This window comes from Patagioenas fasciata, chromosome 1 (assembly GCF_037038585.1).
Source record: "Patagioenas fasciata isolate bPatFas1 chromosome 1, bPatFas1.hap1, whole genome shotgun sequence".
Lineage (NCBI taxonomy): Eukaryota > Metazoa > Chordata > Aves > Columbiformes > Columbidae > Patagioenas > Patagioenas fasciata.
Genome location: NC_092520.1, coordinates 117,709,938 through 117,781,461, shown reverse-complemented (window position 1 = coordinate 117,781,461; position 71,524 = coordinate 117,709,938). Strand labels below are relative to the sequence as shown.

General features: G+C 41.3%; 2 protein-coding genes across 6 annotated transcripts; both read left to right on the top strand.

Moving 5' to 3' along the window:
• Positions 1 to 25,119: 25,119 nt before the first annotated feature.
• Positions 25,120 to 36,290, top strand: AKAP17A (A-kinase anchoring protein 17A). Of its 5 annotated transcripts, XR_011740800.1 has the most exons (7): positions 25,120 to 25,208; positions 25,581 to 26,780; positions 28,984 to 29,132; positions 30,246 to 30,486; positions 31,934 to 32,828; positions 35,214 to 35,424; positions 36,081 to 36,290. XR_011740800.1 is itself a non-coding variant. In XM_071813352.1 (6 exons), exons 2-6 carry the CDS (start codon positions 26,019 to 26,021, stop codon positions 35,234 to 35,236), a joined length of 2,067 nt encoding a protein of 688 aa, XP_071669453.1. In that variant the 5' UTR covers positions 25,120 to 25,208; positions 25,581 to 26,018; the 3' UTR covers positions 35,237 to 35,938. The 5 variants fall into 5 exon arrangements, 4 of the variants coding, with proteins under 4 accessions (XP_071669453.1, XP_071669446.1, XP_065711583.1 ...); XM_071813352.1 differs by lacking the exon at positions 36,081 to 36,290 and having other exon boundaries at positions 35,217 to 35,938; XM_071813345.1 differs by lacking the exon at positions 36,081 to 36,290 and having other exon boundaries at positions 35,214 to 35,938.
• A 183-nt stretch (positions 36,291 to 36,473) lies between these two features.
• On the top strand, positions 36,474 to 52,953 carry ASMT (acetylserotonin O-methyltransferase). The gene is made up of 8 exons (XM_065855533.2): positions 36,474 to 43,738; positions 45,068 to 45,242; positions 46,402 to 46,531; positions 47,300 to 47,368; positions 48,425 to 48,543; positions 49,465 to 49,605; positions 50,847 to 50,969; positions 51,619 to 52,953. The coding sequence occupies exons 1-8, from the start codon at positions 43,661 to 43,663 to the stop codon at positions 51,828 to 51,830; spliced, it is 1,047 nt and encodes a 348-aa protein (XP_065711605.1). The 5' UTR covers positions 36,474 to 43,660; the 3' UTR covers positions 51,831 to 52,953.
• The last annotated feature ends 18,571 nt before the right edge of the window (positions 52,954 to 71,524 follow it).

Sequence of the window (71,524 nt, the reverse complement as noted above, 5' to 3'; positions counted from 1 at the left end):
AATTTGATAACAGACCTGTATAAAAGTGATTTGCTTCCCTCCTCCCTCCCACCCCATTTCTCATAAAGAGATATAACTGTTTCATTTCTGTGGGTGTACAGGTTAGAATGATTGAAAACAGGAATCCAAGATAGTACCAGTTGGTGCAACTGATGGTCGAGCAGATTAAGTCTAGGTTATTGCTAGCTATGCACACAGACCTTTCAAATTAAATGTGGCAGAATTAGATCACGGGACCAGAAAGCAAGATTGTATTTTTATTCCTTATCACTTTTACCTGGAGCTCCTACTGCCAGTCTCACACATTTAGAAATACTAAATATGAGAAATGCTGAGAGATTGTTTGAAAAATATTATTATTTTTTAAATACCTGCTTTATGGGTTGCCATTCATTGAGATTCATATCTTCAAACCTTTTTCTGCAACTATGGGGATGAAAAACTTTCTCTTAAGAGCAAAAAAAGGGAAAAGAAAAAAGTTCAAATTATAGTTAGAAGGAACCGATTAATGAAATTAAAAAAGGATCTAAGGTGATTTGGAGTAGAACCTAAACCTGTTTCATGTATCCACAAATATTTCCCTCCTGGGAAAAGAGAAATCCAGCATTGTCAGTTGTTTTGCATATGACCAGGTGGAAGAATCCCAGGCAGCTGCGCTGACATGGAGTCACGCTGCTGGTGCAAGACATAGGTGAACGCTTCTCTGAAGGATATTGTTGCAGCTGCAGCATGGAGATATAGGCTGCAAGCTAAAAGTTTCCAGATCAGCAGGAAAAGCCAAAAGAAAGATGAGTGTTTATTAAATGTTAAATGACATGTTTTAAAAGTAGTTGTGGAAACTAAGAGATGATAGCATGAAAATCACTCTTCTTCTGCATAAACATTGTGAGAAAGTTTCCTCTTTAACTACATAACCATATTCCGACTTTTGCCTTGTCTGCCTAAGTCAGGGGGCGGCTGTAGCTGGGTTACCTTTACCTTGGCTTTACTGCCTGTATGAATGTAAAGGACTGTAATGCCATTCATGCATGCTATAAAACCAGATTTTGTTTATACTGTTCATCAAAGCAGGAGATGGGTTTATGCATTCCCAGCCCTCATACCCCATTTCTATTGTATCTGCCCATTAGTCTAGTCAAGGTTCTGGGTCACTATTTATGGATAACCAGAAACAAATATTTGCAAGGGGATGAGCCTGGAGTGTACTTGACCTCACCTGCGTCCTATCCTTTTGAAACCCAGAGAAGTGAGGGACACTGGGATAAAGGGCTGGGGACTCACCTACACCTCTGCTTAACCATAGGCTGGAGTGTGGGTGCATCTGGGCTTGAACACAAATCCAACTGTGGAAAAATGTGAAACCCTTGTCCACCAATTGCCACCATGCACGTAGGATTTAGCAGCTGTAGTGATGCGTAGCTACCAACTAGAGGGTGCCATGTAAGTACAAGGAGTTATCACCACTGGTTTACAGTGGTACCCTTGCCCTTCTCCAAACTCTGTAAAAATCCCAGTTATTCCACATACAAGCACTCTTTCTTTGTTGTAGTAGAAACCAACACTAGAAGATAATTCTTGCCACTGTTTTGCTACCCTGACCTTTGAGCAGTATCCTGTTTTTCAAGAAACAAGGTAAAGCAAACATGAAGGAAAAAAAAAAAAAGAAGGAAAAATAGAATATTGATATAATTCATACATTTTTTGACACTATCTCAGTCTACTTTTCTTTCCCTTGCAATTGAAGAGCATGTATTCAGTCCTGAGCTAAAAGTTTCAGTTGATGTTTCAGTGCTGAAAAGACTGTGCTCATCAGCAATGAGCAAATAATGAAAAAATTGGGGTTTTGGTCAGCAGGTATCAAAACTGACAGCACATCTTGGAATGGAAATACATATATCTGCTGTCCTATAGTGTGAGGTGAGCTCTAATGTCCAGTAATACTCTCTCTTTCTTCCACTTGTCTTCATAATTACTTTTACTAGCATGCCCTTTCCCCAACACGTATCTTAACAACATTTTTTTAGAGACTAAGAAACTGAAAAGAAAGTTATCTTCATTCCTGGGCCTTCCACCTACTTCCTGAACTCCCTAAGAAGGAGAGTTTACTCATCTGTACCGAGCATTTGATTGTCTTTTGTCTCTTTTCCACTTGACTCAGACCTGCCGAAGTATCTACTGTGTCTGACTTCCTTTTCTGGATAGAGCTCATCTGCAGGGCTGAGGAGCTGCAAGCAGCAGGAAAATCTGGCCCTTTTGGAGGCAGCAGATAAATAACGCAGTATAGGCAGAAGCTGAGAAGGGATTCTCCATAGACCTCACTTTTGGGGTGCTCTTTGGGTTGTTTGGTGCTTTGTTGCAAGTAGAGAAGAAGAAAGTTGGGAAAAAATTGCTGAGTCCTGATAGCTTTGCCCAGATAGCCCTGAAGTCTAATTCAAAAAGCTTTAAAATTTATACAAAAAGCCCAAGAAGCAATGGCCGACAATACCGTTATCAAAGTTCAGTATTGTCCAAGGAACAACTTCAAAGTCATGTTCACAAACACTACAGGGAGCTGGTCCTCATGCAAGCCATTGGGATAATATGAATATAGCCAATTCGAAGTAGAATCCTAAAATGAGGTGCGACATAGTTTCCAGATGTTGGTAGAAAAACACCTGCACCTGCCTCAGAGCTCCTGGTACAGGCTCCCAAGCCTGGGGCTCAGTGCAGATGGCTTGTTTTCATGTCAGAGGAGACCGTTGGATGAAGATGACTGAGACTTGAGGACAGAGGGGCAAGTGCCCTCATCTTGGCTAGGGGAAGACCTGCCTCAGGTTAAGCGGGGTCATAGGAGAGAGATGCTGCTGACTCAGTTTTGGATTCCCAAAATTGAGGCAGTGGCACCTGCTGAAAACCCCTGCTGTTCATTTCCAGGGAACTGATGCCAAGACAGGGCAGGAAGAACATGTTTAATGCCGTGGCTTTGATGTATGATTGAAATGGCAAGTTTCTGACCCCTGAATGGAGGGTTGTAACTGAAAGCTCATTCCCTTGTTACTGTTTTTGTGACAGTAATAAAACACCTGAAACACCTCTGAAGGAAGGGTCTTTTTTGCTCTCACTCAGACCAGATACCGTAAGTCTTTTCATCTTAATGATGTGACTTTACACTGATTTTGTGCTGAACTTTAACCTCATGAATAAAACACAAGGCAAAAAATAGCATTTTCATTTCCTTTTGTTAGTAAGGACCATGAGTGGTTTTTCAGCTATTTCACTAATAATGGACATTGCATCACCTGCATGAGAAGGCAGAACAAAAGGAAGCACTGATTTGCAAATTATTCATCGCTTTCCTTTTCCCTTCCTGGTGTTTTAGCAATGGGGTCCTTGACTTCTACAGCTAGCTGAAGACCTGTCTATAAATTACAGTCAGGACCCTCATTTATTACCAGGTCAGTTCAACATCCAACAGTTTAAAACTTCAAGCTATCCTTGTCTGTGAACAGCTTCACTGGCACAGAACCAGTTTCAACCTGTTTCAAACAAAGATCCGTAAAAAATTGACAAGCTCAACATTCAACCTATTTATTTAAGGCATGATTTATTTCCTACTTTGTACACAGAAAAGGTAGTTTCCACTGCACATGCACACATGAGGCAATAGAAAACCGAGTCCATTGGCTTTCATTTCATGGTATGGTTGGGTCACATTCTCAATCCATAAATGAAACTGCACTTACACTGTCAACAAATCTCTGATTTCTCCCTGTAGGATCTCACCAGAAACCAGATACTGCTAATTTTCACTTTATTGTGCCCAGCTGAAGCTAAACGCATCTCCTTGTACAGAACTGCCGAAAGTAAAAGCCATTCAAAAGGAGTCAGCCAGACTATACAGACCAGTTCCTCGAATCCATTAAGACTTTTATATTGAGGTGGTTTTGGCAAGACAGCTATTATTGCTCAGAAGATTTAGTTCAAATCATGTCCCTACACTTGGCTGTGAATGGTGAGGTAGCAATAAATAAATAATAATAAAAAAGAGCTCCTCTGCTGCAAAGTGGAAAAGCTCTACATTGCTGAGATTATAACTTTTACTTGTGTATAACTTGAGCTACATCACTGCCTGGAAAGGCACTTTAATAATTAAAAAAGTGATATGAAGCTCATTGGTATGCTCATGTCAGTAATATCCTCAGCAATATTTTTAGTGCAGTGAAGTATCAAGCAGCACATTGAAACTTCGTATTGAAAGACAACTAAGACCTGTTGTTATCAGTATTTCTGTTAGGGTCTAACCACTGCCTATAGAGAGACATTTCAAAATCGTCTGCCTTTCAACACTCCCTAAAGCAGTAAGTCCACACCACACTACAAAAAGTCATCATATTTTTTGCTATACAAAGTAAATGCAAATAAGGGTGATGTTCTCAATGTTCAAGGTTTCTACCCACTCCAATCTACCTTCTTGCATTAAAGCTGTAGACTTCTTTTTCTCCTCTCCTCTCCTCTCCTCTCCTCTCCTCTCCTCTCCTCTCCTCTCCTCTCCTCTCCTCTCCTCTCCTCTCCTCTCCTCTCCTCTCCTCTCCTCTCCTCTCCTCTCCTCTCCTCTCCTCTCCTCTCCTCTCCTCTCCTCTCCTCTCCTCTCCTCTCCTCTCCTCTCCTCTCCCTCTCCTCTCCTCTCCTCTCCTCTCCTCTCAAGAACAATGTCCTTCCTGAAGAAGGCTTTTGCAGGAATCAACTTTTTTTTTCTAAGGAACAAAATAGTGAGTGGCAGAGCAAGCTTCCTTCCAGAGATGATCAGAAAGAGTTTTGAGGTTTCTGGGAAGTGTGGGCACTTTCGAGATTTGGCTTTCATCTGAGTCAAAACAAAACTATACACTTTTTTTTTTTTTTTTCATTTTTCACAAACCAAGGATTCCAAGAAATTATGTTTCCTCAGATGAAACACATCTTGGATGCTGCCCCTGTTCCAGGAGACTGATGTTTCTGAAAGATTAATGTTTATTTAGTGAAGTAAACCATCAAGGATTTTACTGAGGTATTTACTGAGTACGGCCATTGCCTGCTGCACAGATAAATATATTGAAGTCTCTGCTCCCAGCCTGGGCTCCTCAGGCCATGGCCACGTTGTACTCTGCCATCCCCTACAGCTTTTTCACACTGCCAGCCCCACTCCTCAGGACCCTGAGAGCCTCAGTTGGCACCCAGTGACTTTGCTGATAATGCTATATGTTTCCAAGAAAACACTTTCGGTAAGACAACAGCATTTCTCAGTGACACTCGCAAGAAAAATTCAGACCAGCTCTGCTGCTGAGCCGCCATTCTCCAAGGCCCCAGGTGCAGCCCCCAGCTCTGCCACACATCCCCGCTCCTTGGGTTTGAGCTGTCCCTGCTCCAGCCAGCCCTGCCACAGTCCAGCCAGGTAACCTGGGATCACACCTCTGGAAAGAGCAGGGGCAGGAAGAGCTGAAGTTTCACTGGGACAGCTTTACATCTCCCATTTTCTTGGGAACTGCATTTGTGACCAGATCCTCAGCCTTGGTCCTTGCCTGAGCTACATCACAGTTTGCACCCAACCCCATATCTGCTGATCGTCATCTGCTGCACCTGCTGGATCTCACACCAGCCCCATCACTGTGGCCTTGCCAGCTGGTTGCAGGTCTCTGGGCTGGCCCTGGTCACTATCCCTCTCCTATCCCTGCTTCCTCGCTGCATGCTGCATGGATGGACTCTGGTTAAGGAGGAAATGGCCCTGCTGGCCTCAGGGCCACCCTTGGCTCCTGGCTCGCACCCATGGGGCAGCTCACCCTCACAGCCCCTCTGACATCCTTACAGGACAGCAAAAGCAAGAACGGAGCTCTTCTGCTCACTTCTCAGATACTCAAATTTGTGTGCATGGTTTTACAGGTTCCAGTAATTTCCTAAATAAAAGTCAGGGCACAAAACTGAGAACAAGGCTAGAATACAGCTGCTGTGTGTGTGTGTGTGTGTGAAGATGCAAGGACTTGATCAAAAGAGTACAGCCGAACAGAAAAGGAAGTATTTTGGACATTTCTCATTAGGAGTTATCCTTTCAGTGAAGAGGTAGGGGTATCGGGCTATAATGTTGAATCTTTCTGGCTATGGCATAATATCAAACAGCAGTGGAAAGGAAAAGCTATAAGACTTCAGTCTCTGCTTTAATCCTTTAATGGGACTTTCTACAGAAGATATTAATTCCCGTACCTACCATGTCATCCTTCTCAAAAAAGTCATATAGAAACTGGCGAAAACCACTGTACTTTTCCAGTGGCTTCCTGGGGTTTCTCCTAAGCTGCCAAGTAATTGCCCTGCAAGGAAAACAGTCGAGGGAAAACTGAAACCAGACTTTTTCTCAGTAACTCTTCTACAGGAAAAGCAAACACCAAAAAAACACTTCCATAATGGCCTTTTTCAGTGGAAAGAACCTTTTGCCTAATTATAATTGATTTGCTTTACCTGAAATACTTAAAAACCTCTGCATATTGCCAACCTGAGTATTGATAAGCTTTGAATGCAGTGAGTGTTATCTCAATAATGTCTTCACCAGCTTTGTGCAAATGTGCAGAAGCCTCTTCACAGTGTTTAAAGTCACAGATGTCTGTCCAGGACAGTGAAAACTTTCTGCAGGAAAGTCCATTTCCTTCCTGTGTTTATTAGGCGGCCACGATGTGCTGACACCAGTACAGGTCACCTTCCTCCACTCCACTGTCCCTCTAGTGTCCATATCTCATCCACCTTCCCTCATTCTCACCACATCAGTTTCACTTCCCCTTTTGACAGCTCGTTGAATGCATGTGCATGCAGATGGACAAGAACAGCCCCTCCCCCTGCAGCAAACCTATGAGACACAAGTAAAATAAACTGAGCAGCTCTCTGACTTCTGGTTTTCACTGTTATGCTGTCCCCATCCTAGTCACGTCTGCTGTTGGAGGCACCTTGCCCATGTTTTACACTAGCAGGCCCTTGGAAAGGGATGCTGAGTAAAATGTTTCTTTGCGAAGTCCAAGTGACTTCAGAAGGCAAAATCTGACTTGGGCTCTTAACTTACATGAGCATTTCTGAAAACTTCAGCCCTTTCCTGGGATGGATATAGGTATGTAAATTACCTGGCATCATAAAACACGAGTGGAAATACGCAACCGAGCAAAAGAACTAAATACATGACTAAATAAATTAGTTAGATCAATATTTATAAGACTGAAGCCCTGTTTTCAGAAAAGACCAGTTGCCTTAAAGAGTGAAGTTTTTCACACCTTTATTAGTGTCTATGATCAGGCGTGAACGTCATACAGACATTTTCAGGAAAATGTATCTTGTTATAGTACTCAGTTCAACATAGTTTCACATAATTACACAATTAATATAGAAAAATAAAAGCATATCACTTTGGGGAATTTATAAATCAAATATTCATCTGGGGGGTTTTACTCTTCAGGGTTTCAAGAGGAATTTGTCTCACTGCTAGACAATGTGAAGGTAGGACGAAATCTGGATTTAGCCTTGTGTAACTCAAAATAGAATATAAGAAATAGCAATTACAGTTTCACAAAAGAAATAGAGCTGGATGGTGTCATATTTGGTGAAATCCTTTCCCTATATCAGAATCAGTTCAATTTCTGACATAAAATGATTATCTAACATCTTAGAATGAATGATGAGGTGTATAATTTCCTTGTGCATTTTGCTCAAGTGCCACTTTCAAAATAGAACAAAGAAAAAAGTCTTCTTGATGTGACTCTTTCACTCAGTCTGGAGCCTGGAACTCCTATCTTACCCACTCCGGATACACAGAATGAGCTTTTTCTCACACTATTCTCCAGGCTAGACAAACTAAATCTCTTCACACTACAAAGACTGAAAAAACACTATCGCAAATCAAAGACTCCTGTCAGTCAAACAAACATTGAAAAGAGTTACTTCTGCCCCAAATGACTTTATGAATTCTTAATAAATAAATAGCTTTCTTACCTGATTTTTTTTTAACATATATTGAATTTCTTCAGCCTTTTCGCACTGAATGCATTTCTGCTGTAGGATGCTAATAGAAATGTATTATACTGTAACACCTACTTCCTCTTTTCATTTCTTTTAACCACTGACAATTCTATTTTAGAATATTTGCTGAAAGGATACATATTTTTTCCTCAGTTCAAAAATCTATTTTTGGAAGATGTATCCATTACTCATGGCGTACTGTATGGCTGTTTCACTCACCTTGCATCACAAATACTAGTCACTGCCAGAGGTATTTTTCCAGAATGGGCATACAGTTTTGCAGCAGTGACATTCAAATATATATACACCTTCTAATTAAAGCACGGAAAGCTACGAAGAATTTATTAAAATATCAAGTGCAATTGAAGTAGAAGATGAACGTAAGTATGAGAGAAGCAATATGTTTGTCTTCATGTTACCAGCCATATCTGTCTCTGTCATTCAGCCATAAGATTCATTTTCCACACTGGAAAAAATAGGTAACCTATTTCAATAGTGCTATTTATTTGAGATTAGCCACATGAGGATGTCCAAGACTCTACCGAGACTCATGCCCTGCAGCTGGTCAGACACACATCCAGTGCAAGGTGGCTCTGATATAACACACAGCAGTGGTCTCCAAACTTCATTGATATGCACCCTATCAGTATACGCATGCACCCCCCCCAGTATATGCATGTTTATTTATAAGTAAGTTATATACATGTACTAGTGTATTAATATATCATGTACATTATAAAACCTACAAAAAATAGAAACTAAAAGGATGAGATAAAGATGAAATAAACGTTATTTAAAAAAACTTAAATTTTTATTTGATTTATTAATACTACAAAAATATTTTCTTCCTGGACCTCTGTGCATTGTCTTGCATACTTCTTGGGGTGTGCACAGCTTGCTTTGGAGACTGACGTAGATATCACATTAGTTAATGACAAGAGTGGCTACAGAATCCTTAGCAGACCTCTGTTGTTCCTGTAAAATTTGTTCTTATGCTAAGGTTTCTTCCTAAGAGATAGCTTTTGCTAGTTTTTCTCTTTTATTAAAACAGAGAACTTGCCTTCATTAACCGTAGTGCCCCGTGCTAATCACATGAGGTGAGACTGGTGCAAATAGCTCAGTTGGGAAGAGGATGCCCTTTTCAAGATCTAGCTGTGATGCTGAAAGAAATTATTACCTCAGCTGTCCATCTGCTCCTTAGCAGATCTACCGTTTCACATGAGCTCCTCTGAAAGAACTCATACATTAAGCAGTACAAAAGAGCAGCAAAATAGATTGGGATACTAATATACATAGCAGCTTTCAGAGCATTAGTGAAAATGAAAATAATTGCATACATCCAGCTTGGCTTTGTTCATGCTAATAGGAAACAGAACAACCTGAAAGCATCAGAGATAAGATCCAGAAGTGAGAAGTAAGCTGGGGCTTTCCAAGAAGCAGAAGTCAGAATGTGTGATGACTAAAACCAGTAGATATTTAGTGTTCTTCATATAGAATAGAATAGAAAACCTTGTGTTAGTTTTAGGTGTATTACTCCTGATAACAATTAGGAATACTTGCTGAAAATGGTGTCAATAGTAATAATTTGCCTTAATTAATACCATTCTGATTTAGTAAAAGAGGTACGTTGCTTGGAGATACACCTCTCTCTCTTTTATTAGGCTAGTCTCTATGCTACAGTGCCCATGCCTAGTGCTCCTCAAGACCCTCTTTGAAGTTCAGTCTCTCAGTTTAAGTTACATTTGACTTTTCATCTATTATTCTGTTCTCCTGTTAGTGATCTTGAAGATGAAACTTCAGTTTTGAATATTAATATTTGTTTTCTTCCTTGGTCGTTATACATATAAGCTAAATTGTATACTGTTATTACCTATGAATACTTTGTGTGTTGTCTGTATTTCATTACTCTTCACTTTCTTGTTTTATCATGTCAGATGCAGCTCTTTTCACCTGTTGCTGTGAGAGCCTAGTTACTCTGGGGCAATTCGCTTGAACTCTTCTGGGTTTCAGATTGTAAATGGTGGTCAACAAAGAGAGCAACATATGGCATCTATAGAAACCTACCTAAAAGTCCCTACTCTATACAGCAATTTTCTTTTCTCTGGTGCAGCACTAAAATTTGCAGTCAGTTTCCGGCACATATAAGTGGTGAGAAGGAGATGGAGAAAGAAACACGTAAGTTTGGGCTTTCTGCTGTTTCTCAGATTTGCTTTACACTAGCACACAATTTAATTGAAGTGAATCTGAATCCGGCAGCAGTGCAGAACCCAAGTCACGTACAGAAGCACTGACCTCAATTACTCCCTACATAGTTTAGTGCACTTGTTGTGTTAAGAGTTACAAATGACCTCTTGTAGCACTGTCTGCAGCAGACTAAAATATGGCATTTGCTCTCAGCTCCTGCACAGTTAAATAAGTTGAGCTGTGCATGAGGGCAGCAGAGGTGTAAACAAACATCTGTTTTTCCTGCCTCTGCTACATGGTATCTAATCTCCAGCAGAGGAGCCAAACAGATAGATGTAGTTGATAACATCTTTAACTCAGGTAGTGACTTCTGCCTGACTCTGACTGAGGATTTAGTCACCATCAGCCCGTTGCCAGCCAGCAGCTGGGGGAAGAAGGTATGGGGCAAGAATCCCCATTACCACAGGTAAAATCAATTGAGTCAGCTGGGCTGGAACTGGCTGACTGGGATTTGCTTTCTGCGTGGGAGAGCACTCATAGTTGTCTTTGACCAGCATTACTGAATTCAGCAGGGATGCCTGGACTCAGTCTAAAATGAAACATCTGAATAAGACACAATGCTGAAGTGAAAATATTTGGAAAACACTGTGTATGCAAATGAAAATTTCTGCAAATATTTCTTACAAGTAGCATCATGTGGACTTCAACCTCAGCATCAGACAAACTGTAGAACAGGGGTGTCAAACTCCTTTTCACTGGGAGCTACATCAGCAGTATAAATGTAGAAGAAGTTACATTTATAAATGTAGTTACATTTATACAGTCCTAAAATTACATTCGGCCCTTTGAAGGCATCAGCTAGGCTGATGTGGCCCCCAGCAAAAATGAGTTTGACATCCTTGCTGTACAATGTCATCACTGGTTCATGCCTTGGGGTCAGTAACTGCTGGCTGAGCAACAGACCTTTGAGAGAGTCATTCACAACCAATTTTGTGTGATGGACAATTTAGGTGCTAAACCAGATTTCCTTTATCTTTTAAACTGATCATTTTGAACAGCAGTAAACATTATCACTGCCTCCCTTCATGCACTGTGTCCCAGGTGTGTCGATACAGGGTAATGGCTTTTACACTTAAATTTTAAGCCTCACCATGTTTAATTCCTTGAGTCAGCATGGCTTTATACAGAAGTTTTGACAGGGAAGGAGATTCAACTTAATTCTCTTGAATAATCATTTCAACTATCAAATTGCTTTATTCTGTGTACCATGGAGAGTAACTATGAGCTGTCATGCACATTGACCTGTCAAGCCTTGAGAGTTTATTCTTACAATGATGCTGCTCTACTATCAAACTGATGAGCCATATTTCTAAACTCACTGTTTTAGTAAGAACATGTGAGAATGATGGTGAAAGACAAGCAGAACACAAAAAGGGAGTGCTGAGCTGGGGCAACTGTGAACGTTTGTCTAAAACTTTATATTTTCCTTCAAGCTTGTGATCAGCATAACTTGCTTAAGAAGAGTCATGGTCCCTGATAAACTGGTTGACATTACAGGAACAACATCCATCTTTGTAAAGAAAATTGGGGTAGCACAGCTCTTTAGGGAAGTATGATAAAATTGTAGATAAACACTGATGTAGAATTTAAATTCTTCAAGTCCTCTTACAATACCACAATCCACAATATACAGTGAGTCATATATATGTAAAGTATTTAAACACATAATCAGAATGAAACATGAAAAAATTCAGCCCTTAATTCAATAGGCAAAGGCTTTCTAAAAGAAGTAACAAGTGCTCTGTAATGGTGGCAAGCTTGTGAAGCCAGAGAAATATCACCAAAATCTAGTGGAGATATCAAGTTACTATACCACCTGTTTTCACCAGAAAAGGGTGAAGTGGGCAATTGAAGCTACAGACAGAAAGTTCTTAGGCTTTGAAGCTTTTCCCAGACAGATTTATTCCTATAAAGTCTTTTAAACAGAAAAATCTGACTGTTATCATGACTTCCCCTTTTTATAGGTCAAAGAATCTTGCAATCATTACTTTTTTCCTTTCTAAATCATGCCCTATGACCCATAATTAGGTCTTCTTGCTCTAACCTGAATAACTTTTCTCTTACTTCGGTGTAAAGCTTGCTTCATGTGGTTATTTCGTATTGAATTAGAAGAGAGACAACAATTAGGCTGTACCATATGTAGAGGAAAATACAATGTAAAGTTAGAACTTGTTACTTCTTTTATAATTAAAATTACTTGAGAAGAATCCTTTTATTCCTTCCCCACTTGCAGAAAACTGTCACTTTATCCTTCAAATGGGACTGTCGTTATACCACAGACTATTACTGCCAAAGATTTGAAATATAAGGCAACCTATAATAACTTCCTTCTCCTTCTGTCTCCTCTTCCCATCATGCCTATAAAATTATTACAAACATAACAGAAAAGTGCAGGTTAAACAGAAAACTAATGAAAAAGGTTTTATTTCATTCAGTTGTTGAGAATCACCAGTTAGGAAAAGTAGCTCACATTCAGTAATGTTGTGAGTCTTGTAGCTAAAATACTGGAAACTCCCAGGATATATGTGAGTACCTAGACATTGGCAGAATAAGTAAATCCTACACAGGGACAATGTGTCAGATTATCCTGTGGTGCAGGTCTAGACAAACTACAATATACATGAAGCTGATGTCACTAGAACAGTTATTAGCCTTATTTCTCCTTAATTTTATCTTTTCTGCCACTTCCTGCTAACACATTGTTTCTTACTCAGGTTATTTTAACAGCACTCATATCTTTCCTCATAGTTCTGTCCCACGATAAAGATGGCTAGCAAGTAATGATTGATAGGCTTCAATATATTACTGAATGCTGCAGGAATTGTTGCTTGGACATGCAATGGGTGATTTCTCATGCTTTATCATATAAATCTTGTAGAAATGCCATCATCTATTTGTCACAGAGATCAGCATTTTAAAAAATGTTAGATATCCATTTTATTTTTCATTTTGATTATACACTTCAAAGTAAGCTGCAAAAAGAAAATACATGCCTCTGACTTGCATCTTTCAGGTCTACTGTGGTTGATAAAGTCAGTAAGGAACAGTGCTCAGATAGGCAGGTATTTTGCCCAATGTCACGTGTGAATCAGTTGCAAAACAAGGAACAGAATCAAAGCTGCTTCTTTAACCATAGAAATAAACGATTTAGCAAAACCCAGACTACAGTTTCTCTGTTCTTTGGGCTTGTTACAGAAAGCCATAAGTGAAACCAAAGAGATTTGAATCAGCAGCAGTGGTGCAGACAAAATTGAAAGGAAGAGCCTTTAAAAGACATTAACAAAGAAACAGCTCATACTATGGATACCAAGGATCACTGTACTTCTACACAGTATGACCTACAATATGCTTTTTAAGCACATCAGTGATGGCTTTTACACTAGATTTGGAATACAAGCCAGTTTTTCTATAGTCTTTGTTGAACATTGGCCACAGAAAGAAGGAAAGAAATTGAAAACATGGAAAAGAAATGGAAGATAAGATTTTCTTCTTGCAGAAAATTATGTTGCCTGATGTTGCAGAAGGAATACCACTGTTAAAAAAAACAACCAAACAACAAAACCAAACCAAACAAATAACACCCAACCAAAAAAGCAAGCAACCAACCAAAAACCAGATGATAACTATTAATTATATTTTAGTCAATGGGATTTAATAGCATGTATAACAACCATTTTATGTACAGAGGTTGGGTAGAATAGTACCTAAACTTTGCAGAGTCAATTGTCATTATCTATCAATGGCCTTCCATGATGCATGGTGCCAGTGTCCTACTTTGAAATATTTAAAAAACACCACAAACTGACTCTGAACGAAGAGACTGCAGTACTTTCCTTTTGAAGTTGAAGTGGCCAATGTCAACTCAGACTTCACAGGCAGGTAGAGCCCTCACTGTCCTGTAGCACTTGAGCTGGGCCAGGTTGGGGACAGGTTCCTTTAAATGTTGAGTGATCATCAGACAAGACAAAGTGACAAACCAAATCTGAGATAAATACAGGAAGTCCTCTCTCCATCCATCTGTTCATCTCTGGATGTTGCAAAGTGGTTTTCCATGGGGAGGAGGCCCATGACCTTCTTCTAAAATGTGACTGTGAACTGCTCTGTAAGGTGCTGTCCAAGAAGCCTCTAAGTGTTTTAGACACTATCAGATAGTTCAAGACAACTTCTTTCAGGGGGGAGGTAAGAGTGTGAAGTGACCCACCTTGTTGAAATAGGATGACTCCGGACAAGAGGTGCAAATCTGCTGTTGAATTCATCAAGGCACAAGTTACCAAGAACAGCTAGGACTGGGGAGGAGCAGCAACACTCTGGTGTTCAAGAAGGCTGTTTGGTACAAGCACTGAAGTAACAGGCCCAGGTGAACTTGGCCACACCTGTCCATATTATGGGCCACCAGTACATCTGGCTAATTAGGTACTGTGTTTTCCAGCAGCTCCCATGTCCAGCTGCAGGTTGATCACAGTATCAGTGCTTGCAGTGGGATGTTCTTCCAGGCTGACAGAGGCTGTACCAGCAGAAGCTGTGCCAGGTGCAGTTCAGTAGCCTGGTGAATTTCTACAGTGAGTTCATCCTCTGCTGTAAATACAGTCAAACATCTCAGAAAAGAGAGATGGTAGGTGGTCAGCACCACTGTGGATCTTTTTCCTTCTTTGAGAAGATGTCACCACTCCTCATCAGAAGCTTTGAACACCAGGTAGTTGCATCAGCACTTTAGAAAACTGCCAAATCCTGTTTTAACTTACCTCTTACGTGGAATCACCTATATGTGGGAAATATATCAAAGATCCTAATGAGAGCTGAAGAGAAAGTAGTCTATGAATTTGTTTATCATAAATAAGCATTTAGCAGAGTCATTTCTTCATGCTATTCTCAGTAAGCTGAAAGCTCAGACGACATCTTCAGCTCACAAATTGCATCCAGTTCTCTGAAGAGCTTAAATAGAAGATTATCAGCAGTTGTGAAATTCGCTGAATATCCACCTTTTCTGATACAGCTTATTTTGAGAATACTTCCCAGAATCTTTATCTCAAATGCAAGGCCTGAACCAGCTGTCAGGGAACAGCAGGATAAGGATTTCTCCTTAGGGCAAGAAGAGCCATAAGTGTCTACAGTACCGATGGGGCAGCATCTTCACGAGTCAGGGCCACAGCGCCCAAGCAGGGCCAGACTGGTGACAGGGACAGGTTCTTCTGACTGCCTGGTGATCATCAGACAGGACAAGGTGCCAAGTCCAGTCCAAGGTCAATCTGGGAATCCAGTCAACAAATCACGATTACCTTCACTGTGCCTCACATAGGGACCTTGGGCAGCAGATCCACCAATGTGGAACCCAGCTAATGCTGGTCAGGGCAATTGGATTTAATGGGAAGACCTGGAACAGGAAGGTGTACAAGGATCTTTGCAAGGTCTTGTATCTGGTGGCAAATCAAACTTTCAAACCACTTTGAGCATGGTCTGGTGTTAATCCACACTTCTGGCATCACATTTACCAGCCCGATCTGGATATAGGAAACTCTATCAAATATCTGTCATGTGATGAATGTCCTGCGTTAACCCACAATGAGAACACTGCTGCTGAAACATACAGTCTGAACTCCATCCAGGACTGTGATGGAAGCTTTTCAGATGTAGGTAATCTAGGCTGCCTGACAACCACTTAGATATGTTCAAGCAACAGTACCTGAATTTCCACTGAAGTTCAAAAACCTAATCTTTTGGGGAACTGTCATGGTTTAACCCCAGCCAGCAGCTCGGGACCCTGCAGCCACTCTTTCATCTTGCCCCCAGGTCGGATGGAGGAGAGAATTGGAAGGGTAAAAGTGAGAAAGCTTGTGGGTTGAGATAAAGGCAGCTTAATAGGTAAAGCAAAAGCCGCACATACAAGCAAAGCAAAACCAGGAATTCATTCACTGCTCCCCATGGGCACCAGGGGTTTAGCATCTCCAGGAAAGTCGGCCTCCATCATACCTAACCATTACTTGGGAACATAAACACCAGCACTCTAAATGTCCCCTCTTCCTTCTTCTTCTCCCAGCTTTATATATTGAGCATGAAGTCATGTGGTGTGGAATATCCCTTTGGTCAGTCGGGGTCAGATGTCCCAGCTGTGTTCCCTCCCAACCTTTCGTGCACTCTCCACCTTCTTTCTCATTGGCAGGGCAGTAGGAGGACCCAAAAATGTCTGCTCATCAGCAACTAAAACATCCGTGTGTTATCAACATGATTATCATAACAAATCCAAACCACCAGCTACCAGGAATAAAATTAACTCTATCCCAGCTGAAACCAGGGCAACAGCTTTCAGTCTCTAACTGAAAGTTGATTGTTGTCCAATATCAGCCATATGTGGTACCTACATAACTTAAGATTTCATTCTGACTACCAAGGCTTTTTTCATATCTAAACACTTCAGAAGTGGTCTCTACCTACACATCTACACATCCAGGGAGAGAAGGGAGAACAATATCTATAAATTATCCCTAGGATGATTCATCATCCCCTAGCACAGAATCACCAGAACACCAGAGGGCTTTCCCTACACAAACTTGCATGTCTGTCCTGGCTGCAGAGAGAGCTTAGGGGGCAGTTTGCATAGTATGGTTTGTACACATGTATCCATGTGTATGTATAGATAGATGTGTAGATGTAGATATAGAAGTAAATACATATTAGGTGTCAGAAACAAACTTTATTAAGACTTTGTCAGTGGTTTGGGCCACATGATGATTATTTCAGCTGTGTTAATGCACATCTTAGTATAAACCCACTATCTGGGCAACAGAAATTACTAGAAAACATTTTTTTAAGATGTAAAGTTTAAAATGAATGAGCCCTGGCAGCTCATTCTGAGAGAAATCAACAGTTTCTGTCAGTATGAAAAGAGCAGTGTTATTGGCAAATCAGATGTGATCTGGCTTGGTCATCTTCCCTGTGTTTAGCTTTCCAGATTTCACAGTCAGACCCTGGAAAATAAGGAAGAAGGATTGCCAGGACCAAAAAGCAATAATAATGAAAACCTAACGCAGTGTTCTGCCGCTAACTCCCCTGACTCTCCGATGTCTAGTTGGGAAGCAAGGCCGGGCTACAGGCACTGCTGCTGAAACATGGAATTGATGCCATACTTATGCCAGATGTACCCAAATGTCTCTGGTCTTTCTGGATGAGGTGAAACATAAGTGGGGAGTGCAGGTTGAACCTATAGAGGGGATCTTGTCTGCTTAAAAGCTATTCAGAAATTAAAAGTTCTACAATTTTCACAATGCAGTTTCACCCCTAAAAAAAAAAAAAAAAAAGATATTTGGGCTGTCAACAACGGCACTATTAATAAAGCTTTTGAAATTCATCCTTTCGTCAAAAGAGAAATATACCAGTGAGGAAGGTTACTGATATTAACCCGTTGCTCTTCTCTGCCTCAGAAACAGGTGAAGAAATAGGCCAACATCTCTTGAAATTCACTTCAAAAATTGCTAAGAAAAAGTTTTGATTTAAAAAATGTACATAAAGACATGGGATGCTTTTATGATTGGTATAAATTTGAAATGTAATATTGTGGAGGAAATACTTAATTTTCAAATGTTAATTTGAATCACATTCAAATATTTCCCCCTAAACAGATAATGGGAAAAAAGTAGAAAAAAAAAATAAAATCCAAGTCTTTTAGATTCAGACGTATTTTAGTGATAGCTACTGAAATCTGTCAGTATGTGAAAGCATCTCATGGGTGCCTTTATAGAAACTGAAATAAATGCATGGTACTACAACTATTTGAAATATACCTCTTGCTAGCGAGCATAGCACAATATGTCTCTGGAACTTGAATCTAATTTTTATGTTTTATATGTTACAGCACTACAGTTTGACCAGATAGTTCATAAATCAGTACCACTATAGGTGCAATTCCTCCTCAGTGAAAGCAAAAAGCAGAAATTCTGCTGTTTATGTTTAGTTTAAGATAGATGACAGTGGGCACAGTGCATGGAGATAAATTAGTAGAAAAGGCCTGCTCTGCATTGCTTGCTCCTAATTTGTGCTAACAAGACCAATTATCTGCCATAAAGATAAGCTAGGGTGAGTGAAATTGTCTCTCTATATTGCCATATTCTACTGCTTTAGACAGAATACAACAATTAGGCCCATGGAGAGTCAGCTGCAGGAAGTGATTATTAAAATTGCCTCACATCAGCACCTAACTTCTACTAATAATAGGTGTTCTTTCCAAGGCAGCCAGTCCATCACATCCCCACACTTTACTGACACACAGCACTCAGTTAGATAAAAAAAATATTAATTGAGTAGAACTAATGAAAGGAAATTGAACAAATTTTAGAGCTATTTCTTACCACGGGATATAAAATGTTATATTCTGGGTTCACTCTTCTGTTCCTACCCACTCCAGGGATTAATTTTGCATTGTGGGGAGAGACTATTTAGAGTCTGAAGAAAACATCGCAGTGGCTCTTCAGCAGTTATGTAATCTCTTCATCCGAGAGATTCTCCTGTGCTGCTGCCTCCACCTTCAAATACCATCCATAAACTGTTTGATTGCAGAATGAATCATTATGCTTTCCCCCCGTGTGAGAGACAGTAAAGAGACGTCCCCTGTTCAGTGACACAAGAAAACAGAAATCACATTGAAAGTAACCACAGGGTGCCACATACTCCAACTGCTTCCAAAAAGACATGTACTAGGAGTATTTCTGGATATTGTATAGTTGAAAAGATTTAAATGAGCATAGGAGATATATCATTCTCCAACAGATACAGCTAAGTTTTAAACAAAAAAGAGGTTTTTTTCTTTAGTGTGTTTTGGAGAGGAAGGAAGATGGAAGGAAAGAAAATCAAATTATACTGGGTTGTTGTTTTATTTTATGTAAACAACCACATAACATCTTGCATGCATTGCTGCAAATGACCATTAAGGTGAAGAAAATGTGGCGTTTCAGGAAGAGCAGAAGAAGAACCACGGATAAGACCATGCATAGTTGGGAGAATTATATCATCTTCCAAGAAAGGAAGAATGGTCTGTATTTTGGCATGGATACAACACCTAGTATCTGCTGTTTACAGCTTATTTATTTGTGTTGATGAATATATCTATTATTTATATGTAAATAACAAGTGCTCCCTCTAGTGAACTCTTATGGGATTCAGTGTTGTTACTACTGAAGGTAGGAATAAGAAAGTTTATAAGCAAAATTGAAATTTTCTACTAGACTATCTGTTGAAGTCAGAAAAAAGGTACAAGCTTTTAGACATGCTAGATGGTTTTCAAGGTTGTTAGCACAATGTATTTGTTAGAGTAGGGGAAAGAAAATGTCTTACAGTAAAAAAAACAGATTTACATAAATGGTTGCACTTGGACACTATCCCTTATTGACCTTTTTTTGCCTGTTCATCCTTCCTCTTCCTGTTAGGTGTGAGAACATTGCTTTACTGACCTTCAGTTCAGACTGTGCAACCCAAGGGGAAACATTTCAGTTACTCATTTAGGTATCTCATTACAGTGAAAAAAATAATAATAAAAACAACACATCTGCGCAAAGCAGAGGACTGCATTTGAGCAGAGACACTGTTTACCCTTGCCACACTGCAGTACTGATGCTTGATTATATCCTTTAAAAGTTATGTACATTTTCACTACTTCTTCCAGCCCACATCTTTTACAATAATATTAAATGTAATGCTTGTAACAGTTCTTTTGAGTATAGCAGAAAAATACTCTATGGTAATTTGTAATGGTTTTGGCTCATATCACGGCATGGATAACCTTAGTTCTGGCATTTTGTAGCTTTTCAGAATATTGATTTTCTCTTTTAGTTTTAAATACATAATAACTATTTCTGGCACAGTCTCAGGGTGTGGGGCTATCACTATGCACAGGATACAAAAACTTTGCCACATGCATTGTCTCACTGCGCTGCTACTGAAACTCAGGCTCTCACACTATAAAGCACAAACTATTTCAAATTGTTATACAGTAGCAGCAGTTCCCGATTCTGCGTTTACACTGGTACTTAAATAAACCATAAAACAGAGTATGACCTGCAGTTATGAGCATCTGCAATGTGAAATAGCACCTCTGCACAACAGCTGTGGTCTTGCTGCAGCTGCTGGACTGACCGTGACCTCCTGCACTGAGCATTTTAATTGATGCTTCAAACTCATTATTTTCACACAGCGGTTAGCCCCAGATTGATGCTGAAGGTTGCTGCAGTCCTCGCTTCTCAAATGGTGGGAGTTTATACAAGTGCCCAGTTTTAAAACAGGGGCGGGAAGGCAGTGCAGAGGGCGAGTTGCTGGATGAGTGCAGGAGGTTGGGCAAGAGATGAGCAGCAGCCAGCTGTGAGAGGTAGTCAGGGCCATGCAGCTACAGTCCCAGTGTTGAAAGTGGGGTTCTCTGAGAAGGTGGGAGCACGTATCTGGAGGGTGGTGGAGCAGGGAATGGAGCCAGAACTTCTCCTGGTTGTACGTGGGAACTTCTGCACCCTGCACTTGCAGCAAACCCAAGTATGAGGAATCTGCTGATGGCAAAGTGTGGGAGGTTTGAGGGATTTTCTTGAAGTTAATGTGTGGATGGGTTTCTATTAGATGGCGATTTGTTATTAAACTAGCCAGGCCCAAAAGAATTTCAAGGCCACCTTGGAAAGCTGAAAACACAACGTAAATCAGCAGACCTATTAGCAGCGAGACTCGGGCACGTGGACAGCTCGTGAACATGGACAATATCCAATCAGCTGATGCATGCTTGGAGTGTGGACACATAATAAGGAAATAACTGCATATATAAGGAGGTTTGTTTCTGTAATAAAAGGCTTTGCTTCAATTCATATTGGATTGTGTGGAGTCCATGATTTTTCGCCCTTGCAGCAAAGCTGCAGTGAGAAGCTCTGATGTGTTATCTGCAAAATAGTGTAAGATCACTTAAGAACAGTACTTGAACATCTGCTGGTGTATCAAATCCTTTGCCTCATATATGTGGTGGGCAAAGCAAACATAAAAAATAAAGAAGCGCAAAATGGACAACTGCCTCCCAGGCTCACTATCACAACTTAAAGACCTTTTTTCACTGCTGTAAACTGAGGACCAGTGCAGGATGAGAGAGCATTGAAGGAATGTGCTTTGTTCCTTAAATATTTATTGGTGAACAATAATGTAAAGACGCATCAATACTATCCATATTTCCATTTCTTCTCCCCATGCAGATGAGGAGAAGAAAGGGAAATATTTTCCCATTTGGGTGCCAGTTGAATGAACAATTCCTGGATATTGAAAACACCAAGAATGTCATCCTGTTAAAGACTCAGACCTCTGAATTCACCGGGAGAAGGTTGTAGCATAGAGGGTGTTGGTTTCTTCTTCCAGGTAATGAGTAATAGAATGAGAGGAAATGGCTTCAGGTTGCACCAGGGGAGGTTCAGATTGGATATTAGGAAAAATTTCTTCATGGAAAGGGTTGTCAGGTATTGGAACAGGCTGCCCAGGGGCATGGTTAAATCACTATCCCTGGAGGTGTTTCAAAGACATATAGAAGAGGTTTTTAGCGACATGGTTTAGTGCTAGAGTTAGGTTAATGGTTGGACTCAGTGATCTTAAAGATCTTTTCTAACCAAAACGATTCTATGATTCTATGTGTCTTCATGCCGGTACCTACTTGTAATCTAGAAACAGAATTTCAGCTTCCTGCCATAGGGGCTGAGATTCTGTCGAGATGTCATAGGGTAATGGAGATGTCAGCTTAGGTGTGTCGCAGGAGAGTAATTTAGGGTTCTGCTTGCTGCAGAACTATGTTTAGATTTCTTAAAAAGACGCGTGACCTTAAAGAGTTCAGTGACAGGTTTGCTCTATTATTTACTGCATGGGGGAGATATACCAAACCAAATATTGCTTACCTTCTTTCCAGGCGCGTGTATTTGTTCATGAAGCAAACCTTCAGGTGTCTTCACTCCAGGGGCTGTGTTTTGAAGCTCCAGAGGCAAACTCTCAGGCGATGTGTATATCCGCCACGATGCAAACGTTCGGGGTTCTTCTTCCCCTGATAACAGTTCACTCAGGAGCCTGTACTTAGAGCTCCGAAGAAAAACTTTCAGAAGAGACCTGTAATCATATGCAAAGTAGACTTTCAGGAAGCAAAATTTTCAGGAAAAATATTTAATGGAGTAAAATAACAAAAGGGCTGACTCAAGCCAGGTACCTACACAGAGATCCGCTCAAGCACAGAAAACTACAAACTTTTATATCTATAAAGATCACACCAAGATTCAACCTAATAGAAAAATTTCACCACCAGGTCCCTTGCTCCCCGTTGAACCCGTTTTCCCTGATTCCACGTGGGCCTCTGTTTTGTTTAGTTGTAGACATTGTTTTTGGTCCATATCCTTGAATGTATCCTTTCTTGTTAGCGAAGTGCAAACAGACCCTGCTGTGCAGATGTCTGTGATGTCTCTGCGTTGTTTTCCCGGTTAGTTCCATTTTTCCCAGAAAAATGCAAGCTAGACTTTATCTTGCAGGTGTTTAGTGTAGTGTGCGGTTGCTTTTGGTAAATATGAGCTTAAAATTTTAGAAAATCTAGTCTACCAAGTAACATGAATCAAAGAGTACACTAAAAATCATACAACCTTATATCCCTAAACAATCCATTACATTTGACGTGCATCTACTTAGGTTAAATGATCAATATTGAACTTGAATTGTGCTCATCCACTGACCTGTGAGTAGTAAAACCATTGCCATACAACTCATTTATTTAGCAGGGAGAGCTCAGAGTGGGCTCATCCAGGCTGTTGTATTTGTAGAATGAAATGGTTGACTCATAGTCAAATTGCGTACAATAGGAGAAGTCTGCATGAGACTCCCTGAGCCCACAAGACACTGGCATTCAATGTGCCATTCTGCTTCCCTGTGGGTCTCCTGGCAGGAGTTCTTGGCCTGGCTGTGGCTCAGGCCTTTACCTCCTCTGGAGACTGGAACAAACTGCTGCTGGTTTGACCAGGGGGTGTCAAGTGCACCTGCCACAAGGTGCAGTAGGTTCAACACAGGATTTGTGGAGGCTCACTCTGTTCTAAAGTAGCATGTGAAAGCCAAGCAGGACCCAGACCCCACAGCATCTAAGATGACACCAAAAGCTCATTGCATGTTTCTAACTCACATGCTAACTCACATTCTAACTCACATGCAATTTGGGATGCTGTGGGGTATCCAGCATAAGCTCCAGCTGACAGTGTGGTCAGGTTTCCTGTACATCATGTGGCATGTTTTTCAGACCCTTGGACATCTTACAGCATATCAAATAGCACTACTCATCCATGGGTGAGGATGCATCTCAAATATTGTGTTCAGTTTTGGGCCGCTCGCTACAGAAAACACATTGAGGTGATAAACACAGTTCAGAGAATGGTTACAAAGGGTCTGGAGCACAAGTCTGACGAGGAGCAGCTGCGGGAACTGGAGCTGTTTAGCCTGGAGAAAAGGAGGCTGAGGGGAGACCTTATCATTCTCTGTAACTACCTGAAAAGAGGTTGTAGCATGGAGGGGGTTGGTCTCTTCTCCCAAGTAACAAGCAATAGGAAAAGAGAAAACAGCCTCAAGTTGCACCACAGGAGGTTTAGGTTGGGTATTAGGAAAACATTCTTTACAGAAAGGGCTGTCAGGCGTTGGGATACACTCCCCAGGGAAGTGGTTGAGTCATCAAACCTGGCGGTATTTAAAAGATGTATAGATGTGGTGCTTAGGGACAAGGTTTAGAAATGGCAATGGCAATGTTAGATTAATGATTGGACTTGATGATCTTGAGGGTTTCTTCCGATCAAAATTATTCTACTATTCTATGATTTGATTTTTATGCCACTAAATTATGTCTCATTGGTCTGTGCCACTCTTTCATAAATACAGAGTTTGGGTTTGTTTAAAAAAATAAAGCACAAACGGATGGAAATGTGTGGTAAGCAGCAAGTAGGAGGCTATCCACTTTGGTAGCTGGTGACTGCAGACATGACAGCTCTGGTCTCCAGTTGACTGGGTGGCTTTTGACAGGGTGTCTGTGCCCTCGTGCCCCAGGCTGCCAGAAGGAAATGGCGGAAATTACCTTACTGGGAAACATACCTGTTCATACATACTGGTTGTTCACACACTAACCCAACTACAGAATCATAGAATCTTTTCGGTTGGAAGAAACCCTCAAGATCATAGAGTCCAATCATTAATTCTATTAATTCTAGCACTAACCCAGGGATCTCAAACTCATTTTCCCTGGGGGTTGAACCAGCCTTGTGGTTGCTTTCAAAGTAGTTACATTGATGCGGTCCTAAAATTACATTCAGCCATTTGTGATGTGGCCCCCAGTGAAAATGAGTATGACAGCCCTACACTAAGCCATGTCCCTAAGCTCCACATCTGCATGTCTTTTAAACACCTCCAGGGATGGTGACTACACCACTTCCCCGGGTAGACTGTTCCAGTGCTTTACAACCTCTTCTGTGAAGAAATTTTTCCTAATACCCAGTCTAAATCTCCCCTGGTACAATTTGAGGCCATTTCCTCTCGTCCTGTCACTTGCTACTTGGGAGAAGAGACCAGCACTCTCCATGCTACAACCTCCTTTCAGGTAGTTGCAGACAGCGATAAGGCCTCCCCTCAGCCTCCTTTTCTCCAGGCTGAACAGCCCCAGGTCCCCCGCAGCCGCTCCTCATCAGACTTGTGCTTCAAAGAGCGTATTTCTTTGTGGGGAAGCAAGCAAAAAGGGCTTGCATTTCACTTAAGAGCAGCACTCATGTTGGTTCTGGGCCACTTTCCCGCCCCGCCGCCAGGCGTCGTCCTCACGGCGCGGTCATAGAGAGGCCTCCCATAGAGAGCGCGCCCGCCCCCTTGCCGCCACGCGGAAGCGGAAGTAGCCCCGGCGGCGCGCGGCGGGGCAGGGTCCGGGGCTAGGGAGCAGCGCAGCGGGGCTGTTGTCGGTGGGGCCGGGCCAGGTCGGGCCGCAGCGCGGCGACGGGTGGGGCGGGCGCCGGGAGGGTCCCTGCGGCGGGGTGGAGGGAGGCCGGGGAACGCGTAGGGTAGCCGGCGGGGGAGGGTGCGGGGAACCTTGCTCAACCCGGCCTGGGCCGCTCGGAGGCCTTTGGCGCTGGCGTATCGGCGGGGTCTCTGCCCTCCGCCCGGGCTCCTCCCGTCGGGGTCAGCTGCCGACCTTCCCGCGGGCGGGTTGTGCGGCCGGCGGTGGTCACTGGCCGCGGTGCGGCTCCCGGCGCTCCCCCGCCTGGCGGTGGGGAGACTGCTGAGCGCCGCTGCGAGGGCGTTGGGGCTTCTGGCTTTTAAACCATAGGGACGTTTTTCTCTCGTTGCAGACACCTTTCAGGCCTTTGTGCTACGGAACGTGGGGGCCGCCTCGGCGCTAGCCTGCTGGGGTTTACTGGGTGTTAAGTAGACTTCAAAGCGGTGTGACATCGCTCCGCCTGTCTCTTCCTCCCGTAAAAAGGGTAGCTGCTTTCTGAGCCATCACATACCAACTTCATGTATTCCTAAGATTGTCATCAGCTTCTTGTATTTCTTTAGGAGGTTTAATTACTTATAGGCTCTAGTAGTTATAAAGTAATTTAAGATGTTTGTACTACTCAGTTTTAACTCCGTAATTGACTCTTGTATTAGGAGATATTGTTTTAACTTGGGAATGGTTAAGTGGCCAAAGAATTAAATTATTTACGGATAAGGGCTATTTTATTTGACTACTGTTGGCCTGCAACTTAAACTTGCATCTTTTTTTTATCCTATGCTTTTTCTGTGTTATGGCTGCTGCAACAATAGTTCATGATACATCAGAAGCTGTAGAGCTCTGTGCTCCCTGTGGGTTATACCTTAAACCCATTACAAAAATGACCATCAGTGTGGCACTTCCTCAGCTGAAACAACCGGGAAAATCCATTTCAAACTGGGAAGTGATGGAAAGATTGAAAGGGATGGTGCAAACTCATCAGTTTTCCACTCTGCGGATTTCTAAAAGCACGATGGATTTCATCCGGTTTGAAGGAGAGGTTGAAAACAAGAGTTTGGTTAAATCTTTTCTGGCGTGCCTTGATGGCAAAACAATAAAGCTGAGTGGCTTCTCTGACATTTTAAAAGTCCGTGCTGCAGAATATAAGATTGACTTTCCTACCAGACATGACTGGGACTCATTTTTCCGTGATGCAAAAGATATGAATGAAACTTTGCCAGGGGAAAGGCCAGATACGATTCACCTAGAGGGCTTGCCTTGTAAGTGGTTTGCGGCAAAGGACTCTGGCTCGGAAAAGCCAAGTGAAGAAGTCCTTATAAAAGTATTCAGTAAATTTGGAGAAATACGTAATGTGGACATACCCATGCTGGACCCTTACAGAGAAGAAATGACTGGCAGAAATTTTCACACTTTCAGTTTTGGAGGCCATTTAAATTTTGAAGCTTATGTTCAGTATCGGGAGTACGCAGGTTTCATTAAGGCCATGAATGCCCTGCGAGGGATGAAGCTGATGTATAAAGGCGATGATGGCAAAGCAGTGGCTTGCAATATAAAGGTGAGAAACTGCAGGCTTTTTTATGGGAACCCAGGTAAAAAAAACAAGTATAACGAAATTGTAACAAAATATATTTCCGTAGTGTTTAAAACCTACATCTATGTACTGTAGCAATGACAACAGGTGACATAAACAGCATTAAGGTGGTTTTATGGAACAGCCATGATAGAATTTTTAAAGGAAAATGATGGCAGAAAAATTGTGTTGTTAGACTACCTGAACAAAGTGGATGGGACTTTGCTTTTTTTTTTTTTTAACAAGATAGTTCTAGAAATGAAAAACTGCTTGATGGAAGGACCAAGTACATCAACATGACTGGCTAAATGTTTGTTTTGTTTTGTTTTGTTTTGTTTTTTGGGTTTTTTTTTAAAAAAAAAAAAAGTGTGTTCATAAATCCTGTCATTTCACTAAAAATTCTAATTCTGAACAAGTTCAGACATCTTTCACCAAAAAGCTGACTTTAACATGCGTTGTTCTCTCTTGTGTTCGCTACAATTAGAAGTTTTGAGGGAGAGTTTCACTGCCTGTCCCTGCTTGGATAATGAGGCCTACCAGATGACTGTCAGAACTGTGAAGTTTAATAGCATGTGGCCTGTAAGGCCTGTGGAATACACAGTGAATCATTAGTGTATTTCAGATACAGAAGGGCCCCACAAAAATTTAAATGATAACCTTAACCTGTAGCTCAGTTTCCTGTGAATGCAGTATGCCTAATTCATAATACTTATTTACTGAGTTTTCCAGATCTTTTTTTTCTGTGACCTCATGGTCCAAGAAAACAGCTGTGATAGGAGAGAACAAGGCTGTTCAGTTGTAGTATCTGTGAAAGTATGGCATGAAGAAAGCTTGCTCTGATATGTTTGGAGATGGTCTGTGCCTTTATATATTAGTTAATGGAAATGTTTGCATGTGTATTTGAGTATGCTCAATAGTCATTCATCAAATCAGAAAGTGTATTTCATGAAAAAACTAGTATTCCTTTGTGTAATGTGGGAATATGCAAATATTTATCTATGTTTTAGTTTAGTCAGTATAGGTAATATACTGCAATCTTTTATCTTGTTATCAAAGTCTGTCAGTTGAAGCATGGAAACTGTTTGTAATGTTGACCCTCAATGTTTTCAAGGGGATGTGAAGTTCGAACTGTCACTTTCATGGGGTGGATCAGGGTTCCCAAATTTAGTTTGACCGTGTAAGCGGAAGCCTTCCTGGCAGCTGCCGTGGGGATTGATAGGAAAGAAAAGAGGGCTGTGTATGCTGTCAGGATAGATCTCTTTCATACAAGGTCACAACACTTTGTGTGTTTCTACCTGCCTGTCATTTTAGCCTCTTAGTGAAACATCATTTTACATAGAGCCTGGGTTAATTAAACTGCAGAGTATGTGCTCCTTGTTCTCTACCCCATGGTTCATGACAGCAGCCGTTCAGGAATGTGTTACGGACCCCTGCCTGCCCACGCAGACATTGGTATCTAGAGTGGGAGATGAGGACACCAAGGGTGTGATGTCTTCTGGTTTCCTGTTCCAAGGTGCAGCTGGACATGGCCAAGATGTGCCCATATGTCCTGGACGCTGAATGTTTTCCCTGGCCGCATTGCTCAGATGTAACTTCCCTCTCACTTGTGTTCCCTCTTTCAAACTTGGAGCTTCAGCTCAGTGGACCTCAGTTTGGGAATCTTGGTGTTAGAATTGGTGAAGAGGCTTAAACCAGGTACTGAATGTTGTAGAACTGTTTCTTCTGTTGAACTTAAGGATCATAGTGGTAGACAGAAAGTGAGGCGTTGGTTAAGGCCCTCTTCTGTCTAGTGCTGTACAGTCCCTGATAGCAGACATGAGTTGAAAGAGTTCTGTATGTTCCTGTTCTGACAAGTTGAAAACATTGGACAGCCAGGGCCTAAACCACGCTTGGGTTTACTTTGTATGTCAAACACACACAAAAGTGTAAACTGGTATCCAATTGCACTAGTGTGCAGACATGTAGTTCCCACTTATCTGGTTATAGTACTCTGGTACTTGCTCTGGGCACATAGAGAAGTTGCCTTAGTTTTGAAAAAGGTTTTATATTTCTGATTGTACTTATGCTGCAGTTTGGATACCTTTCTGCTGGGTTAAAATTGTTGGGGATTGTGCAGGTTTTTGTTTTGGTTTGTTTTTTTTTTTTTTTTTAGTCTACTTAAAACTATTTTCAATTGTATCCTGCAAAGGTTTCTTTTGACTCAACAAAACATCTCAGTGATGCATCAATTAAGAAGCGTCAACTTGAAAGGGAAAAGCTTCAAGAGCTTGAAAAACAGAGAGAAGAACAAAAACGTAAAGAAAAAGAAGCTGAGGAAAGACAAAAAGAGGAAGAAAGGTATTTATTGCATATTGCTTATATTTTTAACAGTTATGCATAACAAAACTGCAATTACTCCATATCAGCACCAATAGATAGAAAATAACTAAAGACAAATTTTGTTTCAGAGTTCTACTTCTGTAGCTAAAGTGGAGCACTTAAAACTGTAAGAATGAAGTGGCCCTTTTGAGGAAGTAGGGTTTGGGGATGATGAGAGTTTGAGTATTTTTACACTTTTTTGGGGGGGGGTGTGAACTGTAATTTCAAGAGCTGGGAATTTACATGATATATAGTCATTCTGATGGAAAAATGAGCGTTGTAAATAGGCAATAGAAAGTTATGCACTAGTTCTACTAGTAAGTAACTTTCATTTTATAAAGCTCATTTGTTCTTAGCATCAGTATTTTTTCCAGGAAAAGGATGAGATACAAGCATATCTTAACAGTGACATTTTAAGAAAATGTATATGGATGCAAGTATCGGAAGACAGCTGTTCAGAATATAAACATGAATGGTGCACATTGTTTCAGCAGTTACGTTGGTGTCCAGTTGCCTTGATGTGTATAAATTCTCATTGCTCAATGTTTAGTTATTAACTAATTCGTGAAACAGTAAGGTTATTTATATTATCACTAATGCTTATATTTAGTTCAAAATATTAAATCTGCAAAATATTAAATTTCCTGAAAGTTATGCCATTAGATACCTGACCTCAAAAACCCTCAGCCTTTTACATAGGCTACGATTTTGTCCTAATGCCTGAAATAAAAATCACGAACCCATGTACACATTAATTGGCTTGGTAATTTCTTACAGTGACAACTGACTCTCCAGCTGCCTAATGTATTGTTATTGTCTCTGTTCAAGTTGGTTTAAAAAAATGTTTTTGTTGTTGTAGCCATGCTGTGTGTTTGGATTCCAACTTGGTTTTAAGTATTGACAGACTGATGATTTTTTGCTGTCACAAGTAATGATTAAAATATTCACTGTTTTCTAGTTCAGTTTTCCAGTAATCAACAAGACTTACTTAGAAACAAATTTACTTAAAGTAGAAAATACATTTTTTAGGTAGAGTAGGAGTCTAAAATTGTACCTGCCCTAGATAAGGTGAAAATATTAATCTCTTTTTAGGAAGCAGAGAGAGCTTGAAGAACATGAGAGAGAGCGAAAAAGAGAAGAAAAGTTGCGGAAGAGAGAACAGAAACAGAAAGATCGTGAAGTTCGGCGAAATAAAAAGCAACTTGAGAAGCTTCAAGCTGAAGAGCAGAAAAAACTGCAAGAGAAGATAAAGTTAGAAGAAAGGAAGCTCCTGTTAGCTCAGAGAAATCTTCAGTCCATTAGACTAATTGCAGAACTGCTAAGCAGGGCAAAGGTAATTTCAATATTTCTTTGAGAAGCTAATTAAGAACACAGCAAAGCAAAGCCTTTTGCTGACTTGAGGAGGAGTGAGGAGTGCTGTTAATTAAAAAAAAAGCAGATTCAGTACTGCTTCAGATGCTATTCGTTAGACCAAAAATTCAAAAAAGTGCAATGAAAGAGTATTCCTCCATTGGTAAAATATGCACATATAGGTAAATGGAAGAGTGAACTTGAACCTGTAGTCCTGAATAGCATTTTTTACACATAAACTAATTGACAGGCTTGCTCTTAAATCCCGGAAAAGATTGTGTAAGCATGATAAAGGGAACTAAACACAGAGCATAAGGTGCAAGACTCCTGATTTCTAATTGCAGTTTTGATGCCATTTCTCTTCTGGCTCTTCAGCATTTCTGTTAACTGTTCTTTGCATATTCAGAGAATGAGCCTTCATTATTTGATGTTTGAAAATGTGCTGAATGATTTTTCTTTAGAAAAAGTACTGTCAGCTCGGGTTTTGAATGTTAGATCTGGTCTCTCTAACAATATTGTCATTTTTCACTGGAACAGAATGTCATTGCCTTAAGACTTGGATAAAGTCATGTGAGGCTGTAATGTAATGTATACTAAGTATTTCCTGCGGTAATGAAAAACTGTGTGGCAAAGCACAGGATTTTTTCCTTGATGCCAGTGTACCTCAGGAGTGATTTTGAATTAGAGCTCATACAGTGCTCTGTGGTCAGTCATATGCTAGGAGAAGGGAGAAATGCTTCTTGCAGGCCTTATAACTTCGCAGCTCTGAAACAGAAAGGTTGTCTGATAAAATAGAGCACTGTTTGATGTATATGCTCAGCAATTTGTCTGGGTTAGAATAAAAAAAAAGTTTGAACCTTTTTTAGTATTATGTGTTTCTGAAGTGGTTGACAAAAGAGGATTGGTTTCTACATAATACACATGTAATTATTTGCTGGATTTTTGGATTCATTGTAAAGTCATCTGTGAACCAAAGATTGCAATCATCTAAGAGAAATTAATGTTTTAAATTTGACTGAAACCTTCAAGTGTTGACTCTGCTAAAAGTATTTTAGTACTTGAAATTTTACATGTTCTTCTAGCTTGTGTGTTAGTCTTGTCATATTAAGGAGCCATAAAGACCAAGCTTTGTTTTTGCCTTGTGAAACAGCTGGGAGAAATTAACACTCAGAACTGAGTTTGTGGACTAATACCAATGTGGCACCTTATGAATGCTGTGTGTTGGTGGGCTTTTTGTTTGGTTGTTTTAGTTTGTGGGTTTTTTTCGCTTTAAGAAGGAAACAACCATTTTATTTTGGGATGGTTAAGTTTTGTTTGTTAGATTTTCTTTTCCTGATTGCTGCTTTTGTGTTATGGTATAACTTGGAAGCATGAGCAGGTCTGTAAATATTTTCTTGTTTACTCTTACCTTTCCTTTGACTATCTTTCAGGCAGTAAAGCTTTTGGAGCAAGAGCATAATGAAGAAAAGATTCGCCTTCAGCAGCTAGAGGAGAGACGAAGGCTCCAGGAGGCTGAGCTCAAACGTGTGGAAGAGGAAAAAGAGAGAGCACTAGGATTACAGAGAAAAGAAAAGGAATTGAGGGAGAAACTACTGAACAATCTTTTGAGCAAGAAAATGGATGCAATTAATCAAAACAAAGAAGAAACTGAAGCATCTCAGTCTGACATGCTGAAGGACCCTAGTGATGCTCCACACACTGTGTCATCCAGCTGCATCACTTCTACCTCAGGACAGGCTGTTACAGGGAAACTGGCTCCCGGCTCTCGAAGAGAAGCAGTGTCCCCTGAGAGTGTAAATACTCAGTGCAAGTACTTGAATGGCAACGTTCATGACAAAGTTCATGTCAAAGAAGGTCAGAAACTTCATACCACAAACTCTGAGAAATGTTCTGAGAAAAAAAATTCTGGATCATGTGGTCCCACCAGTAACCAGCAGCAGAAGAGCCTTTCTAGCTGTGACCAGAATGCCTGCAGGAAGGACTCTCACTGTGAGACGCGCAAACGTAGCACAGAGTCAAGAAGAAGAAAGAGCCGTTCATGTAGCAGCATAAACACTGATGAGAATAAGGGTAAACGAGAGAGGAGCAGACACAGAAGAGATGTGAGTTACCGGGATGAAAGGTGCAGGAAAGAAAGGAAGGATTATAGACACTCTAGCAGAAGTTACAGTCCTCGACGAAGCCATAGTCCTCGTCGAAGAAGTGTAAGCCCCAGGCGTTCACGTTACAGAAGAAGTCGCAGTAGCGAACGTAAGCGAGACAGAAGAGAAAGAAGTTATAGTCGCAGAAGTGTGAGCAGGAGACGAAGGCACCGGAGATCACTGAGTAAGCAAAGGAGTACTTGGAGTGGGTAGTGGAGGCCTTGGCTCCTTGGAAAGGCTGTGGTTGGACAAAAGGGCCAGAAAGTTGTAAACAAGACCTCATCGGTGTGACTGCTATAGTTGCATTTGTTTCAGCCAATGCTTAACTAGCATCTAGTCCCTGAAATCAAGAAAATAGATGCCTGTTTTTCTGACGTTCCTTCGTGCTTTGTTGTCTCTTTCTAGGTTTCTGCCACAGTGTAGGTATAACCACCTGTGCTTGTGCTTGAGTTCCTACAATGCTAAAAGCCAACTTATTTTCTTGATTTTCAGTTTTCTAAACCATAATTTTAGCCAATTTAGTTTTTATCTCATTATCACCTAATTTGGCTTGAGAAGTACATGGGTGCCAGTTATAGGAACTCCAGATGTGACAAGCTATTACATATAGGTTTGATTTTAAATACTTTCTCATGCATTCAATAATTCACATTTATCGAAGAGTTTTTGCTGATTGAGATGGAGAGCAGGTCTTTCATACAGTTCTTAAAACTGACTATAAAGGTATGCAGGTTATCTTTTAAACTGCTATGATTCCGTCAAATGTCTGTATGGTGCCAAGCTTTGGTGCCCTAATTATTCTAGTGTGTAATGACATCTGTAGAATAATACTTTCCATGTGAGAAAGGCACACTGAAGTAAGAAGCAGTCAAAATGGTTGAAAAGTTGTCTGTTATTTTGTTGACATATTTGGCTTTGTAATTGCTTCAGGTGGCACAGGACCACTTGAAGCATTTTTCAGGTACATACAGAGTTAGCCATTGTCTTTTGAAAAAGGGGCCTTCTTCTTGCGAAATTGTTTTTACTTGTGGTGTTGGAAAGTAAGGCTGCAGTATCTTGTAAAAACCATTTAAGAATACTTTTGCTTCTAAAATGCAGCTCAGGAATATTAAAAGCTATAACATTACAGTGAAAGAGTTTATTTTGCCTTTTTATGGTAAAATTAAAAAGAAAACTGTTTCCAGCAAACTGAAGTTGCTGTTTTTGTATGTCAGTGTATTAAAATCTGCAGAAATGTTGTATGAGAGCCCAGTTGTTGAAAAAAATCACTAGACACATTGGAATAATGAAGCTCAGCCATGCTTCTTGGTGGTCCTGTTATGTCAGCTGTTAATTCAGCAGGGCATGTGCTCTTTATCTACAGCCTTCAGATGCCATTTTCCTCACACTGATGCATCACATCAAAGTGCATCCCTTTCCTGGAGTGCCTGAGGAACACATTGGTGCTGCAGCTCAGCTGGATCCCTGGCTGGCTGAATTTGTCTGCATTGCTTTCAGTGAATCCATATGGGGCTTGTTTATTACTAGATCGTGCTGCTGAAATCTTTGTAGCTACTACCTGTGGGAAAAAGAGACATTCTTTTCCTGGCAATTCATGTTTTTAAAAATCTCAATTATGTTACTTCTCAAGTTTTTGTGACTTCTCTTATGAGTTTCACCATTGTCTTGGGGATTGAGATTTAGACTGATTTATCTAATCATCTGAACATCATGGCTCTCTTGAATTCTGAGCAGTTGCTTTCTGTGGAGAGTTCATTTTTCTGTTATCTTTGTCAAAGTGCTAAAAGCCTTTCTGCCTGAAGACAAGTTCAACTTCAGTAATGATTTGGCTAAAATCCATTCTAATGTTGGTTGCAAGTATTTGATGAGGCTGGTGGGATGCCTGTTTGTAAATACATGCAATTCTGCTTAGCCTGCTCTTAAATAGTGACAACACTGCCCATGGTAACACCACTTTTATAAAAAGAAGTGTATTCTATCTGCAGTTATGTTAGAAGTTTAACTAGTGGCTGTCACTTCCAATATCTTTAAGCTCGGGATTAGATTCTTGCTGGTATTTCTGCAGTATATTTCTGCTGTGGATTTTCATTGGGATTGATATGTTGGGTGGGGGTCTTGATGCATTATGTAAGTAATCAGGGAGATGCTAGTTTATAATGCTACTTTCAGGAAGTCATCAAGCTATGAATTTTCAGTGTCATTGCCAAGAGTGGAAGCAGTTAAAGCAGTGGCAGTCACCGAAAAGTGTTAATGAGTCATACTGGAAGAATCCAACAGGTATTGTTAGTTAATATGAAAAAAAAGTCTGTTCTTGATTTTTTTTTTTTTTTTTGCTCCAGAGAAGGCGCCATATCTCACCCTGAAATGATTACATTTTGTGAGCTTCCCTGATGTTTAAGGCAATTTCTGAGGCCAGAGGAGATAACTGTGGGATGTTCAGCTCTCAGACCTTGACAGTCATTCCAACTTAATACACCATATCCAGCACTGGCTTCATAGAATGTCCTAAAAGTGCAGTAACACAAAGTAACCCAGTTGTTTATAGTGCTTATATTATTTCTTTTCACAGCAGCTTCAGGAAGAAAAGCCTGAAAGTACTTTGAAGCTACTCGCAAATACTTACTTCCCAAAATGGAGAGGGAATGTGGAAGAAGTCCTCTTGCAGTTGGCCAGCCGAACCCAGTCAAAACCTGTTCAAACTGCTAGCACCTAAAGTTGCCCAGTAACTGCTCAGTGCAGAGTTTTATCTGTTCAAACACTTAGCGGTATTGTTGCTTCAGGTATGTGTTTTGCATCAAAGCTCTCCAAAATCTTTTGAATTCCGTGAAACTGATATTGCCTCGTGTGTCCTTGTACTGGATCTGGCTGGGATTTGACTTAACACTCTTTGTGGCTGCTGGTATGGCACTGTGTTTTGGATTTGTGACAGTGTTGACAACACACTGATGCTTTGCCTATTGCTGAGTGGTGCTTGCACAGTGTCAAGGCCTCCTCTGTTTCCCATTTTGTGTGCACCTCTCCGAATGGATAGGCGGAGGTTTGGAAGGAACACAGCTGGGACAGCTCACCCCAACTGACCAAAGGAGTATCCTGTGACATGTAACATCATGCTCAACAATAAAAATGAGGGATTTTGTTTTTCTGAGGTGGCCATTGCTCCAAGACTGGCTGGATATCAGTCTGCTTGTGATCTTCATGGATGATAGGTTTTGAACTGCAAGGAAACTTGAAAAAAGTTGAAACTGTAATCTTACAATAAGGTCACAAATATAAATTATTCTGTGCCCAAAGTAATTTCTTCAGGTTTTTATGATGGCTGAATTATGTGCTTGCACTACTGCTAAAACCTCACTGATGCAATAACTTAAATAATGTAATTTTTTATACTAAACAATTACTCTTTGTTCTGTATTGATAGTCAGTATGTTTCTACTAGTTATCTTCTAGGGGTCTTCGTGTTTCAAACAAAAGAACCTAGGATACCAGCAGGCTTTGTAATATTGACTTCCAGAAGCTGAAATATTGCAGTTACTGATATTTTTCCCTACTCTGGAAGAATGTTGTAATGCTGATAGGTTAAATCTTACCTGATTTCTTGGATTTGCAAGACTGTCTTTCAGGAGCTGTCTAAAAGCAGGTAAAATCAGTTGGTCTCTTTTCTTCCATTTCACTGTATGTCTGTTGAGTGACCTTGAGTTCATATGAAAAGTGTTCAGTGTCTATTCTTTGCTGGGTTAGCTGCTTTAAAGGAATGTCCTTTTGAAATGGGCTTCCAACTTTGATAAACAAACTTTGGTCTAGTTAGTGAAGGAGTTCCCATAAACCACACTACTGTTTTTGTTTAATTATTAAATATAGGTTGCTTAAATTATACTGCAGTCACAGGTTCTTTTATAAATGTTAAAGGAACTGAAGAGTATGAGATTTAGCAGCTAACACTTACCAAAGACATACCAAACAAATACTTCAGAAACACTGAGTTTATGTTGATATGGTTGAGTATTGGATGGAGTCTGACTTAGCTGCTCTACTACCTCTACTTTCAGATCCTTAGCTGCTAGAAATCCAGTCCAGTGAGGATGTCTGCAAAGGTATCTGCCTATTTAACTGGTAAAACTGGTCAGTGAGATTTATCTACTGGTAGTAACTTGACTCTCTTTGCCTAGGCTTGTCATGGATTGCATGTTACTTACGTCCCATTGCATCAAAGTTACATACCCTATTCCATTTGTCAATACTTACGATTTGGTTTTGTTTTGAGGGCTTTGTTCCCAAGTGTTATAAGCAGGATTATAGATTTATTAACTATTCGTACCAGAACATCGAGGATCTGAGTGAGCAAAGCTGTTTTAAGTCTTTGTTTATTCTTCATTGGGCTACAGTTGAAAAGTTGGAGCCTGAATGTCAGCTTTCATCTTGACTGAACACATGGCAAGCCCAAGGTAGAGGTGAGGAAAGAAATCCTTGAGGGTGATGGAAGACTTCAGTGGAATAATTTCTCCAGAAGCATTAAGCTTATCCCGTGCATTTGACTTCATTTTTTGTCCTAATTTCTAACTCTGGATCTCTTCCCATGCCATGGCAAAGCAGAAAACTCAAATAGTTCCCAGCTTCTTGCTCTTTGTCAAGCAGCCATACCTGTCAATTAATTTTAAGCTTACTTTACAATCAGCCTCAGCTTCACTATTTACTGGTATGGTCTTTCCTTCGATAGTAGAAAATTTCCTGTGTGAGCAGGACTGGTGTGGTGTAAATATGGGGTGTAAATCCCGTTGCGCCATGGGTTGGGCTACTCCATGCTACAGTGATGTGTTTGTGCCTGCTGGAAAGCCTTGTCAGCAGTGAGTGAGACCTATGAGCCATACTCCACTGAGCTCCCAAAAATGCCCAGGTTTTCTTCTGGTGCTCCCATTCTTGCGTCGTAAGTCACACAGTGAGACAGGAAGAGGCTTTTCTCAGTTGTGAGGACGCACCTCTGTTCTTGATCTCAGCTCCAGGAGAGATGTCATGTCTGTCACCACAAAGCACAATGTCTCCCTTTTGTCCTCACAGAGGTGCCAGGAGAGTGGGATCAGGGCAGTGGGAGCTCATGTTGCTCCTGAGAATGCGTAGGGCTCAGAAGAGTATAAATCATCTAATGATACAAGGCAGCATATGACCTCTTCCCATTTGAGGACGAGGACACTGCTCATCACAGATGGGTCTGAGCTGAAGGGAGTGGGAAGGTTGTTGGCCAAAGCTCCTGTGCCTCCATGTGCTGTGCAGGAGCTGATGTGTTCTGTCCCTGCATATGCTGTTGCCTCACTGTGGCACCTGGCACTAGCAGCTAGGAGTGGTTTTCCTGCAGCACTTGTTAAACAGAGAACATAATCCTCAAAATGGTAAGAAATCAAAGTTCCTGCTGCTAAGGACAGTGTTACCCCACAGTCCTGTTCTCATCCTTAAAGAAAAACGTCTCCTGTTTCTGTCTGAGGGCTGAAGAGTCTCTGCACTTACCAGCCTTTCAGCCTGCAGTTTGCTTTTTATCTCCTAGCCTCAGCGTGCACCAGGTGACTCAGGAAGCAGCTTATTCAACAGAAACTACAGCTTCACCACAAGTGCAAGGCCAAGCCCTTCAATATGATTGTTGTGGTAGTTTCCATCTGCTCACTGCCTCCTATGGTAATTCTGATAATGTGCAAGTCTTATTGCCCAAAGTCATTACATTAGTAAGAAGTGGTTACCAGAGCTGTTGACCATATCCATGGTTTCTTTCTAATTGACTCTACCTTTGCAGAGTAATCTATTCAATGACCTAGAATAAGGGCATATGCACGATTAGGTATGCATATAAAAATATTTTATATGTTCTCTGGAAGCATCATCTGAAAAGCTGTTAGGGAAAATGGGAATTTTTGTGGTGGCTCCTGAAATTGCAAGCACAGGACTGTAGCAGGGACCACAAGGCAGAAAACACAAACCAGTGAGAGCTGATCACAAATCAGTGCTGCCTGGACATCTCACCAGTGTTAGCTTTAGGGCAGTTGTTGAACATGTCTAGGATTGTCTAACAGACCATTGCAGTTGCTCATGTTTGGTAGCAGAGGTAGAGATGTTAGATTCTATATAAGACAGCAATTAAACTAAATAGCTTGATAGGTGCTTTAATTCATAAATGGGTGATCAGAATTGACCACTGATAGCTTGCATTGCTATACAAGTTAAGGAGGAAATATATGTATTGCCCGTGTTTTTATCTGGTATCCTCCATTAGAGGTTTGGTTATAATCTGGATACAACATACATTTCATTAAGTTTATGTTGTATGCTGTTGATCCATCCATTCCTCAGCCCAGCTAACATGCTATTTGCACAATGTATCTTTTACTGCCTCACAATAAATTTGCAGAGTTGTCTCTAGTGTTTGTATAAAGCAGCAAGCTAATTGCAGTCGATACTTCAGAACTGGGTGTACAGAATAGATCCCTCTTGTGCCTTACATTCCTACGTGTGTAAGTATCGTTGTTAAAAGCAAATGTACCTCTATGTTTTTGTGCTTAATTTGATATTGGGCTCTTGAGGCTTGTTTGAAATGGTATGCACCACCATACTTTCTTCTTTGTAATCATAGCACAGAAAATCAATTTGATCTGCTTTCCCCTGACCTGCTGCATCCTCTGAATATATCTCCTGCTTCACCAAAAAGATAATCATAGATTAACCCAAACAAATGCTTTTCTGTAGTAGTAGGTTCTAAAACTTTTGAAGGGCGAAGGCTGACCAGAACTGGTTTAGACTGATACCTAGTTGCATGTACACTGTGGCACCTGTGAAGTGAGCTCTGCCTACTCTGGAGGGGATACCCAGGAGAGCTGTCCTTGCAGCTGGCCTGTTTACAGGACAATGCTAAGGGCTGAAGGTGTGGTAGCACCACTGTCACTCCCAGCTAGCAGCCTCAACCTGCCAAGTGTCTGAGCAAGGACTGATCACTCTTAGATGGGGTCTTCCCTGCAATTCTGCATGTGGTCCCAGATGTGTGCCTGTAAGTGCTCTGTTATTTTCTACCTTAACTGGAAAAGGGCAGGCAAAGTTTTTACCTCCTACTCACCACACCTGATATAGCTGTCAAACAGCATAAGGCTCATTTGAGAGGAGCCACCTGGAGTGTTTGTCATGGAGCTATTTTTTTCTAAAGCTCTCTTTTTGAAGATATGGAGAAGATTGTCAGATTAGCAAGTGTAAAATGGCCTGTGCAAGGCAATTGTGTGTCCACTGATTGCCTTTGTGATGCTTGACAGAGCACAAGTGATTTCTGACCTCAAAGCCTGACTCAGTTGCTGTCTTTCTTTTCATTTTTTGGTCTCTTTAAAGTTTTGACCTGTACAATTTTAGCAAGTGAACCTGTCTGTCCTCAGGGAGACTATGCCTCTTATCTGCTGAGATCCTCATCTGACAGAGAGATCCATGGCTATTTGGTTGAATTATTTGTTGAGAGATTGTTTGCAGGCCAGGAAGTTAAACTGAGAACAACTCTGGATTGCTTGTGATGGTCTCTAAAAGACATTCTCAGTCTGAGTTTGTACTATAAAGAAAACTGAGAGGGGAAGGGTTGCTTAGAGAATGAGCTGGGTATACGGGATTTCCTGCCCATTCCAAATGTCTGCCAGTAGTATAAGTGATGTAAGCAGGAAAAAACTAAAATTAGTTGATGTCAAAAACTGACAGAAACAATAGTTATCTTACTATGGAAATGCCTCTATTGTAAAAGCTGAGAAGAATTAGAAGGTAAAAAAGAAAATTAGTATTTCATTAAAACTGGATGTTCTGTTTCAAATAAAAAGTATGATACTGAGCATCTTGGCTTTTTAGGATTCTTAAAAAAAAAAAAAGGTACAAATTTTGTGATCTTAATGCACCTCTAGGCCATCTGACATAAGCTGGGCATACTTAGAGGCTTAATAATGGTAGCAAGGCACAGTTGTTTCTGCACTGGTGTTACTGAGACTCATGATCATCACATCCCTGAGACTGTTGCTTACAAGGAAGGTTGCATGTGTGGTCTACCATTTCTCACTGACAGACACATTAATTTTACTAAATCTGCTTTGTTTTAGATAATTTCTTACTTTCAAATGCTATGCAAAACTTAGTAATTTTTTTTTTTTTTTTTTTGTGTAGTATTTGTCTGTACTGAGTCACTTAGGCAAAGAAAAATTCATTACCAAAATAAAACTGTGGAGGTGAAGTAACAGCTTTAGCTTGGATGTGGTCTAAGTGCTATGACAAAAACCTTGATGGAGTTTTCAGAGAAAGCAAGCCATTGCAATTTCACCTTCATGAATGCATTTGTAGCTTAAAAGGAGCTTAAGCTTTAAGCCTCACTATTTACTTGGAAACAGCAACACACTGCATGTGGCTTTGCATCAGTCTCATGTCAGTTATCTGCAACCTCATCCCTTGTATCTCGCTACTGGTAGTAATCCCATTAGATGATTACATCTGGTGTCTTCAACAGACAGGTTCAGTCATAACTGAAAAAGTACCTCAAGTGGGTTTAATTAACTGTGCGGTCATTTGATTACCAGACCCTCTTGTACTCTATAAGTTTGCCTTAAGTGAAGTCAATCTCTGGCCCGTTCAGACATGCTAGTCTACAGCTGTGCACATAACCATCTGCTGTTTCGTTGAAACTATAAGAATCAAAGATTGAGCATGTTCATACTCGTGAATCTTAAATGTAGCTGTACTAAATGTCACTGGAATATCTGATTACGAATCTGCAGCTGCGCCATTTGAGGAAAGCGATCTGTAAGCTCATGAGCAGCAGCTAGAGCTCTGCCTAGAGTCGTTTTGTTTAGCCCAATGGAAATGTATACTTCAGTGTGGTGAGCATTTGCTTCCAGCATGGCTGATGGCCTGGATCTGAATAGCTCTTATGAAATCAGTTATCCCGAAAGTGGCAAATGTTTATGCTTTGGCAAAATTGCACCGATTTGTTTCTCAGTAGCCGGCAGGCGGAGTTGCAGAATTGGCCTTTGGCAGAGAAATACTGTGTTCTTGAAACTGTTCAGCAATTTCTTTCAGAGAAGCCATACCTTGTTAAATGCAAGCTGTACGGATTCCATAGTCACTCCGGCAGAGAAGCATGTTGTGATCTCCAGTCTCCACAGTACAAAATAAACAGAACATTAGTGTCTAAGCTGTACCAGACAGTGAAGTGTGGTACACTAGTAAGGCAATGGCACTGTAGTTCCAGGCTACACTGGCCAGGGTGTGGCGGTCTAAGTGTTTCTACAGATTGGTGCTTGCTGTAAACTAGGTGTTTGGACCCAGTGTTCTGGTAAAACAGGACACGCAGTGGTGTTAGAACATAAAACAAATACTGTTTCTGAGTTGTGTACAGAGGGGAGAAAGGGTGATAACTGACATCTGTTCTCACCTGAGAGTTGCAGTGTGTGCCTGAAAAGGTAAGATTTTGCGCATTTACAAGCCAGATCAATGAACAGTGGGGCAGAGAGATTTTAGGAAAGTAATCCAGGGTTTTAATTTTCAGATGAAAGGCTTATGAGGTATGTTCTGTGTGAAGTTGGAATCCATTCCACATCTTGTGCTTGGCAGTCATTTCATTGTTTCTTCATAAGAATTTGCTGCATGCCTCTGATAAGTTTTGCGAAGCAGGGGAGGAGGACCATGGCAGCCAGCTAGAAAACGTAGAACCGTTTGTCTTCCCTCAGCACCCTGCTCTGCCAAAACATGCCAAAGCACAAGTAGAACACCCCTGCCCACCACCACTGGCAGCTGCCAAGCAAGCATTCCCTTCAAAGCCAGTATGTGGGGAGATACCTGCAAAATACAGAAATAGAACGAGAAGATTTAATTCCTTGCAGATTTCACATGAATGATCTTTGTTAGTGCAAACAAGTCACTACAACAAAGCAGCACAACAAATAGACTCTTAGCTTCTCTTTGGACTGGCTGCTTCTGCACTTAGGGATGGGGTGTACCGCACAGCCAGCCCCAGGGTCACCTGGAGCTGTGCAATCACAGCACATTTCCACTCCTCTCTGCCTATGTGTCTCTGTTTCTTTTATCTTTTCCATGGGCATGGCTTGCAAATGAGGCCAGGGAAGCACACCCAGGTTTTCCACACCTGGGTGGAAATTATACCAGGCACGGACTCTGGTGGGATGCTTTCTTATTCTTCAGTTCCTTGTGTGGAGAATTATTTCCTCGGCAGCTCTTGCCTGCTCCTTAGTAGCTATGCTGGTTGTTTTCTTCGCGTGGGTGAGGTCTGAGCCCCTGGGTCATGTACCCAGAGCCTGAGGCTGAGAAAGTCTCTCTTTCAGCATGATGGAGGTAAGTCCTGTGCATATGTCTGAGTGGGGAGTGAGTGGAATTAGGTCCGTGGGAGATGCCAGGCTTGGGCAGGAGCATGCCATGACCGCTTTCAGATGAGCTGATACTCCTTCACTCTTACACCGCTGGGAATGTCCACATTTTACTTGGAGAATTGTGTTGCCAAATTGTTGTCTTTCCTTTGGGGTCACATCACTGGACTGGCTGACATATGTAAGGATTTCTATTCTTGGGAAGTCTTCCAGCATCAAAAAGCCAGCCAGATGGAGGAGAGCTCCCTTTGAACAAGCCCCGAGTAAGACTCTGCTTTGGTTTATGATCTCTCAATACATTGCACTGAATTCAGGTTCTTGTTGCTGTTCTGGACTGATTTCTAGTTTGTTTGTGACAAGCTTTCAAGTGCTTCTGAAGTACCAGTGTGTTAACCAACTACAGAACTGAAAATACAAGCTTTAATCTGCACTGCTTCTTTAGCCTTGTACTTGATGATGGAAGAGCCAAAGAAACAGCTCAATCTGGCAGAAAGACCCATTGAAGCCAGAAAACTCAGCTACTGTGTTTTGTAACCAGTGTGCTTCTCAGAAGCAATGAGATTAAGTGGATCAGCTGGTGTGCTCAGTGCTTGGTGGAAAGAAGCTTATTTAAATTAAGAGGACCAGAGAACCTGTGCCTCAGTCTGGAATGAAAATGGGTTCTGCAGAGGACCTTGACTATCCTCAAGTCATCTTGCAATACAGCAGTGGATTTTTAGTCTCAAAGGTAAGAAATCTAACTCAGTCTTGGATAGATGCAGACAGAAATATTCAAGGATCTTATGCTAGTGAGTTAGGATGTAACTTTTTGGGAGGAAGACCATCTCATATTAAAACATCCTGTCAGCTCATCTAGGCAGGAAGGAAATTTGAAAAAAGATTTGAAAGTGAGCTGACCTCTCAGAGTAGACTTAGCATTGAGACCCCTCTGGGCTGTTGGATGAGCAGGCCTTGTCTCTGTATGAGGCTTTATAAAAACCACAGTTAATAGCTGAGGGCTTGCTGTCTGACTGCCTCAAATGTGGGATGTTCCTCTGGTGGTGGTATTTCTTCCCAGTTTTCATTTTTGGAGTTTGAGAAACAGAGAGCTTACTTCAATTGCCTTTTCCCCTTCTGTTAAACCATACAAAGAACAAGACTTTTCAAATGTCTTCTCAAAGAATATGCTTCCCTCTCCCATGGTTTGTCTCTATGTACTGTGCAGAAGGCTGAGCTTGAGAACTTTTCTGCGATCTCAACTTTGGTTAAATATGTTCTAACTGAGGGTAAAAAGAGCTTCCTCTGGACTTTATCAAATCTTTGTAGATGCATCAACTCAATTGACTGCCTGTATTTGTTACTGTTTTAGGGGTGTTTGTGTGGCCAGATAAGTAGGGTAATACTTGTAAACTTGACTGTGTGCAGCTAAAGAAGGATGTTTTTCGTATGTGTATTTACATATGTCTGTCTGAAGGTTGAAGGTCATTCCTAGAGATGTTATACACCTCCAGTTCTGCTGGCCTGAATGAGACAATCCTTTTGATTGAGAGGAACCTCCCTGCCTCAGGAAGTCCACTGCAGTCAAGCACCCTGAAAATAGGGACCACAGGGTGGAATATTCCTACCTGCTGCAACCCACACGAGAATCTCTAGAGTTCACTGGAGCATGTGTTAGACCCTTAGCTAAAGAACAAAAACAACAACAGAAAAATTCACCACTACAGTCTTGTCATTGAGTCTCCAAGAAAAAAGAAAGAGAGATTGAGAATGTTCTCTGAAACTAAGGAGGAGGCAGGAACATTCACACTCAAAACTTGGTCTCTAAATGTGAACCTTTGTGAGCCAAAAACATTGGCTGGCTTTGCCAGGAAAGGGAAAGAAATGAAAAAAGGTGCATTACAAGCACTATATGGTATTATTGGTGTTTGGAGAAGCTTCAGTTTAATCATTGGACTTTATATGAAATAAGATTTTTACATGAAAAAGTGTATATTTTTTCCAACAGAGCAGGTTTAGAAATGTGGTAGGCTTTGGTGCTTTCACTTGATCTCTCATTCCCACCTTTCCTTACCCCCAGGTTATGTTCACTGCCTGTGAACTGGGGGTGTTTGATCTTCTGCTGGAGTCAGGAAAGCCTCTTTCTTCAGATGCCATTGCTGCACGTTTGGGTACCAGCACCACGGGGATGGAAAGGCTGCTGGATGCCTGTGTGGGACTGAAGCTCTTGGCAGTAGAGCTCACACAAGAAGGAGGTAATAAAGGCAAAAGGGGAAGAAATTAAGTGACTTAAACCTCTGATGGTTTTGAAAGTGAGGCAAGGTGTGTGGGGAGAGGTGATATGTTGTATAAGGCCAGTTGCTGTTGTTGAAAGGAGGAGAGAATCACTCGATAACACCATCCATTCTTCAGCTGGAGGAGAAGCAGCAAATGTCAGCATGATTAGAAGTATAATGTAAAACCCAGGTGAAAGGCTCTATGTCTCTAAACTTTGTGCAAGAGCCTCAGGTGACCTTGGAGAAGATATTCAGGGTCTCTGCAGAGCTGGTCTCAAAAAACTCTGAGGTGTGGGTGTGATTTTTAAACCTTAGGATAAAATGCAAGGGTAAATGGGCAACAACATGATTTTAAAATGTATTTTGTTTTTTGTTGATGTTTTGCCACCATGTGAAGTATTTTGTTAGGTTGTTGATCTGAACTGAGAGGTGATTTAAGTTTGCCTGAGCATCAAAGACCTTGGGTCCATGTGGTGGGAAGGCATCTGTGGTCATCAGAAAACTGGTCTGGACTAGCCAGTCTTGTAAGTTGTGTCCCTTGCTCTGGCTTGTGTTGCCTTGTCTTGTTTTAGGGCTTTTACTGTAGTTGCACAATGAGTTTAGAGAGAGCAGGGTCTGTCTTTTATATTCCTCTTGTATGCCAGTCTCATAGGTGAGGTTTCTTTGAGTCCTTTAGACGTTCATGTGTCTGCAGATGGTCCTGCACTAGTGAACTGAGAGAGGGTAGGTGTGGTTGGCATGTTGTTTTGGGGACTTGTCTCCCACTTGTTGAGCAGAAAAAAGACTTGTCTGCAAGGGCTTGTCCTTTAAATAGAGCATACCAAAAGTGTCCTCTTATAGCAGAAACCCATAGGTAAATGATGACCCTCATAAGGCATTCCTCTTGCTGTTCTTGAAATAAATGTTTAGTGCTGGAGTAAGTGTGGGTAGACAGTGTTTACTCACACTGAATAAGACAACACACATTTCGGCAGCCCTCACTCACTGCTCATTGCAGTGGAGGGATTTGTTGTAGAAGTGATGTGATTGTGTCTTTGGTCATATAGACAACTTCTGGTGATAAATACCATGCTGTACAATGGTCTTGGCAAGGTGGTATATCATATGTGTTAGTTAATGTATTTATTTCACCCTTTAGCTCTCTACAGAAACACAGACATTTCCAACATCTACCTTACAAAATCAAGTCCCACGTCTCAGTATCATATTATGATGTATTATTCCAATACAGTCTACTTGTGCTGGCACTACCTGGCTGATGCTGTGAGGTAAGGAATCTGTGTGGCTCCTCTGAGTGGTGTGTTTCTGGGGAAGGACATGATGAAGATGTTGACTGGGTCTCAGAAGAAAACAAGAGTTCATTTTGGCTGTTGACACAGCCAATATATGTTCTTGTTTTTTTCTTATTCTCCCTTTGTGTGTGTTCTTGTTTTCCTTTTTCTTCTGAAGGTAGAGATGACCTAGGAATCAGTTATCTGTGTGTTTGACCTTCAGGAAAGCACTTGATCATTACAGTGGGAGTAATCATGGCTAAGGATACTTCTATTACAAAGATGTATAGGAGTACTTTAATATGGGGCTGGAGTCTTGCTTGTTTAGTCAGTGCAACTGGTGATCAAACATGGTGTGTGTGATGGTGATGACTGCATCAGTCTTGTATCTTTGCCTGAGATGTGTTCCCATAAATCGTAGAATCATAGAATAGTTTGGGTTGGAAGGGACCTTAAAGATCATCTAATTCCAACCCCCTCTGTCATGGCCAAGGACACCTTCTACTAGATCAGGTTGCTCAAAGCCACATCCATCCTGGCCTTGAAAAGTACTAGTGAAAGGCTGAGAAATATATCAGCATATTTTGGGGTGGCAAATGAGGGTACCTTTACAGCTATTATAGACAGACTGGCATATATTATATTCTGTACAAAGCTGAGCACCTTCCACAGTGATGAACTAGCTGAAACTACAGTCCCAAGGTGTGTTTGGGGTAAGAGAAAAACAAATCCATGCTCTCATGTTTTTTGTGCTTGCTATTTTAGAGAAGGAAGAAACCAATATGAAAGAGCTTTTGGCATTTCATCTGAAGACCCTTTTGGAGCAATGTACAGGTAATCATTAGTATATTTATAGAAACAGAATTCTTCCTACTGTAGATAAAAAAAAAAGTTTTTAATTATGGCTCAGGACAATTAAATATGATGATGGGAGAATCCCACTCATCAGAACCATCATGTAGCATTTTCCATTCTCAACAATATCCATTACTGGGACACTGTCTGATATTCTGCATAGAAGTATATAATTTCCTATTCTGAAAAACTGTTGTGGTTTAACATGGCAGACAGCTAAGCACCACACAGCTCTCTGCTTGCCACCACCCCCAGTTGGATGGGTAGAGAATCAGGAAAAAAGTTAAACCTCATGGGTTGAGATAAATACAATTTAGTAGGACAGAAAGAGAAAATGTTAATAATAACAAGGATAATAATAAAAAAATATAAACCAAGCAATGCACAATGCAATTGCTCACCACCTCTCAAATGATACCCAGCCAGTTTGCAAGAAGCGGTACTCCTGACCAGTTCCCTGCAGAATATATACTGACCGTGATGTCATATGGTATGGAATACTCCTTTAGCCAGTTCAGGTCAGCTGTCCTCACTGTGCCCTCTCCCAGATTCTTATGCACCTGGCACTGCATGAGAAGCTGAAAAGTCCTTGGCTGCTTAACAACTAACACATTAGTGTGTTATCAGCCTTATTCTCATACTAAATCCAAAACACAGCATTATACCAGATACTAGGAGGAAAATTAATTCTACCCCAGCTGAAGCTAGGACAAAATAGTATCTCAGGTCTCTGGCACAGAGGCAATGGTAGTTGAAGGAAAAAAAAAAAAGTCCCTCAGAAGCCTGAGAATTAGCAGCTTAATAAGCTATTGAACTTGAATAGTATTCATTCCCTGTCGAAATGTGTGAATTTATAGTTGTATCCTTCTGCTACAGTAAGACTCAACATGGTTTTACATGTAAAGAGAATGTATTCTGTGTAATTAAAAACAGATATTAGAATTTAAGATAAAACTTGTAATAGTTGTATGACAGAAATCACCGAAGATATTATAAGTTACCTTTTCTGTGTGCTGTGTTTGTTTGCATTACTAGATCAGAAGAAGAAATGCTGAAATTCCTGGCTGGCCAGAACTCAATATGGGGTATATGTGGCAGAGATGTTCTTTCTGCATTTGACCTTTCCCCTTTCAGGCAGATCTGTGACCTGGGAGGTGAGCATCAGATCTTTAACAAGCCTTTGAACTGTCTTCTTTTACAAGCTCTGAAAAGAAAAATAACTCCTATGTTATATGATGGGAACAGCAATGGAAAACAGGACGTATTTCACAATCTTGTCAACAATAAAAAGAGAATTTTACTGGTTTGCTTGGGCTAAAAAGAGAAATGTGAGAGTGATGAGAGCATTAGGAAGCTCAATGTTTTTCTCTGAGTGTCATTTGTGTGAGTAGTGTCTTATTCCCCTGTGTATGTGGCAGCTTTGGCATTTTTTTTCTTGCCTTGCTTGATACATTCTGCTGGTACCAGACTCTTTACCTCCTTCCCTTCAGTCAGTGTTGTTGAAATATTATCTGCAGCCTCTTACCCTGCAGCACCTGCTGTCCCAGAGCTGCTCAGTGCTTGCCAGGATTCATGGGACTCATCAGGCTCCCTGCTGGGCTCTATTGCTGCTTCCCCAGTGCCTGGTTGAGTGTCTCTGTTTTTAATTTCCCACCTTCCAGTACCTATAGCTGGGTCTCAGTAAAGGTAACAGAGCACTGGAACAGGCTGCCTGGGGGGTTGTGGAGTGTCCTACTCTGGAGACATTCAAAACCTGTGTGGACACACTTTCCTGTGTAGCCTTATCTAGGTGTTCCTGCTCCGACAGGAGGATTGGACTAGATGATCAAACATTCTGTGATTCTGGCTGAGGGGGTGCGTAAGAGCTGTAGGGCTGAGACTGAGCCCACAGGCCTGGGTGCTGGGGACCCTGGAGCTTTCTGCAGAGCAAGTGGAGATGGTGGCCTCTCCTGTCCCTCCTCTTCCACTTTAGCTTCCATGAGGCTGAATGCACCATTGCCTGCATCACTTCATGGGGATGGTGATGAACAGGTTAGTTTTTTGTCAGTACTGACCTTCTTTTGCTCTCTCTAAAGGAGGTGGCGGAGCTTTGGCCCAGGAGTGTGTTTCTTTGTACCCGAAGTCCATGGTCACAATTTATGACCTGCCGAAAGTTGTGCAAGTAGCTAAAGAGCAATTTGTTCCCCATGAGGAGCATCGTATCTCTTTCCATGAAGGTAGGTGTGGACAGCAGCATAGTGTTGTCACAGCTGTGGCTCCTGAGCCCTTTGTCTCTTTGATTCCAGTCTCCAGCTGCCCCTTATGCCAGACTGCAGCCACCTCAGCCCAGGTCTATGGTTCATTGCTACCACAGGACTGTCCCAGTTGTGTATCTGCAGCTACCTTCCATTAGAGACACAATTAAATCATTGAGCAACCCAGAAGCTGTTTACTCCTGAACAAAGCTATTTGATTTCTCCAAAAGAAAGGTACTTTAACAACAACAACAAAAAAGTCCTGCAATTTTGAAAAACTGTCATGCTAGGTTATAGTTCTTCCTAGCACTCTCTTTTCTCCTGTGGAGACCTCCTTGCAGATGTGTGGGATGGCAGGCCTGCTCTGAGGAAGGAGTTTTCCTTCTCTGGTCATGACTGATTGACTTTCAAGTCCTAAGATGTTTCAGGCTTTGAATGAGTGAGAACTAACCCATAGTCCTGTTGCCTGGTCCATAAATCTTACATGGTCTTTGCAACATCTATGATGAAAATTAGTGTAGGGAGATTTAATTTTTAATGTTACAAAAGCCTTCAAAGTGTTGGAATGGACTCAATATTGCTTGAAGCTCAGAAAGCAGAAAGAAGCCTTGAGGAAGGAAGTGGTTATATAAATACAAAAATGGAGAAACACAGGAAATGTTACTTGTGCTAGCGGTGCAAAGAAATGGGAGCAGAAATGAAGTCAGATGCAGAAAGAAAAGACTGAACGCAGTACACTGGGTGCTGAACAAAAGATGTGATGATGAATCTAGTGCTGGGAGGTGAGAGATGTGTATTTTTTCCTTATGGATGTACCTCTGTGGTTACTGAAGTTCTTTGAAAATTTGCTTAGATAAAGGGAAGCTATTTCATTTTCTCCACGATAGAAACCATGAGAAACTGTCTCCTCTTCTTAATGCTTTATGAATCTGAATTCCTGTCATTGGAGAAAACTTGGACTCAAATGCTTTCTGGTGCATCAAAGGCTGTTTCGGATGAGCTGCCGCTTTTAAACGTTTCTGGCCTTATTGAGACTAAACAAGAATAAAATCCCCTTTGCAGTGCCACAGAGGACTTTTACCTGGTAACTCTGTTGCTGTCTGATATGGGTGATGGATGTGGCAAGCCCAGAGTCTTTAGAACAGGACAGAACTGAAAATATTTACTTAACTCAGTCCTCTATATTTTGGAGATTTTGTGTAACATGTGTTCTTGCTTTACAGGAGACTTCTTTAATGATTCAATTCCAGAAGCTGAGCTGTATATTTTATCCAAGACACTGCATGATTGGGATGATGACAAATGCAGGCAATTGCTGACAAAAGTCTACAAGGCTTGCCAACCTGGTAGGTGTGAGCTCTTGAAGAGTAAAGCAACTCATGCCAGTCAGTAATGTGAAGCACACCAGTCTTAATGCTTAGTTTGGGTGGCAGAATTTCGTGCAGGGGTTTATGGGTTTAGTCTTTTTCTTTCCTAAATCAGCCATGTGCAGCTGAGCTAATAAGCCTGATCGAAGTTCTCCTTACCTGGCTTCCAGTTTTAGCCTCATTCTCTACAGGGACTTCTCTTTCAAGGCATTTAGGTGTAAAAACCAGGGATTTGGGTATTGTTTAAATAGGCAGGTGTACACGTCATAGCAAAAAAATCTCATTAGGCGTCACATTGAACCCTTGTGCTTTGAAAACACTGCCTACAGAGTTGGGTTCTCAGCAAAGCCAGTAAGCTCCTGTGGATTTCAGCTGGGGAAAATGGGAAATTTCCATCCCAGCTGTAGCATCCCCTTCAGCCCTGGCACGTCAGTACCTAGGTAGCCAAGCAGAAATGCACACTGATGCTTTTGCTCTTTTATTGTCTTCTGTGATGCTGGAATATGACTTAATGTAGAAGTTGCTTCTTCCTGAAACTAAAGATTAAGATCTGGCCTAGTAACTCAGCTGAAAAATACCTCATCTTCTCAGAGCTCAGCCTGTGTTTTATTTCCCTTAATTTAACCAGGTGGTGGAGTGCTGCTGGTGGAATCGCTTCTGAATGAAGATAAAAGTGGGCCTTTGGAAACCCAACTGTATTCAATGAATATGTTGGTCCAGACAGAAGGAAAAGAGCGAACAGCAGCAGAATACAGCAAGCTTCTCGAGGCAGCTGGCTTTGGAGACATTCAAGTCAAGAGGACAGGAAAAGTCTATGATGCTGTTTTAGGAAGGAAATAATAGCACCTCCTTTATGTACCTAACAAGACAGTGGAGAAATGTGATGTTCTCTTCTTAGAAGACAATCATCAACTTAGCTTTTAGTTAAGACAGACAATTTTTTGTAAGCTGATACGTTGTCAGGAGAATCAGTAATGAGGGACCTGGATGGATTGTGAACCTGGCAGACCGATTAGGGTTTGCATTTGGAAGGGAGAGAAAGAAATCAACACTTGTGTTCTGGTTTAAATGAAAGTGAGTTAATTTTCTTTAGGCAATTAGAAACTCTTCTTTTTCACACCTAGCACAGTTGTTGTTTGGATCTAGTTGGAGAATAAGATGATAACACACAGGGACAATGTTAATGTTTTTCTTCAAGTAACTTTCCAGTGGTTTTGAGTTGGAACAAGAGGATGTGAGAACTCACCGTTACTAAGGTCTTTCTGGGCACTCTATCTCAAGGTGTGAGGCAGCCAGGAAGGGAGGAAGGGAAGGGGCAGACCTTGACTGACATCCAGATTGATCAATAAGTATTCCATGCTGGTAGTGTCATGCTTCATATTTAATGAGAGATGGGTTTTCTGGCTGGAGAGACCCGTTGTGGTTCTGCTCCTTTTCAGTTGAGTTCTGTTTCAAAGTTCCTTTAGTTCAGCCTCTTACTGTTTGGCTGTTTTGTAGTTGGCCTCTGGGTCTTTCTGCCTTTTTGGTCTTTTCTTTCCCTGGGACTGTCTGTTTAGGACCAGGCTGCTCTCTCTTTTCCCAGGGCTGGCTGCTCAGCGTGGATGGAGTTCATGAGGAATTGCATTGAGTATCTTTTATATTCTACTTCTATTTCACAGATATTAGCAGTAGTATTGTGTTATTTTGTTGTTTTATTAAACTGTTCTTGTCTCAATCTGTGAGTTTTCTCCCTTCTTTTTTGATTCTCTCCCCTATTGTGGGGGAGGCAGGGAGTGAGTGAGAGCAGCTGTTGTGGTTTTCATTGCTAGCTGGAGTTGAACTAGGACAATGTGTTCCACAAGAAACATGTAGTTTGTCTGCTTCTGATTTTTTTCATTCTTTCCAATTTCAACACTGTATATGACAAAAGCATAGCTGTACTTGTACTTGGATTGCTGCAAAATTAAACTGATCACAGTTTCAAGCTCTGTTACCTGCATTTTCATTCCTGTGAATTGATTTACTATAAACAGACCAAATTATGTTACCTTGTGGTTAGTCTTTTAAGAGTTCCAAGAGAAATCCTGCCTGAGCCTTGGGGAATTTGGCATGAAAAATGAAATTATTTTTTTATTTCCTCTAGATTTTGGGTTGAATTATGAAAAATAATTTTTATCTTGAGGACTGGCTGAAGCCCAGGGATGATCTTTACAGGGCAAGCCTTGAGACAACAGCTGAGAGGTAGAATGATGCAGCCAAGTCATTCAGTTACACACTGGGGAATTCCTTATTGCATGCCTCCTGCTATTTCTTTAAATCATTTGATTAAGCACGAACTGCCATAACCCATCCAGTTCTTTGAAGCAGAATTACAGATTACTGGAGTGAGAAACGTTTGGAGAAGGCAAAAGAAAGTCAGTCTCTGCAGCTGTGGCTTGAACACAAATTGCACTTGCACTTTTAGCTGGATACCAGAGGAGCTTGATAGTCCACTCAGAAGGAATCTACAAGAGCCCTCTTCCTTTGATTGTAGGTGGAGCATAAGGAGAAAGTAGCCTCAGTAGGGAAAAGTTGGCCTTTTGTCACATTCTGTGATAGGTACAAAATCAAATCACAAGGCTGTAATGGTCCTTCTCATCCTTAAAAGCAACAGGACACTTGTACCCAAGCAAGATCTTGCCCACTAGATATCAAGAGGATATTGCAAGAGTTGGAACAAATGGATTTGGAGAGTTCCCTCATAAGCTGCAGTCACTGTGCAGCGTTCCCTATCTGCGAGTTATGTGCCATGAAGGTGACTTTGCCAGGAGCTGCAGCCTGTGAATAATGTGTTCCGAACGCTCGCTCGCTTCCCAGACAAGGTGAGGTGTTACATCCTGCAGCAGCCAGGCATGAACGCAAATAACGACATGAGGCTGACCAGGTCTTTATTGATTCCCCTCACATCCCAAAACAAGAAGTGTTCAGAGAAATTATTTTGCTGCTTTGACTGTACCAAGCAGCCAATGAAGTATGCTGGGGGAAAGCCCCAAAACTCCTGTCTGGGTTTTCTCTGATACGATTTTTGTTTCCCAGAAAACAGCTGCATTTCCACGGACTGGTGGTTGCTCATATGGCTGCACTGTTTCCTGAGCCAGCAGACAGGCCAGTCATGTTCAGCATGCTGCAGCAGCGTATATAAACTGACACATCATATAACTTTATGAATCAGAGAATTTCTGTCTTGGGTGGAGTCAATGGTAATTCTGCCCTTGAGTTGAAAAAAAAGCATTAGCAAGCTGTTTTGGTTTGTCAAAACAAATTCCCTAAATCCAGTACTTCTGCAATGAGTTGATTCATAACATGCTCTGCATGTCATTAGCTTACTAGTGAGTGGTTTGGGCACAACTTAAGTAGGCAAGATGCTCACCTGATTCTAACATGCCTTATAACTGTATCATGGCTCAAACATGTTGAGCCTTTAAAGAGCAGCATTGTCACATCATTACCTGGAATACAGGTAGGAATGAATGAAGTGCAGAATGGTGACTGTAGAGTTTGAAGATCGTTGGTATTTAAATGACTTTTAAGGGTCAGATGTGATGCCATATCAGAGCAGCTAAACACTAACATGTGATCACAGTGTATATCTGCTGCCTGTGCAAAGCAGAACCTCCAGCCTGGGCTGCTGAATCCTTATCTGCTAGTTGGCATTTGCGCATGGATTTTCTGGGAGAATGCTAAAGCATTCTTGGCTACTCTCTTATGTTAGGTGACCAAGGAAATACTAGAGTATGCATAAGGAAGATACTAAAATTCCGTATTCACCTTCAGAGACCAGAACTTTGAAACCATAAAGTAATATAATAAAGGACTCGTGATATTTCCATGAGATTATATTTATCTACTCAGTTCTGATCTTCCTATTCTTCACCCCTCTGCCCTTACCTCCACAGTGTGTTTAACCCCCTCTTCCTTTACATCCTCTCTTTTCTCTCATGACTCAAAGAGAGTAGGTTGCTCTATGAGCACCGAACAAGACAGTGCCAGAGGAAGAGAGTAAGCCAAAAATACTCTAAGCTTAAGACCTTCCTTGACAAAGCAGAGACACAATTGGCCTCATCAGAGCCTCTTCTTTTCCTTTTTTTTTTTTTCAATTTTTCATTTTCTCTCTCACTTTTGTTTTTTTCTAAATGGCAAATGCTGTGAAGAAGACCTGAAACAAGTGCTTTGCTCTATGCAGACAAATTTAAGTCTTATTTGCTTCATGGTTTCCATGTTCCAACAGGTATTTCTGTTGATACCTTGTTATATATGATGTCTTTCAGCTGTGTTTTTTTGCTTATCATTAGATATTTAAATGTTAAAAAAGATTGTATGCGAACAAAGCAATAAGGTGGAGGTTTCCAAGTTCCTTGCGTTTTGGGTAATGAAAGCAGTTCCTAAGCTCAGACCCTTTCATGGTGCTGAGTTGGGAGGTTTTCTGTTTGATACAGAGTACTTTCCACATCCTATGAGGTTTTAGCCATATAGGCTGAGATAAATTTTCTAATACCTGATACTACTCAGGAGTAATGAATGAAACCTGCCCATAGGTGGGGCGAAGCAGCCGAGAGCAGAAGAAGAGGGATTTGAATGCAACCAGAAAGGCAACCTATTTTATGAGCTGAGACTGGCTGTGCCCAAGCTGGGCTGGGTGAGGCAGCAGCCCTCAAGGCCACTTTTTCTGGTAGGACAGAAGTTTCCAGTAAGATTTCAGCCTGGTGACATGGAAATTGTATGAAAGAGCAGAGGGCAGGAGGAACTGAGAAATTTGCCTTGTTAACATGCTGACTGGAAGCTGGAAGCTGAAAGCTGCTACCTCTCAAAGAGAGACATCTCCAACCTCCAAGTCCCTTTGAGATGTTTCCTTCCATCTATCTGCAAAAGAGCCAAGTCCAGGATGCTTCTATAATGTTTCCTGTGATGTACCAGTGAGAGGTGTAAAATCAGTATTTCTTTCCAACATCTCAGGCTGGGTTTTGAGAATGACTTTAGGTTCATGTTGTTGGAAAGGCACATATTTAGTATTTATCCTGTGCTGTATCTTATAGCTTTAAAACAGGCAATGCTTTTTGAAATGGAATACAGTCTTCGATCAATAAACCTTGGTGTGATGAATGAAGCAGTACCAATAGGACACGTTGCTGAGTTATTCTTTCAGCATTTATAGCACAAAAAGAAGACTGCAGTTTCAGGCTGTGATATGAATGTCAAGGATGCCAAAGTGTGATGAAACTTTTCACATCTTCATGCTCATTAAAAACATTTTTTTAAAGATTAAATACTTCATATGGAAACACTGAAATGTTGGTAAGATTTAATTTTTAGTTGGAGACTAGATAATCTAATATTACCATACAAACATTTTTTTTTTTTCAGGCCTTTAGCTGTCAGATGTGGCATTCAATAACCTTGGACACAAAAGGAGGCTAAAAAGGTAATAAAAGTGATGGCCTTGATATGTATAGCAGTACATTTTAAGGCCCCAGTGTTACAGCTGCTGAGGGCAAGGACATCTAATTGGCAAGAAGGAGTATTTTGTGTTCAAGAAGGGTGCAAAGAGGACAGAGCAAGGCTCTTTAAAGTGGTGCCTGGTAGCAGGCCCGGAGGCAAGGGGCACAAACTGAAACACAGGGCGTTCCCTCTGACCATCAGGAAACACTTTGTTACTATGAGGGTGATTGAGCACTGGCATGGGCTGCCCAGAGAGCTTGTAGAGTCTCCCACCTTGGAGATATTTAAGTACTGTCTAAACGTCATCCTGGGCAACCAGCTCTAGGTGTACCTGCTTGAGCAGGAGGAATGGATCAGGTGACTTCCAGAGGTCCCTTCCAACCTCAAACATCCTGTGACTCTGTGTGTCCAAATATGGATGGATTTTAGGCATGATGTGTCTGGCAGCTCATTTTTAAGGAATGATAACTCAGTACTCACCTTTAGCTAATCGGTTTCATACAGTGTCTTGAATGGTGGTAGGAAAAAACAAATTTCAACCATCTATTGGTGTTGGGCAGACCAAGCTCCAACCTGGAAGGAAACTGAAACAATTCCTAGAGGAAGCCAGCTCTCAAAGTATGGGCTGAAGATAGATCAGAGAAAGGGAAAGTTCAGGTCAAAGTACTGGCTGCTGGTCCTGACTTGGGTTCACCACACTGGAGCAGTTGGCTAAAGGAGGCTGGGGGAGTATTGTGGCCTCCCTTTGAAAGGTGAATTCAGCTACAGGCGAGTGCGGGAGCCTAGTGTTTATGGCCAATCTCCAGTGTAGCCTGTGCTCAAAGCAGGCAGCAAAACAGCCCACAGATGGTGGGCAACAGTGACAGCCTGAAGTGCGGCTGCTATAGGCGGCTCCTATGGCAGCCAAAGTGCCTGAGGTATCAGCTGCAATTGTAGAGAGGACAAGGTGGTTTATGATAACAGATTAGGTAAGTTCATGGGTTAATCAGGCTCTCACCCTAATGGAAGCAGTACCTGGGGAAAAGCAGCAGTGCATTTAAAGACCAAGAAAACTATTGCTTGTAGAGTTCAGCTTTTGGCAGGGGCACAAACAACAGAACCAGGAGCTGTCTAAAAAGCATTGCCACCAACTGGTCGAATGGACCCACTGTGGGCTCTGCCAGGATGACTCCTGAGGAGGATGCCAAGCAGTTGGGATACAGTCAGGTTTTGTAGTGATTTTACAATCCAGGACAGGAAAGCAGGCATGTACAAGCTGGCATGGAGAGCAGACCAAGTAGTCTTACCCTGGAAAGCCCCTAGTTGGGTCACTCATGCATAGAGGAGTGCCTTAAAAAAGAAATACAGAAGCTAAATGGAATAGTTTTGTTTTAGCACAGATCCCTGCTGATACCCAGATCCCTCAAAAAGCCTTTTAATCTAAGGTGAACATTTACAGCTCAAGAAGTTGTATTTGGAGACTGACAAGATGGAGGATCAGGTGGTTTAGCTATCAAGTTGGAATTATAAATACATCAGTATCTTTTTGTATAAGTGATTTCCAATCTTTGTGTGAATACCCTGAATTGTTTCCCATCAATGGCTTGTGTACTAAATAGAGTGTAAAAATTAGCAAACATACCATAAAACAAACAAACAAACCAACTTCACTACACTGGAATGTAAAATGACCTGCATTGTGGTCAAACTTTATTCGGGGTACTGTAAAATGAAAGTTTTGGAACTACTTCGATGTTGCCTATCTAAACTTTATGAATGTGGGGTCCTCACAGCTAGCCATTCCCTTGGTATATTTCCTTTATTTGCTATATTACAGGAAGGACAGCAATTTTGATGTGAACCATGTAATATTCACAACCTTTTAATAGATTCAGTGAAGATCAGGAAATAAAATGATCAAGTAAAATTTTAGATGGAAATCTAATTCTCTGGAGAAAAACTCAGCTATTCAAAATCACCTTGGAGAGTTGCAAATTTCTTCTTTCGGGGAAAGAAAAGCAGAGACAGTGGCCTAAGTTCTTTATGGAAAATTAGGGACAGTGAGGGGTATCATGAATAGCACAGACCTATAACCCATTTGAAATAAATTCTCACTGATGATCTATGATGTCGTTAAAGCTTCCACACCGAAATATTAAATGGTATAAGTTTTAGTACAGACTGAGGTGGATTATTGCTGCTTGTCAAAGGCTGTGTCCCCATGGACGTCAAACGTTATACAAACAGGGGAAGATTCTGGCTGGAATATTTCCTCCATCATTTAATGTGCTAATACACAGGCTTTATTATTTCTAAGAATAAAAATGAAGTACCGAAGTGTCTTCTATGGTAACATGTACATTGGAAGATTGCAAACCAGTAAATATAGCTATACAACTTTGTGATTCAGGAGACTGTATCATTTGCAGAGCATTCTTTAGCGATTATTTTAAAGCAACATTTTATAAAATAATGGTCCTGAGAAAAGTAAGAAATATCAGCTGTTGGAAACCAGAGGTTCCACCACTGTGGGTATGTAAACAAAACACTTTGTGAATGTGTCACATATAAGCATAAACCAGTTTGATAAAGAAGTTCATTATGGAGCAAAATGGTTATTTTCAGAAATGCGTGATCATAGTGCTTCCATTCTATAAAAATGTCTGCAGCTATCCATGGCTTTAAAGAATTACTCTGATGAAAAAGGTACCTTGTCATTGTGTAGAAAAAAAATGTATCTTGTGATGTTTAAATGAAAACTGCGCTTTAGCAGAAATGATTGGGTGTTCTGCGTACCCAGCCTGTACATTTTGTTCCTCTCAGGTAGTCTGGCATTTGAAAAGCTGGAGTCACCATTTGCCCTGACGTCTCCTGGCACAGCAGCCCCAGGGTTACAGGATAGAGATGGGGAAAGAAATCCTTGAAGGTGCAGGAAATCCTCAAACACAAATAATTCCTCCAGAAGTATTAAGCTTTTACTGTGAGCCCAAATTCATACTAGGCAACTTAGAAAGCAGATGTTTTCCTGAGACAGCAATGCCAGCCCCTTAGTTGTGAGGTCTGCGGTTGTCTTCCATCTGCATACCGTTGTGGTAAAGCAATTTTGGTGATGTGGAAGCTATAATTGCCCAATTAATCAATATTGGTAGAAAGTGATTACCAAAACTTTACTCTGCATCTGTTCATCCACCTGTCAGCTAATGGACCATTACTTTTGTAGCTGTAGAGCAACGGTGAGAGTTTGACTACTTTTGCTGATGAAACATTAGTTTTCAGGAATTGATATCCTGAGTGCTGTTGAACTCTGCCCCTCCAATTTTGTCAAAGGCCCCTGAAGTACGAGCACAGGCTGATAACAGAGGCTGTATAAACTGAAATCACAAATGATCAATTACAGGTAAATGCAGCCTCAACAGGTGGGCAGAAATGAGTTTACAGCAGAATTCAAAAATGTGTAGACCTGTATAACAGACTAGTGCAGCTTCCCATGGTTGGTCACATTGCAGAGACATATGTGGGAAGAATATAAAGCAACAGTGACCCCCACTACTCATTTGTTGCGCTTATTCAGAACTGGGTGTGCAGAATGGATCCCTCTGGTGCCATTAATTCTTATACGTGTAAGTATTTTTTGTTATTGTTAAAAGGAAATGTGCCTCTGATTCTTCATCTAGTACTGTTGCTCTTGAGTTTTTTTTGAAATGGAATGCAACATTCCATCTTTAATCACAGCAGAGAAAATCCATTTGATGTGGTATCCCTCACATACCTTATCTTCTCTATATATCTCATGTTGCCTCACAGTGAATTTGTAGATTAGGTCAACCTAAAGATTTGCCATAGGTTTAGGTTAAAACTTTTGTAGGGCTAAGTCTGCCTGGTTGGAACTATATTTTTGTTGTTAGCTGAGCTAATCACATATGCATCATGGCAGCTGCAAAGAGAACTCTACCTGCTCTGGATGGGATGTTCAGGAGTGCTGTCCTTGAAACCAAGTGTGGTAGCACCACAGTTACCCTCATCAGCAATCTCCACCTGTTAGCAAGTGCCTAATCAAGGATTTTTTTTATTGCCAGAACAGGTATTCCCTGCAATTCTGTGAGTGATCATTGCCAAGTAAAAGCTAGTGGCCCAAAGTATTGCCTGATAAAAGCAAGTGCTAATGATGTCCATTGCTTTCTATTTTAACTGGTAAAAGACAGAGACTTTGTGAAAAATTTCTGAGCTTTCTTTTCCCCATAAGAACTGTCTTTGTAATGGATGTAAGTAACTGAAAAAAAGCTGTAATGTGATCAGTGAGAACAAGTCTAGATTTGTGCAAATGAATGAACTTTGCATGATGGCACTTAGTGCATGTGCAGACAGAAGTTGCTAAGTGGAGACCACGATCATGTGCTGTCCTTGAGGAGGGGATAACAGGGGAAGATGTCCGTTATTACTGTAGGTGTGTTCTTGAAACCTGCAGTCCAGGCCTTTCCTTCAGAGAAACCATGTCTTGTTAAATGCAAGCTGCGCAGATTCCAGGCTATGTTGTCCAAAATGAGGAGTTATGTGTGTCTACGATTCGGGGTTTGCTTAAACTTTTGTGTGCTCAGACCAAGTACTTTGGTAACACAGGATAACCTCTGGTGTTAGAACTTGAGAAACAAGTACTGTTTCTGAGTTGTATATATTAGGATATTTTGAATGTTAAGGATATGTAGATAGTCATAACGTTAAGGAGACTTGAGTTTTGAGATAGCTTGTTAAAGGCTATTCAGCCTAACAGAAAAAGGCAAGAGACAGAAGCAGTAAGAAACCAGACTTCGGTGTGCAAATGCTAGCAAACAGGTAATTGAGGAGAACAGTACCAAACATCATTAATCCCTGGCCACTCAGTGGGGCACCACTGGAGGACACCCTCAAAGGCATGAAGAGGTTCAAACAGATTTTTTTAGTTTAGAAGGAGGACAGAAACAAGATTATCAGGGGTGTTAAAAGAGAGAGCAAACATCACAGGATATTTAAGTGGGTTTGTGGGAATTACTGTTGGAAACTTATTGTGGGGTTCGTGAGAAACTCACTCTATTTAGTGAAAGGGCCAAAGGCAGGAAAAGGGAGGAACCAAAGGGAGTAGATGAAGAACAAGTCTGGGGAAATGGAGAGGAGGGAAGATAAAAGGTATTGGTCAAGCTGCTGCTCAGCGTGCCTGTTTGGCCGAGCTGTGCATCTTATCAGTACAAATAGTTTTTTCTTCTTATTAAACTCTATCCCCTCCTACCTTCTGCTTCTTTTCGGAAAGTCTTCCATCAAAAAGCCAGCCTGATGGAGTAGAGCTCCTTTTGAACAAGCCCCAAGTAAGACTCTGCTTTGGTTTATGAGCTCCAGTTGCACTGAGTTCAAGTTCTTGATGCTGTTCTGGACTGATTTCTAGTTTGCTTGTGACAAGCTTTCAAGTGCTTCTGAAGTACCAGTGTGTTAACCGACTGCAGAACTGAAAATACAAGCTTTAATCTGCACTGCTTCTTTAGCCTTGTGCTTGATGATGGAAGAACCAAAGAAACAGCTCAATCTGGCAGAAAGACCCATTGAAGCCAAAGAACTCAGCTACTGCGTTTTGTAACCAGTGTGTTTCTCAGAAGCAATGAGATTAAGTGGATCAGCTGGTGTGCTCAGTGCTTGGTGGAAAGAAGCTTATTTAAATTAAGAGGACCAGAGAACCTGTGCCTCAGTCTGGAATGAAAATGGGTTCTGCAGAGAACCTTGACTATTCTCAAGTCATCTTGCAATGCAGCAGTAGTCTCAAAGGTAAGAAATCTAACTCAGTCTTAGACACATGTCTAAGACTGGAATGCTCAAGAGCCTTCCTTAATGTGTCTGATAACAAAACAGTTTGTAATAAAGCATCTTAATACTACGTTGACTTTAAACTTGAAATAGGCATGACAAAAGTCTAAAATGGAGAAAACAAAACAGAACAAACTAAGGCAGACCAGGCCCTCAGGATCAACCTAAATTTTATTGAGATTCTTCTGACCTGTAGGGGGCTTGGATGAGCAGACCTTGTCTTTGCATGAGGCTTTATAAAAAACAGTTCATAGCTGAGAGCTTGCTGTCTGACTGCCTCCTATGTGGGGTGTTCCTTTGGTGGTGGGATTCCTTCTGACTTTTAATTTTTGGAGTCTGAGAAGCAGAATTGACTTTGATGCCTTTTTATCCCATTATCATAGCATGCAAAGAACAAGATTTTTCAAATATCTTCTTCCCTCCCCATATTCATTATGCAGCAGGCTGAGTTTGGTAACATTTGTATATTATATCCCTTCAGATGGAAAACATTATGAATACAGACTGTGTTATAATGGCTTTCTTCCAGGCAGAATGTCATTAATGCAGACAGGCAGGAGTCTCAATTTCTTTAGTGTTTGCTGATGCTGTTTTCTTCCGTGTGTGCATGTTTGTACAAAATTCTTTTATTCAGTTTCGGTTTTTCTCATTTACAATTTACAGTGTTTTCAAAATTTACATTCATGTCATGTTTTTGAGAAGGAATCTCAGCCTTGTTCTTACTGAAGGTAGAGGAGTATTCTCTCTCATGGATGTTATCAAATAGTTTGCTGATGATAATAAATTAGGTTGCTGATGATACTAAATTAGGAGGAACCATTGATTCCTTTGAGGGTGGAGAAGCCTTACAGAGAGATTTTGATATATTCAAGTGCTGAGCCATCACCGAATGCCAGATTTTGCACCTGGAACAATATAATTTGCCCTGGTGGCCAAAATGGCCAGTGATATCTTGGGGTGTATTGGGCACAGAACAGCTAACCAGTTGAAAGAAGTAATCATCCCATTTTTCTTGGAAACATTAACACTCAAATGCTTTGTGATACTTCATTTTAAAGTAACTGCTCTCAGAAGGAAATCTGGCATAAGACAGTGCTGTTAGACAAGTGTATATACATCATAGTAAAAATCACAGTAAACATCACATTAAACCCTTGAGCTTTGGAAATATTGCCTGCAGAACTGGGTTCTCAGCAAAGCCAGTAAGCTCCTGTGGATTTCAGCTGGGGGAAATGGAAAATTTCCATCCCAGCTGTAGCATCCCCTTCAGCCCTGGCACGTCAGTACCTAGGTAGCCAAGCAGAGGCACACTCTGATGATTTTGCTTTCATTGTCTTCTGTGATGCTGAAATACGACTTAATGTAGAGGTTGCTTCTTCCTGAAACTAAAGGTTAGGATCTAATAACTCAGCTGAAAAATATACCTCATCGTCTCAGAGCTCAGCACATGTTTTATTTCTCTTAATTTAACCAGCTGGTGGAATGCTGTTGGTTAAATTGCTTCTGAATGAAGATAAAAGCAGGCCTTTGGAAACCTAGCTGTAGGAGAGCTTGTACTTACTGATCTGTTCGTAGTTTCCGCTTATTTTTTTTTTTTTTCCAAGTGTAACATGGTATTTGACAAAGACAAATTTTAATTTGTACTCTGCAAAATAAGACTGTTTGCTGTAGTGAGGTTTTTTTTTTTTCCTCATCTTCCCTGGGGACTGATGTAGCACAGAGTAAATTCTAACTCCTCATGATTGGTCACTTTTGAATCTGTATTTCTGTCCTAAAGCGTAGGAATTAAGGAGCAGACAATGATAGTTGAAGTGGGAAATGCAAAAAAAAAATCCTACAAAATGAAACATTTCTCCTTCCTTTGCTGCAGTTTGTTTCACACATTGGTGCAGAGTATAGAACAGTGCTCACGAAAGGCCTGGACACTTACAGGGTCAACAGTACGATTTCTTATTAGAGGAATAAATATACTCCTTCCATATCCTCCTTAGGATTTAGGGACTGGATTTCTGGATGTGAATAGCCTACAAATACCAGATTTCAGGGGGAAACTTGCTCCTGAAGACAGTTTTTCTCTTACAAAGAACTGGATGGAGGGGCAAGGTAGCCTTTTGCTGTGGATCGTCTCATATGTGGAAAAAGTATTTCATGCAAAGAGTCCCCTGGATGAGGAAATAAACTTGGAGGAACACAAGTCTAGATTGGCTTTTGTTGTGATAATTGTGAAGGATTGCGGCTTTGGTGGTAAGTGATAAATTCAAGTGTAAGGCAGTGTCCAGGAACAGGTCTGTGGAGAAGCCAACACACCAGGAAGGTCCAGGGGAAGCTGGTATGAAAAATGATGCTGTATTTCCTTTAGAATACAGATTCAATTGTGAAAAAGAGAACTTCACAGCCTAGCCTGATGATCGTTGGGAGGGCAGTGATACTTCTGCACTGGTAACACTTTTGAGAGCCCAGGGATTAGCAGCTGTTAGGCAGAGGGAAGTAATGGAGGATCTAATTATTCGTCAGGGATCTCTCTACCACTTGCCATCTGCTATTTCTTTAAATCAATTGGTAAAGTACAGCTTGCAATTGCCCAGGTGTCTGGTGCAGGAAGCATTTGGAGGAGGCGGTGGGAAGTGAGTATCTGTCCATGTGGTTTGAGGCTTCAGCAACTGATGCAGTTTTTTAACAGAGTGTAAGAACTGTGCAACTAGGATAAGAAGAAAAGATTCTTTTCCTTGTCAAGGCCTGATTTCCAAGTCCTGGAAAGAGAAACTACCTCAGCTTTGACATTCCACACTTCTGAGTGTGCGACACTGCAACGTTAGCATTCATCAGGCTTTTCTTTAGCTAAAGAGTTCAGTGTTTTGACGTATTGTCTCAGTTCAAGCTGGAGCTTCATTCAAATAGAGTTATCCTCCCACAGTGTTGAGTTCTAACCTCTTAGGACAGCTGTGAACCCTTGTAACTGCACAGGGAAATCTGGGAGGATTGAGGGTCTGAGAGACCACGAGAATAATCTCTTCTGAACCACTGAAGAGTGAAGAGGCAGCTGAATGGCACTATCCAGACATAGGCTATATTGACTATTCCCCAAGCCACCTCTCAGAAGGGTTTGCTGTCTATCAGCTCAGGGTCTTGGATGGAATAGCACTCCATGTACCGTATGCCGATGCTCTTATTTCAGCCATCACTTAATTCTGGTTGAGTAGGGCATTATCTGATACTGTATTTAGAGTTGTATGCCTATATGCAGAAGCAAAAATGATACAGAGACCAGAAGCTGGGTCTTGCAACATTTCTATAATGCACATTTTGAGATCACCAAGGACAGATCTGAGTTCTCAGGAAGGTCTGTTTATTTTGTGTGACTATATGGACAGGTATTTGAATAGCTATATCTCTGTCTAATTGTATATATTCAACTATATCTATCTATAACAGATGCCTCATGAGTTTTAAACTAATACATTTTCCTATTTGTGAAGGAAAGTCCGTAATTTTTTTTTTTTTTTCCCCAGGATCTGTCTCAGCAATATCACACTTGGCATTTCTGGACACAATGTAAGGTAAGGTGCATATTTGAAACAGGGTATAAAGTAAATTATGCTTAGTCATGGTGGGCTGACCCTGTCCAGCAATTAAGCAAACACCTGCTACATGCTCATTCCTTGCCACAGCGGGGTGAGAGAGTTGAATGATCAAAGTCAAGAAAGAACTTGCAGATCAAGATAAAGAAAGTTTGACTGGTGAAAGAAAGAGGCAGGAAAAGGATCCAAAAGAAGAAGTGCAAAGGCAATCACTCACCACCTCCCACAAGCATACTGATGCCCAGCAAGTCTCTGAGCAGCAGCTGCCCTGGAAAGACTACCCTGCAGTCCTTATTGCTGAGCATGAAGTTTCATGGCATGGGATATCCCTCTGGTCAGTTGAGGTCAGCTGTCCCTGCTGTGTCCTCTTCCACACTCTTGCCCACCCCCAGCCTACTCAATGTGGAGACAGAGTAAGAAAAAGAGAAGGCTCTGATGCTGTGCAAGCCCTGCTCAGCAGTAGCTGAAACGTCCCTGTGTTATCAACACTGTTTTGGTCACAAATCTAAACCACAGCACCATATGTGCTGCTGTGAAGAAAGTTAACTCCATCCAGCTGGACTCAGTACAGTGGTAAAGACAAGATGTAATGTTTTAACTGTGAAATAATCTATCTTGAATAATGTGTGTCTGACATGCTAAACACATGATTAATGCCAGAAGGGAAAAAGTGAGAAAAAAATTGAATTGTTTTAAACCATGTGTGGAGAAGGAAAGGTACACCCCTGCCCCTGCAGGAACCCCGAATGTCTCATTTTACATCTTATGTGTCTCTCATGCTTAAAGGATCATACTGTTCACCACCTGAGTACCTAATAAAACCATAACTACATGTGTAATTTACCTTGAAATTCTGCTGTTATGCTTTTGCATGTTTAAAATCTAAGAGTACTAAATAAGATATAAACATATTGCCATCAAATCAATTGGTGTTTGAAGTAATGACACAGCGTTAGTCACGTGAAGCAAAGGAAGAGTTAAGATTAGTTCATATTTGAGATATATTCTATGTATTGTATATGCATGTAAACACGAGAAAGCTTTTAAGTACCAATTATCACAGAAAAAAAAGTTTTCTGTTGCTACTTTCTGTTCTTGTACATTTGCATCTGGTTTATATCCTATTAACTGGAGCTGGTTTCTTCTCTGGTGTCGCCACCATCTCACTCGCCACTAGATGTTGCTGTTGCTGCACTTGTCTACCTTGAGGGCACCAGCCATGATTAAGGGAAAACATTAGAAAACTACGCGGTCATTTGAGGTCACAGCTGCGATGCCATATAAATCACACAGTTCTGATATTGGAGGTCGAGATAAAAGTGGCTAAAGAGTCTCTGCATTCATTTTTTTTCCATGCAGTTCTGTCAGGAACCGTGTGTAGAAGAAGGAATAAACCCTTCACCTTCACCTGTAGTGAGGGCCATGACACAACCTCGTCCTTCCTTTCCATCTTTTACATGAAGCAAAGCGCAGGGCCCTTCTTCACAAAAGATTTTTCCAGTCCAGCATAGCTTGGCTGTAAAAGCCTTTTTACTGTGCCACAAGGTACGTGGGCCTTACATTTAATGTCTTTGTGTTACCCAGAGAATGAAAGCATCCCAGCAAATGCAGAGCCAGGGTGCGCCACACGGTTGGTGTCTCTTTGCTGGTGCTGCCAGGCAGGGGACAGGCCCTGGCACAGGGACGCTGGGGTGCTTGACCTATTCCCCCAGTGCTTCATGCTGGCTATGGAGAGATGCTGATGACCTCCTGCTCTCCCTGGCTGTGGGTGCTGCGTCCACTGTTGGTCACTGCTTGGCCCTGGCTGTGGCCTCCCATGGAGACCCTGATGGTGCCCCATGGCAGCTGGCTGCATGAACTGCTGGCCTGCAGCCCTTGCTACCCTCCTGGCCCTCGCCTCTGTCTCCTCCCCACAGGACTGGCCTTTGCCACCTCCCTGCAGGGGCTGACACCTATGACGCCATTCCTGAGATCCCTGGGCCTCTGGCGTCCTTCCCAAGGGGCTGCCTCTCACCAAGCCCTGCTATCCTGTCCCCTTCATGGTGTCGGACCTCCCACACCATCTGCCCTGTGACTGCAGCCACCACTCTGGCAGCTTCTCAAGGTCTGCTTGGTCAGCAACACTTTTGGTCAGGGCCCCATCATTTGCCATAAGTGCAGGGCAGTGATTCCTAGGTGAGATACTGATGCCCAGGCCACTTCAGCAGAGGCATCAAAGCAGTCTGCAATGGAATCTACCACTGCTGCCCACAGTTTGTGGCTGCAAGCAGCAAAGGCATGTAACGTAATCTGCTTGGATTTATCACTAAGTCCACGGTGAAGTCAAGAGTAGGACCGAGCCCCACCAAGACCATCGCTGGTGCATTAGTCACTAGAGGGACTCCTCTAGTACATGTCAACATCATGGTCTAGCCTTGATACACCACCATTTTTTCCATGGATCCAGTCATACCAGAGTTCCCCTACTGAAGCATCCACTCATTTAGTGTAAACAGTGGCCCATGTGGTACAACTGGAATCTTTTATAAGTATTTCTTCAACTTCCTGTACCAACATTTACCCGTGGTGAGCAGACAGCACACAACATTTGCTTATATCTTTGGGTTCATGTTCTGTACACATCCACACTTTGTGCATTAGGCTTTGTCTCCCACAGTATTTGAGGTCACGTTCTTGTATTCAAGAATAGCATGTGAACAGATTCAAACCAGAATTTTTTGACTTTTGTACAATTTCTGAGGTCCTTTGAAGGCAAAAAGCATCACTGGAGGTGGACACTGTGAAGGCACTATGTTTTTCCCTGACTCAAATTGATCCCAGTTGTGGTGGTTTGAACTCAGCCAGCAGCTGAACACCAACCAGCTGTTTGCTCACTTGCCCTGATGGAGGGATGGGAGAGGGAATATGAAGAGCAAAACCAAGAAGACTCTTGAGTTGAGATAAAGACAGTTTAATAAGTTAAGGAAAGATGAAGAGAAAAACAAGTGATGCAAAGAGAGTCACTTATTGCCTCCCACAAGGATACTGATTCCCAGCCAGTCTTCAAGCAATGACTACCTTCCTCAAACCACCCACCCCTCAATTTTTATTTCTAGGCATGACATTATGGTCAATCTGGGTCAGCTGCCCAACCTACTTGCTGGGGGAGCAAAGTGAGGCATAAAGAAGTCCTTTAGGCTATGCAAACACTACTCAGAAATAGCTGAAACACATGTTATCAGCACTGTTTTAGTCACAAAACCAAAATACAACACCACAGAAACTGCTATGAAGAAAATTAATCCTGTCCCAGACAGACCCAGTACACCAATTTAAAAGAAAATTCCACTGGGATTCGGGGTTGTGATTTGGTATTGCCAACTAAAGTAAACTTCTGAAAGATCTGTGGTTTGCATCTGGTGAGGAAATACCTTCTCTACTTTCTTTCATTGCTGATCCATCATCATGGGTTGTAGATGAATCTACTTACGGGAAGTCAGGGTTTTATTCTGAGTATGTGACGCCCATGTTAATGTTCAGGCTGCTGGAGTGATGTGTCTAAGGATAGATTTCTTAATTTCAAAATACATTTTAATCCCCATATCCAAGGGAAAAGTCATGAAAACACAATCTAGGTGTAAGTGCATGCTAATGATAAACAAACCAATGCTAAATAAATGAGAAAAAATCTTCTGTTCTTCTAAAGAAAGATTTTTTGGGAATCTAATGAATGACTTTCAAAATGTGGGTTTGGAAACACGTCCTCTGTGCCTACCTTCTCAGGATGAGATATTTATATTTATGTAAATGTTCTATTGTCTTAAAACACCAAATTTTCTGAGCACCTGGATGCACAACAGGGACCTTTCTAGAACTGGTCCTACGCATCTGGAGCTTGAACCTTGGACAGTGAGCTCACACAAGACTATTGAAGGAGACACACAAAATCTACTGAAGATGGTGGAATAAGCACTAGGAAAGAGGCCAATGACAGATGTATGAATACCATAGGACAATTGAAATATGGACTTGAGCCTGAACACAGTGCAGTTTTCTTTCCCAGCTCCTTCCTGGAAGTAACACATCCTGTCTGCACAGAGATGGCAGAGTGAAAATGAGACAGGGAGTGGAAGTGTGGGCTTGAAAGAGATCAGTCTACATGGTTCATTTAGGGCTTGGTTAGTGTTTGGGTCAAGAGAAAGAAAGCCTAGAGGTCCTGATGGAGTGGGGCTGGAAATTGGCTGTCAACAGGAATGTTTGGCTGCAAGAGGATTTTGGTGTAGATAATACTTTGATGACTGTTTTGAAAGCTCAGCCCGAACTTAAATTATTTTCTTCCAGCTGATCTGCAGACTGCAAGATTGGATTTGCTTCTGGATATGTTGATGAAGCCTTATGTTTCTCCTTTCCTTCCACCAGGGCAGATGGTGGAAATATCTTACTACTCTTCCCTAATTTGGCTTGCAGGGTTGATCTGAATGAGTGTTTTATGGGGTAAGTAGACATTTCAAATGTGGCACCTTTCTCCTGAACAGCTTATGAACTTTTTGATAGGGGTTTCAGATCATCTTTAGCTTCTGTGTCATTCTGAACTGAAATTATAAAATTTGTCTTTCATTTTGGGCCACAAGCTGTTATTTACAATGTTGTCAACCTTAAGTGCTCAAAGATTAGGAAGGCCTGCAAATCATGAGATTTTTTTAAAGTGTATTGGCATTTTTAGCTTGCATTCACATCTATGAGACTCTAAGATGTTGTTCATGTTTTCGAGCATCTTGCACAGATAGATACACGGGCTAGAAGCCCCTCTATCTCTCTTTTTTAATGAAAGATGAGATTTTACTTGCTTGTGATTCTCTGGTTATCAGGGAAAACCCCTTACTGGGTAGAAATGAAAATAAAGTTTAAAGGATAACAAAAGCAGAGAAGCAATGGTATATTCATCATCATTTGAGGTGAGGTCATCTCACCTGAACCTCTGAATGTGGTCCCTTAGGTTGCAGACACTTGAGGGTACTGTTTTCCCAAAACATTGTACATGTCCTCTTTTTCTTCAGACACTAGAAAGCAAAGTGAAGGTGACTGGCTGAGACAGAGATATTAGATAATCTTATCTGTAATGCCTTTAATTCAAGAACAGATGCTTTTCTAAAATGAATGTTCAGTTCAGGGAGTTGTTGAGCGCAGTAATATTCATCAAAGTGTACGTAAGAAACCTTTGCAAAGGCTATCAGCTCTGTGGGGCTAATCTCACTAGGTTCTTGTTATAATCAGAGGAGAATGAATCAAGTACAGAAGGAGTCTGCACTTAAAGCCATCTATAGGGGCCTCCCTTTCTCTTGATTGTAGGCAGAGCACAGGGAGAAAGTAGACTCAGTAGGGAAAAGTTGGCATTTTGTCACATTTTGTGATAGGTACAAAATCAAATCACAAGGCTGTAATGGTCCTTCTCATCCTTAAAAGCAACAGGGCACAGGTCATGAGCCACTTGTACCCAAGCAAGATCTCACCCACTAGATATCCACAGGATATTGCAAGAGTTGGGACAAATGAATTTGGAGAGTTCCCTCATAAGCTGCAGTCACTGTGCAGCGTTCCCTACCTGTGAATTATGTGCCATGAAGGTGACTTTGCCAGGAGCTGCAGCCTGTGAATAATGTGTTCCGAACGCTCACTCGCTTCCCGGACAAGGTGAGGTGTTACATCCTGCAGCACCCA

Excerpts from the sequence above, each read along its gene's own strand:
- AKAP17A (XM_065855481.2), top strand. The coding sequence starts at position 26,019 with ATGGCTGCTGCAACAATAGTTCATGATACATCAGAAGCTGTAGAGCTC. Across the intron at positions 26,781-28,983 it reads CAGTGGCTTGCAATATAAAG|GTTTCTTTTGACTCAACAAA; the intron begins GTGAGAAACTGC and ends TATCCTGCAAAG. Across the intron at positions 30,487-31,933 it reads AACTGCTAAGCAGGGCAAAG|GCAGTAAAGCTTTTGGAGCA; the intron begins GTAATTTCAATA and ends ACTATCTTTCAG.
- ASMT (XM_065855533.2), top strand. The coding sequence starts at position 43,661 with ATGAAAATGGGTTCTGCAGAGGACCTTGACTATCCTCAAGTCATCTTG. Across the intron at positions 46,532-47,299 it reads TACCTGGCTGATGCTGTGAG|AGAAGGAAGAAACCAATATG; the intron begins GTAAGGAATCTG and ends TTGCTATTTTAG. Across the intron at positions 48,544-49,464 it reads GCAGATCTGTGACCTGGGAG|GAGGTGGCGGAGCTTTGGCC; the intron begins GTGAGCATCAGA and ends CTCTCTCTAAAG.